The sequence below is a fragment of the Polyodon spathula genome, chromosome 16, assembly GCF_017654505.1.
Source record: "Polyodon spathula isolate WHYD16114869_AA chromosome 16, ASM1765450v1, whole genome shotgun sequence".
NCBI classification, from domain to species: Eukaryota; Metazoa; Chordata; class Actinopteri; order Acipenseriformes; family Polyodontidae; genus Polyodon; species Polyodon spathula.
The window spans coordinates 8,952,581-9,017,208 of NC_054549.1; the positions used below are offsets into that span (position 1 = coordinate 8,952,581).

Here is a 64,628-nt window from a genome sequence, read left to right on the forward strand (position 1 = left end):
ATGATGGACTTGCAGAGGGAGGCATGTCCACTCATTCTTGCCCAGTAAGTGACTGGACCGTGCACTATGGTGACTTCAAAACTGGACAACCAAAATATTATTTAATGTGCTTGCAGAATAATTGTTGAGCTTTAAAAGAAACAGTCATAATTGCAATTTACTGAGATAGCTGTCTGGAAAAGCTTCATCTCAATGCAAACTGTTTTACTGTGCTATTCAGGGGCTATTACAGAAAAGTTTTACTTGTTTTTAGACACTTTTTTTGCTGTCAATTTTAGCAGTCTCCATGACTTTTGAATGGAGTTATTCGCAATTTTTTTCCCTTCAAATCTCACGCATTTGAATGCTCTAACGTGGCCACGTCTGCATGAAACACAGGTGGGGTTTCTCTGCTGAAAACAGTAGGAGTTCATTAAAGACCGGTGCAAGCACTGTGGAAAAAATTCCCCAGTGTGGGGTGCCTTTTTTTTTTCTTTTGGATGTTTTGTATTCAGTTTTAATCTCCCATTAAGAGTTCATGTTGACATGTACTGAAGCACTGTGCAAATAGTCAGATGATTAGCTGCATGGGTTATCAGGGAGTGTCCTGTGAGATCATGCTTGCTTTTGTAAAATCATAAAGTGGCTTTGCACACAGAGAAAAGAAAAGAGCCTTTATGAGGCAGTGTTTTTATACACATGGAATCGACCAGATATGCAACCTTTGGAACTCGGGCTTCTCTTCACCCAGGAGCTGTAACAGCTTTCCAATACAACTCCAACCAATCAAAATCTTAACAGCACACTTCTGAAATGTCTTATTCTGTTTTACTTGGATGCTTGATAGAAATCAAAAGCAGGGGCCAAGCAGAGGATTTGCATTAATTTACAGTATCTGTTGGTCTGGGCTAGGATTTGAAACCAGAGGAATGGGAGATAGGATATAGAATAGGACCATTCGAGGTGGAGGCCAGCTGAGCAGTCTACCAGAACACCGATATACTGCTCTTCAATAAAGATCTCTGATGTGGATCTGTCCACACACAAGGGGCTCGTGTCGAGGTTAAAGAAACTGACTAGAGCAGATTGTGTTATTACTAACAGCAACGGCAACTGTGTAGTTTTTGCATATATTGCTGATCACGAGTGCACTGTTTGAAGAAATCAACAAGGACAGCAGCAATGATTAGCCACTGACTCGCTGTGTGACCCTGAGCAAGTCACTCAACCCTCCTTGTGCTCCGTCTTTCCGGTGAGATGTTGCTGTAAAAGTGACCCTGCAGCTGATGCACAGTTCACACACCCTAGACTCTGTAAGTCACCTTGGATGAAGACACCTGCTAAATAAACTAATAATAAAGGTTTGAGAACAGGGAGAGAAAAACTAAAAAAAAAAAAAAAAACTGTTGTAGCTTAAGACCGGTAGAATTTCACTGAAGCAAATGTTTGATGTTCCTGGCATCCAGCACCTGTCAAGCTATAAGAAGAATACAGCTGTCAACTCTGTGGTTTGTGTCGTTACAGAATCAACACAGGAAAGGTCATTGTTTCAACACTGGTGAGCCCTGCTGGAAAGCAAGGGAGCTCAAGTCAGGTGACAGGTTAGCAGAGTACAGCTAGCTCTTGTTTAAACACATTCCTGATTTTCATGTAGTGCTTAATAGCAGCCCCTGCCAGTAGCAGTCGTGCACCTAATTCATCTTTATTTTTTGTCTGCCAGCTGTTAATCAATGTGAAGTGATCTATAATCTGCACCACGCCGCTCTCGCAGTGAAATGCAGGCTGGTAGCAGAAGTATCCAAAGCGTAGAAACCAAAGTGTGTCCATTTCTTTTTTTCAAATAAAGACTAAGCAAGACGTTATTAGTATGCAACCGATTACCCACCATGCTATCCTTTAGCTTATTCACTTTGTGCCCACAGGCCAGCACAGGTACATCTCTGAAGTAACCAATTAACAACGTGCGTAAAACAGCCTAATCAGAACAAGATTGTCGACTATTTGTTGAGTGTATAACGTGCACAGCATATGAATTCCATACCAGCTTTTGTCGGAAGCACATCCATGCGCATTTTACAAAATGCAGGTTTTATTTTGATCGAATAATCTCAGTACAAAATGATAACGAATCTGTTTTGCGCCACAGAGGACAAAAAAAAAAAAAAAACATAAACCATTTCAAGCACGCAGCTGACAAACAGAGAGTGTAAAGAGTCGTTTATACTGAAAGCTGCACAAGCATTTAATCCGGGGAGATAACGTCTTACTGCTGGAGTGATGGCGTTTTAACAGGCATCATAATATACATAAGCACAGGGAAGCATTGTAAAGCACAGAGAGGTCTGGTAAAGCATAGGGAAGCATTGTAAAGCACAGAGAGGTCTGGTAAAGCATAGGGAAGCATTGTGTAAAGCACAGAGAGGTCTGGTAAAGCATAGGGAAGCATTGTAAAGCACAGAGAGGTCTGGTAAAGCATAGGGAAGCATTGTAAAGCACAGAGAGGTCTGGTAAAGCATAGGGAAGCATTGTAAAGCACAGAGAGGTCTGGTAAAGCATAGGGAAGCATTGTAAAGCACAGAGAGGTCTGGTAAAGCACAGGGAAGCATTGTAAAGCACAGAGAGGGAAGGTAAAGCACATTAAAAACATGGCAAGCATGGTAAAGGCATTGTATATGTAGGGGAGACTGCTGAATTACTGTGGTAAACGTGTGTTCACTTTCAACAGGGACTATAAATGGGTTATAGATGTTAGAACTAGCAGATAGGTCAATAAAACAAACCACTGGTCACTGATGTTAGGGCAATGAGTGGCACAACTTATCAACCTCTGGGTACACTTCAAGCGCATTACTGAAATAGACTGAATCCTATTCTCCTACCCTGCTAAAAAAATATCATAGTGTGTTTTAAAATGAAGAGCCTGCCTCTTAAATGCATTGTTTCCAAGAGGCTGTGTTTGTTTGTTTTACAGTTTTGGAGACACGTCGGAGGTTACATATAAACCTCAAACTCCGCGGCGATGGGAACAGTTGTTTACCTTGGTTTCATAATGCTTTGTATGAATACAGAACACACATTTCCGTCTATATAGATTGTTTTACTAAAATGAAGACACGCCGATCCCTGGCGTTTCATGGTGACAAGCACACAATCTAAACAGGGACTACAGTGTCACACTGAAAAGCAGAGGTACGGAAAATCATATTAAACACGACAAACCAGGGTAAACTAACTTCGATGTGCAGTATAACCATGTAAAGGGCATGAGAAAAACTACAAAAAACAAATTAAGTCATTATAAGGGCGCAGTCCAATATAATTATTTCATTTTTTTACACGGCTGCCGTTACCTTCTTTGGCGACATTGTTGAAAAGTTGCCTGCATTGAACACTATCCCTTATTCAACTGAATCGAATTACTCGCCGCGAGTCAAAGTTGTGTAAATAAGTTATTTAAAAAAAAAAAAAAAAAAAAAAACCCATTCACTCTAATTTACCAATTAGCCACAGGGTCTGCAAAGCGAGAATTTATTTATGGATTCAGAGTGTAACAGGCTTACATTGCTGACAGTGACCACATCCTGGACTATCCGGAGCAAAGACAAAAGGGAACTATTTCTGGTTCCATTGCAACTTTATTTATTTTCCTGATTTGCCTCCAAGTCAGTCCAATAGCAGAGGTGTGTCTGCCTGGCATAGCAGACAAGTTAAACCAGCCTAGCGCCGAAGCAGCTGTGCCAATTCCATGCCTAGGGGTGGGTCAAAGCGCCAATCTATATTATACTGCCCTGAAGTTTAAAAGCTGACGATATGCGTGTCCGTGTTTAATGGTACAGATTAGTTAAGAATGTTTATTTATCGTTGCAATCGCGGCAGTATCAGATTGAGGAATCTGTAAAGCGCCGCTTATCTTCTTTTTGTGTTTCAATCCACGTACCTTAAGAAATGACACTGATGCGGAGATCAAAGCTTGTGACGTTCCTCGCACACCATGACTCTCAAACTTAAAATATTAACACAGCAACTAGTGTAATCGCAAGAGGAAACTCACAAACCCGCTTTAAAAGTGTTTGTAGCTTAGTCCTAATGCAAAAAGAAATAAACAAATAACTACATCTACAGCTTCACGCCGCTTGAGTAGGGCTGGTGGCTCAATTCTTGCGTGGATAATAACTCGAGAAGACACACTGATTCAGTCAGACATTGTGTCCGTCGGGAGTTGACCCTCCCAGCCCCGGTCTTTGTTTCATCTAACTTGTTTAATTAACCCAATTAACCCTCCATTCAAAGTCGCTGTCTAATTGCAACTGTTAACCCTGGTGTGGCCGGTCCCTCCAGGAGCGACAGGACCGCATTGTGTTCTGTTTGCTGACCCAATCAAAGCGCCGCGTTCATTTTTATAAATCCTTACAGCAGGTTACCATAGTAATAGCGACATTTAATAAACCACAATGAAATCATGGGAACCACATGGGAAAACTGTAACAATATTGTGCAGAAGTATTGGAGCGGTCTCGGTTCCCGCAGGCAGGCGCATCACACAGGCAGAGGGCGGGCTCGAACCCGGGTCCTCTCGCACTGAAGCATAGCGCCGATACCATGGTTCCATGGCCCGAATCCAGCAACATACACTTATGTCACCTGATGGTCGGGACGACGGCCTTCCCCCTTGAACGTCCACAGTATTATTATTATTATTATTATTATTATTATTATATTATTATTAATATATTAATAATAATAATAATAATAATAATAATAATAATAGGGTAATCGTGTTTTAATCAGCTTGTAGTGTTCACATTGTAAGAGTCATCTTATCAAAGCTCGGACAGGTGCTGGGCTCGCAACCTTCGAAGCCTCACCTTACTGAATCTCCTTCGGTCTTTCAAGAAAGGCGGGTTCCTGCGGAGAGGTGATCTTCCCTTAGCACTGGCTTTGCCTCTGATCAGGTTATATTCACACGCACCCTGCCACAATCCATCAAATCTGAATGTATGTTTGCTGAAACAGTTGCGGGTGCTCTATTTTTAAACTGTTCTTTTGAATTATGTTAGATTACTTTTTTTTTTTATACATCTGTTGATTTTAAGAGGTGAGTCATGAGTCAAGACATGGCGCTTTGTATCAACCCAGATCAGACTGTACCCGATAACACCACCCTGCCCTGCCACTAGATTAGTCTCAGCCTTCACAAAACCTTACATTTACTGCGTACATTGCTTGAAGCAAAAAAAAACACTCAGCACCCAAACATAGGGCATTTTCACAAAACTTAAACTTTAAAAACTCATGAGCCCATGCGAGGAATTGTTAAGAAGCCAACGATAGGTTTGAGCAGTATACGGAGTGTATATCTTTCACAAAACAGACTTTGGAAGAACAGGGTAGCTTTGTAAATAGTGCTGAATATTGCAATGCCCGTTGATAAACAGCTCTGGCCAAATGTTTTGCATCACCCTCTAGAATGAACTCATTTTGCTTCATAAAGTCGAATGCAACCTGCTGAATAATGTTATGTTAACAAATTGAATCACACACCGCTTTGTAGTTTGCCAGATTTCACAAAAGCATGACAATTTAGAAAATGTGACATTTCAAACAACACGAAATATTGTACTGCAATCATGGCTTCCGGTAGACATTTGAGATATCATTTTGCAGTTTCTTTGAATACATAATGCTGTTAAATATTTAAATTATGTTCATTTTTTTAATTATGTCTCAGTCCTAACATGTGATGCAAAACTTTTCTCAAACACAAATCGCCCAAAAAAACTACATTCCCAGCAGATTGCAAAAGCGTTCCTCCATCCTGGCCTTCCTCCAATAACTCAAGATATGGGAAAACTCAAGATAATCACGGAGGGTCAAACAAACTCCCCATGTACACAGAAAACTGCGAAGCAAGAACTACAAATATTGAAATACTCAAGCAATGATAATGAATCAAGGCAACGCGCAATCGCAGAAACAAACGCAGCATCTGGTAATGCGTAAGCATTCTCCAATCTTACTTCTGCACCAGTAGAACAGCAGGTCCACCCAAGTTTACAGGTGTGTTTACTACTTTAGTGAGGTTATAAGGACACCATCTGTACACCCATGTGTTATAACTTTATAAAAAACAAACCAGTGATTCACCAAGACTTTGCCCCAATTCACCATTAAATAAACAGCATATAAAATATGGAACTTGTGAAATATATGGCACACCTGTTCAAATACATTCAGCAAAAATGATTAACAATATAAAGGACTTTAATGGCAACCAATAGAATGCACTACAAATACAGCAGGCTAATAAAAAGACGTTGTGTTTCAGAGCTCACTCATAACCAGCTTGCAGTCAGCGTGTAAGAACGGAGCACAACACCGGTGCAAAGTGTTATTGTTATTATTATTATTATTATTATTATTATTATTATTATTATTATTATTATTATTATTATTATTATTTAACCAGGGAGACTTACAGTTTTATACAACAAATACATATCAAGAATTACAGTACAATTAAGACCAAGATACGAAATACAATGACTTCAAATACAGGAAATATTGTACATGCCACGCTGGGACCACAAACACGCGTAGCGACCTGGTTACCTTCTTGAATGTTGATTGAAATAAGAGTTTACAAAACAGCTGCATTACTGCAACCACACAAAGAACCCTTACAAACGTGCCTCACAGCAAAAGCACAGTGAAAGCATGGTAGAGTGTAGCCAGCATCGCAAAGCACAGAGAGGTATATGCTACAACATGGCAAACCAGGGTATTTTATGAAGAATGCCGTAACCGTGGGGCAAACATGATAAAACTGTGAACACAAGCATGGTTAAACATCTGAGCAGCTTGCATGCTTGTTGCATTAATGCTTGAAACAAACAAATCAATTGTAGTACCAGGAACCCTTTTTTGCCATGCATTGTTAACCAATATAACATTTCCTAAAATCTGTTTGATGAGAAACCCAGTTTTTAATTCTAGAAAGCAACTAAGAATTGAGTAACACGTTTGTGAATAATGACTGGGGTTCTAGAGGAAAGACATGTATGGAGGTTTTGTTATTTTGCAACAAGCATTGCATGATATACACCTGGTACGTTTGCATAAGGTGTGCCAGGTAGATACAAAGAGAATGGGTCGGTCTCTAGAACAGCTCATTCTCTAAGCTTCTGCTGACGCAGGAGATGTTTGAAGGTATGATAAATGCCACTCTTGGAACCAAAGATTTCTTCAAATCAAAAAGCCTTCAGGCTATGTAGAATAGGCTACACCAAGGACTCAAAAGACACCTGCTCCGAGGATATCTCAGAATAGCTCAAACAGAATCCAAGACTGGAAAAAAACTTTTATTTCAAAGGATTGTTTTTTGTGTGGAAACAACTGTTAATATATTTTAACAGCATCTTTAAAAAACCAAAAACTGTAATAGTGACTCCAGTTTTAAATGCAGAGGATTACAGTTTAAGAAACGCTGAATTAAAATGAAGAGACTCCGTTGGCAAATTCAAGCACATTGGTCCCTCATATTATACAGCCTGTTTTTCATTATTATAACAAAGACCAAAAGTGCAGGTAAATGTTGATGTCTTGTATTTTCCTCTGTGTCTGACTGTGGTTAAGGATTTCTAAGTGTTAAGTAAACCCACTTGGCCTTGGCTTGTTGGGAATAGCATAACATTTATTTGTTAGCTTGTGAAAGACAAATAATTGTTAATAATTGCAACAGGGCATAAGCCCCTACATGTAAATAGTGTGTGTTGGGGAATGTAAGGGAGGCAGGGACATATTTAACCCCATCCCTGCCAACCTTACATTTCCACACACACACACGCTATTTACAGGGCTTGTTGCAATAATCAACACACATGCAGCACATGCTGTCCATTAACTGGATACTCTGTAAACAGCTAATTATTAAATCTTAAAGTTTTAAAAATAACTTCCACTGAAGTGGATAGATTTTAAAATAAATGCTACATGTTCATTTTAGGTGCACGCTTGCAAAAACACTATTACAGAAAAAAAAACTTAGTTTTTCTTGGATTTTCATTTGAATTAAAATAAATATGCAACTGCTATGGTGCCCATAAGAAATGGCACCCTTATTTTAACATTATTTATTTTTTAATTATTATTATTTAACATGTTATAGCTAATATACAAATTACTGATGGTTAACTACACTGTGAATATATTTCACATACCGTAGGTTTGTGACATCTGTGTCGGCTGAAAAGGATTCCTGATCATGCATCTGCAATAAAAGTACAAGTAAAATACATTTCAAATAATGAAACTGGCTATTTAAATGTGGCTTTCCCAGGGTATTAGATGACAGGTTTGTATTACAGCACTGTAATTCCATCTCAGGAAACTAAAGGGAAGAGACCACGTCCCCTTGGTGGAAACTCAGCATTATACAAAACGTTTTTTTAAGACAGACCAGACAGACGCGCAGAGGGGGGTAAAATATTTTTCGATGGTTTAAATATTATTTAGACTCAGCTCTTTAGATCAGCGGGTGATGTTGAACTGAATGGAGTTATATTGCAATTTTATATTTGCTTTTAGTATTGGAAATTGTTTACCCAGGTTAAGATCAATATTTCTTATCTCTTTTTACCTTCATCTTATTGAGATCATTTCCCTTGCACAGCTGTACTTGTGTTGAATTGCACTGCAGCCCAACAGAACTATATTATAGCAATTTGTCCTTCCTTTTAGTTTGCACGAGATACTCAAAAGGTTTATTACAACTGTGCTTAAGCTCAATTTCAATTGATTACAGCTGCGTTTGTGATTCGGTTTCTAATGCTGTTTGTTGTCTGTGCATAACAGTAACTACTCAACAATCAAGTAAAATGTCACAAGGGATTAGGTTGCTTGGTGGGCTATCTCAATTAAGTTTTACTTGGCAAATGAAACTATCTTCAGGTGCTTTGATTGTAGATCAGAATACAGGTGAGATCAATACCAAATTAAATCAGCCCTATGAGAGACGGATAAGTTACACTAAAAAGCCTCTGACAGATTGCACAAGGTTTTGTTTCTAGCTGTAGGCAAATCTAAGATAAGATTACCATATGACTCCGTGTACACTAGGGCAGTGTGGGCTAGTTCGGGCTTTTCGGCTCACACCCCAATGCATTCTGGTAAGTGTAGTCCTGCTGTGAAAGCTGGCCGAGACAGATAACATGTACCAGAATGTATTGCGATTGAGTTGAAAAGCCTGAACCATCTCAAAGTGTTCTAGTGTACATGGAGTCATGTGGTAACTCTAGTAACAGACACAGGTTTGTTTTGAACTGTAAGAAGAAGGAAATGGGCATTAAAGACTATCTGATGGAATGAGGGGTTCTCTTTTGTTTTATAATAAAGGTGCAGAATGCATTTACACGGGTGGCTATCGTTCCATTGTAAACCGAGACATTGATCCAGCCACGTCCGTAAAAACTTCATTGAACTGCTATGCTCAGTTAAGAAATTACAATCCCTGGTTGGAGCAAGGCGCTGCGCTGCTCAATTCAGTAAATCAAGGACATGCCTGGTAAAAGACCTTGCACTGGGATTCATTGAAAGAGCTTCACTGGTACCAGTGATCTACGAGGTTCACTCTCGATAATTCTGCTACCACCTATTGAGTAGTTTGAGTACTGCACCACGAGCATAAAATTGAAATACGTACTGTAGGCTTCTGCTTAACACAACTGGAAATGAATTAATTTGCACTGCACATTGTTGTATGCATCAGTAATGAAAAAGGACCTGAACTGATGTGGCAGGTGCAGCTGCCTTAAGATCAATGAAACTCGAGATCCATTACCAGAGGGCAGACTCACTGCTCGATATGAGCCTGCTCAGAGCCAGTTAAATCCTTTACATGTTATTGATACATATAGGCAAGTTTAAAACACAATATTACAAACATTTTTTAGGTAATATTGTATCCTCTGGCTGATGCCTTCAACTACTCAAAAGGATTTTAAAATTACAGAGAATCACAACTCAAAATGTGAGTTGAAGAAGTGGGATATGTATTTAACTAAATATCATGAATCTATTAATCAATACTCAAGTCTCGATGTACACAACATGCTCTTCTTCTTCCACATATAGAAGCACTAACTCAAATCTTGTTCTTCCTTTGTCAAAAAATGTATTTCAGACGGACAATCAGGCACCAGTCCAGTCACCGAAAGCCCTTCAGCTGTGCCCTCCACACGTGGTGCTACCAGTCCAGAAGGGAGTTCTACACCACATTCCACTGCAGAAACGTCATCCCCTGAATCAAATGCAACATCCTTTACAACACCTGAACCTCACTCAAACACAACTTTGGAAGCTTCAACACCTTCAAACTTCACAACCCTTCCAGTCACCGAAAGCCCTTCAGCTATGCCCTCCACACATGGTGCTACCAGTCCAGAAGGGAGTTCTACACCACATTCCACTGCAGAAACGTCATCCTCTCAATCAAATGCAACATCCTTTACAACACCTGAACCTCACTCAAACACAACTTTGGAAGCTTCAACACCTTCAAACTTCACAACCCATCCAGTCACCGAAAGCCCTTCAGCTATGCCCTCCACACATGGTGCTACCAGTCCAGAAGGGAGTTCTACACCACATTCCACTGCAGAAACGTCATCCTCTGAATCAAATGCAACATCCTTTACAACACCTGAACCTCACTCAAACACAACTTTGGAAGCTTCAACACCTTCAAACTTCACAACCCATCCAGTCACCGAAAGCCCTTCAGCTATGCCCTCCACACATGGTGCTACCAGTCCAGAAGGGAGTTCTACACCACATTCCACTGCAGAAACGTCATCCTCTCAATCAAATGCAACATCCTTTACAACACCTGAACCTCACTCAAACACAACTTTGGAAGCTTCAACACCTTCAAACTTCACAACCCTTCCAGTCACCGAAAGCATCCTTTACAACAGCTACACAACTTTGGAAGCTTCAACACCTCTCACAACCCTTCCCGAAAGCCCTCAGCTATGCCCTCCACACGTGGTGCTACCAGTCCAGAAGGGAGTTCTACACCACATTCCACTGCAGAAACGTCATCCTCTGAATCAAATGCAACATCCTTTACAACACCTGAACCTCACTCAAACACAACTTTGGAAGCTTCAACACCTTCAAACTTCACAACCCTTCCAGTCACCGAAAGCCCTTCAGCTATGCCCTCCACACGTGGTGCTACCAGTCCAGAAGGGATTTCTACACCACATTCCACTGCAGAAACGTCATCCTCTGAATCAAATGCAACATCCTTTTTACAACACAAATTTGGAAGCTTCAACCTTCATCAAGCCCTTCAGCTTTGGAAGTCCAGAAGGGAGTTCTCAATTCCACTGCAGAAACGTCACCCTCTCAATCAAATGCAACATCCTTTACAACTGAGCCCTTCAGCTATGCCCTCCACACATGGTCTACCAGTCCAGAACGGAGTTCTACACCACATTCCACTGCAGAAACGTCATCCTCTGAATCAAATGCAACATCCTTTACAACACCTGAACCTCACTCAAACACAACTTTGGAAGCTTCAACACCTTCAAACTTCACAACCCTTCCAGTCACCGAAAGCCCTTCAGCTATGCCCTCCACACGTGGTGCTACCAGTCCAGAAGGGATTTCTACACCACATTCCACTGCAGAAACGTCATCCTCTGAATCAAATGCAACATCCTTTACAACACCTGAACCTCACTCAAACACAACTTTGGAAGCTTCAACACCTTCAAACTTCACAACCCTTCCAGTCACCGAAAGCCCTTCAGCTATACCCTCCACACGTGGTTCTACCAGTCCAGAAGGGAGTTCTACACCACATTCCACTGCAGAAACGTCATCCTCTGAATCAAATGCAACATCCTTTACAACACCTGAACCTCACTCAAACACAACTTTGGAAGCTTCAACACCTTCAAACTTCACAACCCATCCAGTCACCGAAAGCCCTTCAGCTATGCCCTCCACACATGGTGCTACCAGTCCAGAAGGGAGTTCTACACCACATTCCACTGCAGAAACGTCATCCTCTGAATCAAATGCAACATCCTTTACAACACCTGAACCTCACTCAAACACAACTTTGGAAGCTTCAACACCTTCAAACTTCACAACCCTTCCAGTCACCGAAAGCCCTTCAGCTATGCCCTCCACACATGGTGCTACCAGTCCAGAAGGGAGTTCTACACCACATTCCACTGCAGAAACGTCATCCTCTGAATCAAATGCAACATCCTTTACAACACCTGAACCTCACTCAAACACAACTTTGGAAGCTTCAACACCTTCAAACTTCACAACCCTTCCAGTCACCGAAAGCCCTTCAGCTATACCCTCCACACGTGGTGCTACCAGTCCAGAAGGGATTTCTACACCACATTCCACTGCAGAAACGTCATCCTCTGAATCAAATGCAACATCCTTTACAACACCTGAACCTCACTCAAACACAACTTTGGAAGCTTCAACACCTTCAAACTTCACAACCCATCCAGTCACCGAAAGCCCTTCAGCTATGCCCTCCACACATGGTGCTACCAGTCCAGAAGGGAGTTCTACACCACATTCCACTGCAGAAACGTCACCCTCTGAATCAAATGCAACATCCTTTACAACACCTGAACCTCACTCAAACACAACTTTGGAAGCTTCAACACCTTCAAACTTCACAACCCATCCAGTCACCGAAAGCCCTTCAGCTATGCCCTCCACACATGGTGCTACCAGTCCAGAAGGGAGTTCTACACCACATTCCACTGCAGAAACGTCATCCTCTGAATCAAATGCAACATCCTTTACAACACCTGAACCTCACTCAAACACAACTTTGGAAGCTTCAACACCTTCAAACTTCACAACCCATCCAGTCACCGAAAGCCCTTCAGCTATGCCCTCCACACATGGTGCTACCAGTCCAGAAGGGAGTTCTACACCACATTCCACTGCAGAAACGTCATCCTCTGAATCAAATGCAACATCCTTTACAACACCTGAACCTCACTCAAACACAACTTTGGAAGCTTCAACACCTTCAAACTTCACAACCCTTCCAGTCACCGAAAGCCCTTCAGCTATGCCCTCCACACGTGGTGCTACCAGTCCAGAAGGGAGTTCTACACCACATTCCACTGCAGAAACGTCATCCTCTCAATCAAATGCAACATCCTTTACAACACCTGAACCTCACTCAAACACAACTTTGGAAGCTTCAACACCTTCAAACTTCACAACCCATCCAGTCACCGAAAGCCCTTCAGCTATGCCCTCCACACATGGTGCTACCAGTCCAGAAGGGAGTTCTACACCACATTCCACTGCAGAAACGTCATCCTCTCAATCAAATGCAACATCCTTTACAACACCTGAACCTCACTCAAACACAACTTTGGAAGCTTCAACACCTTCAAACTTCACAACCCATCCAGTCACCGAAAGCCCTTCAGCTATGCCCTCCACACATGGTGCTACCAGTCCAGAAGGGAGTTCTACACCACATTCCACTGCAGAAACGTCATCCTCTGAATCAAATGCAACATCCTTTACAACACCTGAACCTCACTCAAACACAACTTTGGAAGCTTCAACACCTTCAAACTTCACAACCCTTCCAGTCACCGAAAGCCCTTCAGCTATACCCTCCACACATGGTTCTACCAGTCCAGAACGGAGTTCTACACCACATTCCACTGCAGAAACGTCATCCTCTGAATCAAATGCAACATCCTTTACAACACCTGAACCTCACTCAAACACAACTTTGGAAGCTTCAACACCTTCAAACTTCACAACCCATCCAGTCACCGAAAGCCCTTCAGCTATGCCCTCCACACGTGGTGCTACCAGTCCAGAAGGGAGTTCTACACCACATTCCACTGCAGAAACGTCATCCTCTGAATCAAATGCAACATCCTTTACAACACCTGAACCTCACTCAAACACAACTTTGGAAGCTTCAACACCTTCAAACTTCACAACCCTTCCAGTCACCGAAAGCCCTTCAGCTATACCCTCCACACGTGGTGCTACCAGTCCAGAAGGGAGTTCTACACCACATTCCACTGAAGAAACGTCATCCTCTGAATCAAATGCAACATCCTTTACAACACCTGAACCTCACTCAAACACAACTTTGGAAGCTTCAACACCTTCAAACTTCACAACCCTTCCAGTCACCGAAAGCCCTTCAGCTATGCCCTCCACACATGGTGCTACCAGTCCAGAAGGGAGTTCTACACCACATTCCACTGCAGAAACGTCATCCTCTGAATCAAATGCAACATCCTTTACAACACCTGAACCTCACTCAAACACAACTTTGGAAGCTTCAACACCTTCAAACTTCACAACCCTTCCAGTCACCGAAAGCCCTTCAGCTATGCCCTCCACACGTGGTGCTACCAGTCCAGAAGGGATTTCTACACCACATTCCACTGCAGAAACGTCATCGGGTTGTACGGTACTTTCCGCCGCACGAGGAAGAAACGTCATCCTCTGAATCAAATGCAACATCCTTTACAACACCTGAACCTCACTCAAACACAACTTTGGAAGCTTCAACACCTTCAAACTTCACAACCCATCCAGTCACCGAAAGCCCTTCAGCTATGCCCTCCACACATGGTGCTACCAGTCCAGAAGGGAGTTCTACACCACATTCCACTGCAGAAACGTCACTGAATCAAATGCAACATCCTTTTCACTCAAACACAACTTTGGAAGCTTCAACACCTTCAAACTTCACAACCCATCCAGTCACCGAAAGCCCTTCGCCCTCCACACATGGTGCTACCAGTCCAGAAGGGAGTTCTACACCACATTCCACTGCAGAAAATCCTCTCAATCAAATGCAACATCCTTTACAACACCTGAACCTCACTCAAACACAACTTTGGAAGCTTCAACACCTTCAAACTTCACAACCCTTCCAGTCACCGAAAGCCCTTCAGCTATGCCCTCCACACGTGGTGCTACCAGTCCAGAAGGGAGTTCTACACCACATTCCACTGCAGAAATCAATCAAATGCAACATCCTTTACAACACCTGAACCTCACTCAAACACAACTTTGGAAGCTTCAACACCTTCAAACTTCACAACCCATCCAGTCACCGAAAGCCCTTCAGCTATGCCCTCCACACATGGTGCTACCAGTCCAGAAGGGAGTTCTACACCACATTCCACTGCAGAAACGTCATCCCTCTGAATCAAATGCAACATCCTTTACAACACCTGAACCTCACTCAAACACAACTTTGGAAGCTTCAACACCTTCAAACTTCACAACCCATCCAGTCACCGAAAGCCCTTCAGCTATGCCCTCCACACATGGTGCTACCAGTCCAGAAGGGAGTTCTACACCACATTCCACTGCAGAAACGTCATCCTCTCAATCAAATGCAACATCCTTTACAACACCTGAACCTCACTCAAACACAACTTTGGAAGCTTCAACACCTTCAAACTTCACAACCCATCCAGTCACCGAAAGCCCTTCAGCTATGCCCTCCACACATGGTGCTACCAGTCCAGAAGGGAGTTCTACACCACATTCCACTGCAGAAACGTCATCCTCTGAATCAAATGCAACATCCTTTACAACACCTGAACCTCACTCAAACACAACTTTGGAAGCTTCAACACCTTCAAACTTCACAACCCTTCCAGTCACCGAAAGCCCTTCAGCTATGCCCTCTACACATGGTGCTACCAGTCCAGAAGGGAGTTCTACACCACATTCCACTGCAGACACTGCTTCACAGTCCACCTCCCCGTCAGGTCCAGTCACTGAAGTTCCTTTAAGTACGTCCTCCAGAGACGCAACTACCAGTTCAAGAGTTTTCACCAGCAGTCACTCGACACGCACTTCACAGAGAACGTCCTTTACATCGATGGCTGCTTCAACTGCAGGGACTTTGACAACAGCAGCCCCTTCTACAACCACCCTCACCCCAGCAACAACGAAAAAACTGTGCAGCGCGTCAGACTGCGATTGCAACGGGGCTCCCTGTGTCTACAACGAAACATCTGGACAATGTCAGTGTAAATGCCCTGAATTTACAGACGGGAAAAACTGCCTTAATGGGCAGAATCACACCACTGTTGTTATAGGTAAGATTTTATTACATGGACTTTTATGTAATGTTACAGCCTGGATTTCCTGTTCCTATTATTGTCTAATGAATTTGCCTTAAACTTATTATTTCATTGTTAAGAATTAAAAACTTGTCTGGTTTCTGTTCTTTTTAGAATCCTCTTTCGCAAGATTTTTTTTTTCTATTTTTATTTTTGCTGAATCATCTTCTCTCTTTACAATTTGCAGATACCAAAACTGTGCCGACAAGAAACGTGAGCGTTTCTCTGAGTATAAACAAGTCCTTCAATCCCAGTCTGACAAACCCTTCCTCTTTCCTCTACCAGCAGTATGTTCACATGATGCAGCCCGAGGTAAGCAAGACAAGGGCTAGGATCATTCATTCACTTTTTCATTTGAATTGATTGCACAGAGGAGGTTAAGATCACAAGTGTTCACTGAGAAACATCTGGGCTATTTAAAGAAATTGTTTGTATCTAGTTTAGAGAAAGGACTAGTTGTGTTAACAATTCTCACGTAAGGTAAAGGAATGAGGGGCCAGTGGATCTGCAGTGCTCTGCTGAAGGCACATAATCCCTATGGCCGGAACGCCTTCTAGACCCCAGGCCCCTGGTTGCTTTCCATGACTTACACCACAGGAGACTCGTACATCATGAAAATGAACAGGAGGATTTATTCCCTGTACAAAATGACTTCTCCCTGTTGTGTTTTTTCAGAAGTATTTCTAAATGTATTTATTTTGCAGCTCGAAAGACTGTGCAAGCAGGCATCTCCGCAAAACTTCCAGCAAGTGATAATCACTGGTTTCAGGTAACTTCTGCTTTCTAGTTTAAAAAAAAAAAATAAAAAAAAAAACACGACATGTTGTGCGTTAACGGGCTTGCACCATGCTTCCACACATGGCCTCACACGCACTTCGGATTCCATTGCAGAGAATGCTTTTTCTTAATTCCCCTTTCATTTTAAAACCTGCTTCTCTTTTAACAATCAATCTAACAACCAGCAGAGAGGCTCTGAATGTATCCGATTTATTTATTTATTTAACCAGGATAGGACCCTTGAGATGTACATCTCATTGCACAGGGGGGTCCCGGCAGCAGAAGGTGGCAAAAAAACATATCATTATAAAATCAAGGACCAAAGTAGACAAATCACTCAAACAGGACAAAAACACTTAATCATAAAAAATTTTTAAAAAAGCGAGCGATTCCAATTTGCATGGTGCTGTAGCAACTACTAGATGTTAATCGATTTGTCTTTGTTTTTGCAGGAATGGCAGCATTGTTACAGAGAGTTTAGCGATATACAACTACCCCAACCAGGATAGAGAGATACAGTTCCTTAACAATCAATTAGTGGGCAAGTTAAGTTCGATTTTAAACGACACTAACAACCTCGATAACCTGAGTGCTGCTGTTAATGCATCAGTAAAGCTGCTGAACACCACCGGAGAACCTCCAGCTATAACAAGTAAGTACTGCTTCACCGCGTCCCACAGCAGCTCTGGTCAGGTGACTGCTCCTGTGCTCTTGATTAGAAGAAAACTGAGAGCACTCTTATTAGAGGATCAATGTGAACGGGGAATGGGGCGGGGCAGGGGGCTCGTTAATGACTTTTTTTTCCTTTCCTAGACGTCACAGGATTAAAACCCTTTGTTGAAAATTGCAGTCTAAATTATGACAATTACACAGTCGAAGTCGTCGAAGGAAGCCTGTTGTGCGTGGGACCCTGCAGAAGACTGCCTGATTACTGCTCTTTCAAAGGCAGCTGCTACAACCGCCGAGAAGGAGCAGTGTGCATGTAAGGGCAATGCTTTACTTTGTAACGTGTGGGGGCACGTCCCTGGCTAGGGATCACCGGATCTACCACACTGATGCAGGCGTCATGTTTGCAGTCAAAGTGAGAAGTTCAATTCTTCGACAAGAAGCCTTTCTCAGGGTCTTCAAGATCACTCTGCGCGTGATACATTCATAGAGGTTTGCGTGCTGAAGTTTTATGACACTAGACTTCATTGTTTATAACTCATAAAAGGCAAAAAATCCCTTCTTCCTTGTGTTAGTCTGCAAATATTTTTGGCTCTTGCATCTCTCTCTTAACGTCCTCCTGGCCTGTGAGAGAGAAACAATTCATACGTGTTGTTTTAGAGCTGAGCATATGGGGCAGTTGAGTTGAAAGGAGCTGGCTGGATGACTTGGGCTGTGTCCTGTTTTCAGGTGCTTCGCGTCTGCTTTCCAGCAGTACACCGGGACGCACTGCCAGCTGTATCAGAGGACGGCTGGGTTTTACGGAGTCCTCTTCGGCGTGCTCGGAGCTGCTCTGCTTCTCCTGATTGTGCTCATAGTGGCTGTTATAATACTTGTGAGGAAGAGGAAAGGGTCATGGTAGGTTTCTGTGCCTGTCAGCCGACTGGCAAAACCAGAGGAATGTTTTCAGAAAGGTAGCTGAATGCAAAATAATGAGATTTAAAAAAAAAAGAGATGGAACAAACTGAAAAAAAACACACATACAGAAGAGCTGTCTGTGTTACAGCGCACGTTCCCTGATCAGGGCTTGACTGGCTAATGCTTCAGCATGCAATCCCCCATATTACACCTATACACAATTAAAGATGCAGTCAACATCTCCATACACAACAGCAGGGGGGTCCAATCCTGCTCTGGGACGGCCGGTGTCCCTCTTGGTTTTTGTTCCAACTGTCCTCTAAATTACTTAATTAGAACAATTGGTACTAATTGGTCCAATTAAGTAATTTAGAACACAGTTGGAACAAAAACCTGGAGAGACAGCAGGAGACTCGTACATGACCAGGAATGGACACCCCTGCACAACAGCAAACTGTCCCAGTGAAACTGACAACATAGGACCACTCCAGAAAAGCCGTTTAGATTACAACTCCCCCCAGAAGAATAATCACTGCAGCACATAACAGTGAAAAAATGGATTCCATCCTCATTAATTCTCATCTATCACTATGCAAATACCGTGGTTCAGAGTCCCTCACTTGTGACTCCCAGTTCAATAATTCAGTGCGTGGCTGGGAAACGATGACGGAATGACTGGAACGGATTGAAAGAGTCAGGACTGAGGAACACTTCTAGTTTGTACTCAGCAAGTTTGTCCTTTTTTATTTTTTGTAGGAATAGCAACAAGAGTCATCGATGGTTTTCGTTGGACGAGGAGTATTTCAATTTTTCCCACACAGGTATGAGGGATCTTCCACTTGACTGTAAAGACTGCTTGACAGATATGCACAAGAGAAATCATTAGAGAGACCACAGTAGACTCTGTGAATACAGACCGGACCGTTTAAGAACAATGTATAAACATCACTGCACCAAAACAAAATGCATTTCATGATTATTCCCTAAACTACAAGAGCCACCCCCTTTGGGTATCGCCGAAATGTAGTGTGAAATATAAATGTGATTTCCCATAGAGAATTCCTAGCTCTTTTCCGGTGTAGCCAAATATCCAAATATTTTCTCTACTTCAATTCTAATTCTGTGATCGATTATCATATATAAAGTTATGGGCAGACCTAAAAAAAAATGCTTAATACATTTAAAGGAGAAAACTGATTATTTTTTTGCCTGTAGGTTTGGGTACCAGGGCATCTGAAGGAGAGTCTGGGAGATCTGGAAACTATAACATGGGTGATAACCTCATGTTCTCCAATGAATTCACACCAGGTGTTTTCAAACCTAAGTTGGAAAACGTCGACACCTCGCTAAACATAGGTACCACAGAGTCAAAGAAGCTCAGTCCATTACATCTTCTAGAACTAGAACTTCAACATCATCTAGAACTAGAACTTCAACATTACATCATCTAGAAACAGAACTTCAACATTACATCATCTAGAACTAAAACTGCAACATTACATGAGCTAGAACTTCAACATTACATGATCTAGAACTTCAGCATTACATCATCTAGAACTTCAGCATTACATCATCTAGAACTTCAGAATTACATCATCTAGAAACAGAACTTCTACATTACATGATCTAGAAACAACTTCAATACTGCATCATCTAGAACTAGAACTTCAACATTAAATCATCTAGAATGAGAACACTGACTGAGTGCAATGTTCTCTCTTCACATGACTTGAATTGGAAAAATATAACATTCTGTTTTCTGAAAAATGAAATAGGATTTTTAAAAAAAAGACACTTGGAATTTTTCTTATTGTTCTAAATTCATGTGTGTTGATTTGATGGCTGTACACCCGCTTGGTATAAGCCCGCTAGATTTGTATTTGTATTTGTATTTTTGAGCTTTTTACAGCACTGAATAGCAATCAACGCCTAAACGTGGCTATCCAGCGATTCCTTAAACAAAAATACTTATAAAATACAGCCTTGGCTAATCCTAGTGGAGTGATGGATCAAACCAACACTGGACTGGAGGGGGGGGGCGGGAGTCGCTCTCCAGGACCAGGGCTGGAGATCCCTGCTTTACTAATGATAAAATCTGGTTGGACAGTTTGAATAAACTAACTAAATCTCTGGGTTTTTTTCAGGCGACGACAAAAAGGCCGGAGCTGACGCCTTCTAGCGACCAATAACGATTACAGAGTTCCTGTTTACCTGCTCTTGAGAACGCTTATTTATTTAAATGAAAAAAGATTGTCGTTAACGAAAGCATTTATTTATATGAACCTTGAACACTAATTCATTCTGCGCATCATGACACTTCAGCCCACCTGCTGAATGTCCTTCACGGAGGTCTTTCTGAATAACAGTCAAACATTTTGGAAAGATAAAGAAATAGATCTCTAATCAATACTCATAAGAATAATTCGTCAGCTGTATAAAACGATTTAAGCAATTATTGAGGAACTAAACTACAATCAAAATCACAGGTATGGGTCTGGAAAGCTAATTCAGATCAACACGCTGCTAATTCTGTTTTCTTCAGGGTGCTGCATTTGTTTCCATGTGTGCTTTAGAGATCAAAGACAAAAGGCGTGGACAGTACATGACGTCATTCAGTTTAACATTCCGAGCATTATTATCGCAAGTGCCATCGTGATTTGAATTGAATCCTGACATCATGTGACCTGTTGAGAGAATGCGTATTTATATATATTTATTTTTACATGCGTTATAATTATATTAATATAACACTGAACTACAATCATTATCTAACCCTAACTTATTCAAGATCTAATCATATTTTCTACTGCAATAGATTTTTTTTTTTTAATATCAAATATATCTGAAAACGCACATTACTGTGCAAATTTATGAGAACACGTCAAGATTTGTCATTTAAATGCCTACCTGCATGAAAAACTCAACGTGTGAGAATTTCAATTTCTGCTCAGTAATCAGTGATGCAGAAACAACAGTCACTTGTGTGTGAAAATGTTAGACCGCTTTGTGCTTTTTTTAGGCATCATAAACAACTTTTCAAAGTCACATGCGTTTGACCATGGGTGGCTCTGTGTTCCTTTTCTCTCACTGTTTTAAATGAATTGCATGTGTGTCTTATTAAAGTTCCAATTTAATTAGACACCCCCTCATTTGCATAGTTTGAAAATGTTGCACGGCTGTATGCTGACTTTCCAACATGTAACTAAATGGAAACTATGTTACCCTGACTGTGTACGACACTTTACAGCATGTGCCGATTTACTGTTAAATGAGAACAAAACACATGGAATAGGGTTTTTACAGTAACTTGTGTTAACATTGTGACGGGGATGAAGCTACAGCCGAATCTACCCGAAGTGAAGCAAATGAGGTCAAACAGCGTCCTGAAGCAAAGACGCATCGGCTCAGCTGAACCCTTACACGTGACCTGTGAGCGTACCTGTGAGAAATCTGGTGACGTTAAGTTTCCTGTCTCTATATATTTTGCAATGTATGTATGTGTTTGTTTGTTTTTCCTTCTAAGTTTTGACAGTGCAACTTTACACAAGCCATTTAAAAAATAATTAAAAGATGTATTTAAATTCTTGACCAAATGGTTTTTTATATATATATAAATAAAATATTACATGTTTAAATGACTGCCTTGCCTTGAAAGACATGGTCTTGTGCAGATGTACCATTAGATGGCCCTAAAGAGCATGGGATTCAGATCAGTGAATCTTTTGACTGTGCAGCAGATGAAAGGGCTCAGTGACATTCACAAGCCTTCACTTTTCCCATCACTATTAAAGAGTGTTCTGTAACACTTCAAGGCTCTTTTCACATTTATTTAGTGAAGGGTCCTCATTAAAGCCCACAAAGCAATCAGACAGCTAGAAAATAAAATCAAGCAGCCAGCAAAACAGCAATGCTATCAAACACACTTATTAAGCAAATTAAAACAAATTACTTGCAAATAATACCTTTCCACTGGCTCTCCTTCCTAAACCCCAGCCTTTACCAGCCTGAGCAGGCAGGCTAGGAGCTGCCCTTTATACACACCCCAGCATCCCTCTGACCAAATTAAACATCCCATTGATTGATTGACCCACCAATCAATTCCCTCCATTCCACCCACATTCTCACATGGAAATGAAGACGCTTTCAAATCGAGGCTCAGAATGAGCCCTTTCCTGGCTTTGGTTAATGTGCACATTTAAATAAGGACAACAGAGCGTATGCAAGGCATCTCCCTGGCGTATCATTAATGTCTTTGATTTGGTGCTGTTTCAATGGCTGCTGTGCAGACAAGGATCTGGTGCTGTCGCAGGTCATGCTTCCAGGCAGGTAGCATCCCTCATAGAAGTGGACCAGAGCAGAGTGTAATAAAGCACAGGTCAGCATTGTAAAGAATAACAGCATACAGCAAAGCGTATTAATAAGCATGGCAAACCAGGGTCAACTATGTTAAAGGCATAGCATAGCCATGGTAAAGCATGGGGAAACTGCAGAAATCCTGTGATATGCCATGTGCGCATTCAGAGATATGAAGGACAGAGGCGCCTGTAATTGCACACAGTGGCCACTAGATGGCCACTTTTCCTTTAAAATTGAAACTCGTATACCGCCAGCTTTTCCAGAGCTGTTTTCATTAACCCATTAAGTGCCACGGTCCTCATTTGAGGACAGGCTGTTTTGTCATTTTTTTTGGTAGAGCATGTTTAGCCGGTATCTGCCAGCTGTTTGAATGTTTTCTTTAATTATATTCTGATCACAACTTCCTCTCATTTTGTGACCCGCAAAAAATCTAAACATAAGTGTTAATCCTGCAAGCCCAGCCCTCCAGATGCTTTTCTGACACCTCAATACAAGATATTTCAGCTGTAATTGCTGTAACCATCAGGGTGTAACGCATTGCAGTTTACTCAACCCCTATATGCAAACTCTGACATCCATGACTCTACAATTACTCAGTGGCACATGATGTAGTGATACTAAAAACTTTTTCATTATTATTATTATTATTATTATTATTATTATTATTATTATTATTATTATTATTATTAACAAGCGTTTCAAGCAGAAGTCTTTCCTGGTATCTCATGCTTCGTCTCTCCGTGGGTGTTTTCCTGGTAACCCTACTCAAGAAAGGAATTAAAATAAAACCCCACTCTGAAGAAATAAGCACAGTGTCATCAGGAAGCCACAGTTTACCAGCTAACAGCTAACAGACAAAAGCAAAGTGGGATTGCCCTGCTGTATGTAAATTCCACATGCTTGTGGTCAGGTTAAACCAGACAGTTTTTAATCACTGTCTCTTGTGGATTGTTTTCATGCAGTATGGTTAGTGGTAGGGATGGGGGGGGGTTCTGTATCCTCGGGGTATTGCTTTAGCAGCTAGGCTCTGACAACAATCACAGCACCGCAGAGTCGTTACGTGGGACATAAAGATTGATTCGCGTCCACTGACACGTAAAGATAGGACTACAAATGATGCATGTATCCCTATTTGAAAAAGTGTCTGATTTATGTTGCTGCAGCTTGCCCTCAGAAAAGTAAACACAGTTCGAGGTCTGTGTCTTTATTTCTTTCCATTGAACCCGTCTGTTTGACTAATGATTGCTATTGCAGATTTGTGGGACTGGTCATTGATCACAGACCCTCCCCACATCCCCAACCACCCACCCCCACACACACACACACGCAGGCACATGAACAACGCTCCTACTTTCTGTAGAGCGCTGGAGATCAAGGTTCGAGCCTGCTGCAGCTGGTTTGTGGATTAGGTTGCGTTGGGAAAGGCCGAGCTCGGACATCCATCAGGAAGCTCAAACCGAAACGGGAAAGGAATGACTCAAAGGAAAGAACTCTGGAGACAACGCCTTGTCTAAACGTCTGCCTTCCCCATTTGAAACGTGCCTTGAACACTAAAAGAGACCCATTGAAAGACAGACGCTTTGACTGGAACACTTTTGAAATCAGCTCTCTCAATCAGCTATTGTAGGTGCCCGTCGTTTCTTCCGGTGGATCTGACACCAGCAGCTCTTTCATCCATAACTGGATAAACACTCAATAGGCTGAAAGAGACTGAAGAAATTCACTGAGCCTGTGGGGGTCTCGCTCCTGCATGGAGCGCTCCACTCTGTAATGCTTGTGGCCACACAGCCTTAAGAACATTTACGATCGAGAGGAGGCCATTGAGCCCCTCAGCGCTCGTCCGGTTCCTGGTAGCTGATTGATCTCAGAACTTAAAGAATCTAAGAGATTCTGCCTCAACGTCATGACTGTGTCCAGGAAACATCCCACTGGGATACCATTACAATCCCAGTGTACTCCTCTGAAGGAATCCTTGCTAGGAGAAGCATTAGTAAAACGTAGAGTAACCAGGCAGCTTCACGAAGGATCGGGAAGAGTAATCCTGATTAGGTAGCTCACAGTCTGGCACTGCTAGGTGTAGAGCGCTGTGAGAATAGGGGCTATGCTGGTTATGTCTACAGAATTATTAAATGAGTGAATAAATAGATTCCTGTAACCAGCACTATAAAACCCTTCCCAGATTAACAATCTGACCTGATAATGACGGCTGATGCTTGTTCTGATTACGCATCGCGGCTCAACATCAGCTATTTACAAACCGCAACAGTTCCAGGAACTGCACGGAAAAACAAGCAACCACTCCAGTAAAGTAAGCAGAGTGAGGTAAGAGCACAGCGGCCTCTCAACTGCACGAATGAATTGAACAGGGATCCCTGACCATGTCTGACACTAGCCCAAACACACGTCTGCTCGACTTGGTTTCTTCTAGCTGGCCCGGCCTCTCTGTGTCTCTGAAGGACTGTTCCCAGAGCCCTGCTGGTTGAGAGCCCTGGTTTTACATTTCTTCACAGTTGCTCTGCTGCACAGTTCACTTGGCGAGCGGTCGAGTGTGTTGGCTGCACACCTGCTCTTCTCTTCCGCTGCCCGCTGTGCACAGAGGCCGTGGGACCGGCCCTTGACTAATCAGCCTCTGCACAGATGGCAACACATGTCTGTGCAGAATGCTGTGATAATGATACGATAATCTCTCTCCCTTTCCTGGAAACATGGACCACCTCTGTAGAGCCTGCAGGAGGCAGGGAACGGGGGAGCGATTAAGACACCAGCACTGATCTGGACACCATTATCGAACTCTGCGTTTAGATTATTATTTTTTAAAACATATTTGTGTATCCTCCTCCTCCTCTAATGACCAGGTTATGGTCACTTTATTGTCCATCCTGGCTAACTCCCTGCGCACTGGTTCTGGTGCATTCAGCATTTCAGTTATGGGTTGAAGCTTGATCCACTGCAGCCATCTTCTTCCAGTCAGCAGTTATTCCCAACTGTGTTTAGATCACTAGTTTGTCTTCCAGGACATTTGCCATTCCTTACGACACAGCCAAACATGTGACACCCATCTTGTGGTTAATCTCAGAACAGGTGGGGTCACTTTCTGATCCACGGCACACTTTGTACCAATTTGTTTTCATCTCAGATGTCCCAGACTAGTAAAACCAAATTAGGAGGTCAGGTACAGTAAGGTTTTTAAATAGCTGACCAACAACTCCAATATTCCTTAATAATCTTTAAACTATTAGCTGAAATTGACTCTGCTGACGTGTGTCCAGCGCTGTGAGAGGGCTGGTGTTGAAAGGCGCTATATAAAGGGTTCTATTTAAAAGTTACCCCAGGTAAGCGCTATTCAAGCAGAGATGTAAATCTGGCGCTTGATTCTAGCGGCAGGGTACCTCCTATATAATGCCAGCAACAATACATTCTGGCAGCAGTAGACCGATTTAATTAACTTTTCAGCACCAATTTTTAAAACAATTTGCACCACTGTCAAGGTCTGTGAAACCATCCTCTCTTTTTTATGATAGCTTGTAAATATGAAGAACAAAGCTATTTATTGTAAACCCCTGCAATTTGAACCTTCTCTCATCATAGTGATATTGCGTCTGTAGCGGTTTATCTTGCCAGCAGAACCCCGGCACAGCGTTTCATCCGGGTACCAGAATTCATTGAGATACGCAGCATTTCATAAATAAAGCAGAATATCATTTTATTACGTTTCAAAGATTACAGGACAACAAGTATTTAGTATTGCATATACATGTTGCACGATGACAAAGGGAATTGTCAAATACTGTACCCATTACAATAGCAGTGCATTAACTCCTGCCAGAGAATATGCTATTTCATCTGTGAAGCATGTGCCTTCATTTAGTTTGTTTTAAAAGACCTGCACTATGTTAGGATATTAAATAATTCACACACAAAATGGTTTTTCTAATGTAAACAGGTTTCTTTACAGAAGAGTAACACACAACTCTAACAATAACCTTGCCCGTCTGTTTTTCAGGTATACAGCAGGCTGTCTCGTGCATTGATGGGTGGAACTACAGTGACCAGGGGTGTAAAAACAGACGTGTGAAAAACCGTCAAACTTGGCGATCTGGTCTTTCAGATTCCATTCCTCTAAAGCTAGACGACATGTAATTGGTGTCAGCTTTAACCACTGGAGGCTTTCGTGTTGACAGGTAGGTAAGGTCAGCAGGACCAGGTTGCTACATCGTTGCGATAACAGTTCAAGACCGGCTAACAGCGTCATTTAAAATGAATTTTAAAATCCTTAACCATTGTAACTTGACAGCTGTTTTGCATCTCCTGGCTTCTGCAGCTGTGCTACAGCACACAATGTGTGCCCAAACACTGCATTACATTAGACAGGTGTGCAGCAGAAATAACATCCACTAGCTAGCTTTACATACGCAGAATCAAACCTTCATTTCGTGTAACCAGGCAGAGTGCCCAGCTGGAAACTATACAATTGAAAAAGGCGAAAGGCATGGGTGAAAAAACTGTGCTCTGAAGACAAAAAATACTGAGACTGTCCCGTACTGTGCTACGCAGAACAGTACTTCGTAAAAAACCAAACTCTTAGGCATGGATTTAATTTAAATAACACCGCCTCTGCATGATTCACCTGCTCAAATCAATCTTTCCAGGAGGAGCAGTTTTCAAAATAAAAAATACAATTGAATGCTTGCACAAGCTATCGTGTGTTTCAGTAGCAAAGTTCAACTGAGCTGCCACACAGAACAGGACAGAAATAAAAGTAAACGTGCTATTTACTGGGAGATTTCCATATCAAACTTTAAACCGCTACAACAAACCCTTCTAACGGAACAGTCTGTATAAATCCAGGCTGCATAGTTGGTTCCCCCCCCCCCCAAAAAAGGTCTTACGAATGCGAAGGACAATTTGGAGTTTGGTTTTTCAAAGTGGGGGTTCAAAGTTTGACTCGAACAGTTGGCACACAGAACACAATTTCCTTGAGTATTCTGTGAATCACCTGGCTTTCAAAACGCCACACCTATTAGCATATCAGGAAAATTAACTGATCCAGTTCAGTGAGGCTGGAGCCTGAACCACAGGCAAAGAAGTAAAAGGCATTAGAAAGATTTCAGCCGTTTCACAATTTCAATAAGGGACCGGGCTGACACACACACACACACGCTCTGACAATACAAGGCAAAAACCAGCCCTGCCAACAAAGACACACAAAACCAGTCTGTAGCATCCTCTCCTCAACATGCACTCATCTTCCTCATAAGTCCAGCTTATGTCATCACGAAAAACCTCAATATTAGCAACAATAATATTAATAATACAATAGCAAAAATAACATTTCAGAGACAGCTAGATTCCCAAAAAAACATTATGACTTGCTTGTACGAACAAACTTAGATATTGTAATGTTCTCTCTAAACATCCTCAAACATTAATCTCACTTGATAAGAGGATGCATTTGAGTTACAAAAAAATAAAATATCTAAAACAAACCACCTGGCAGTTCTTACTGTAAGTGAGTGAAAGTCCAACAGGCAAGCACTGTGGGTTACTGGAACTAGCTTCTAACAAGAATGCCTGTAAATATCTCACTACTGGCGGCCCCCACCCCCCCACCGAGTTCAGTTCACAGCTCAAGTCTACAGCGATACGATGTCCAAAAGCTGTTTCTGTTGCACGTGGTTGACAGTGTCGGGCTTGGCTCTGGAGTCCGCCAGTCTGTTCGAACCCTGAGGTATGGTTAACAGGCAGCCCCCTGAAGACCAGGGCTGCCATTTGGAGTCTGAGTTGTCGGCTACCCCGCTGAACTCCGGTAGTGGAGCGGTGGTCGTGGAAGCAGTGCAGGATGAGGACGTAGAGGCTGCCTCGCTGAAAAACTTCTCGAACCTGTCCAGGTAGGCTGGCCGCTCGGGCAGGAGGTAGTAGTGAGTGGTGCTGGCCTTGCGTCCGTTCTCCATGATGGGGAGTATGCAGGGGGAGCGGGTGGGGGACCCCTCGCTGTTCTGCCTGTGGAGGGCCTTGGCGCTCACATATTTGGGGTTGGGGGCGAAGCTCTGGGTGGTGGGCATCACCCCGTTAGTGTACGTGGGGAGGCTCTTGGGGCTGGGGGTCCGGGAGCCGCTACGTGGCACAGGTTCCCTGGGGGGCACCTTGGGGGGCTTGTCCTCATCGCTGTACGCGCTGGAGGAGGCGACCTCCGCGGACCACCGCCTGTAGTCTGCTTTAACAGGCCGGGGCGGGATGGGCACCCGGGGAGGGACCACCGGCTTGTCCTCAGAGTCCTGCTGGGAGGCCCGGTGGCAGGACAGCTTCAGGACGGGCTTGTTGAAAGAGCCGGCCGGGCCCGAGTGCGACCTCCTGAGCCGGCGGTGGGGGCGCTCGTGCTGCCTGCGACAGGCGCTCTCCTCCGCCACTGCCAGTTTCTCCTCGACGTGCTGCGGCAGGCAGGAGGACGCTGGCGCTGAGCGATCCTCTTCGATCCGTGGCCCGCTAGGACCCTCGAAGTAGGCAAGGTTGACCTGGCCGCACCCCCTGAAGCTCCGCCGGAAGGCGGCGGGTTTGTCCTGCACCAGGGAGATGCTGTCCGAGCTGGTGAAGAACTCTACCTCACTGTCCACCTCGTCCGGGGAGAGCTCCCCGCCGGTCCCAGGGCCAGGGAGAGGGGGCAGGGGCTTGGCTCCTCGCTCCCCAGACCTCAGCGGGGTGTGGGGAGGGGTGCGCTCGTAGAAGGACCCTCCGTTCACGGACAGCCTCTTGAAGGAGGGCACCACCTGGTCCTCCTCGGAAGAGCTGTGGAAGGAAGGCTCCGTGACAGAGGACAGGTTGAGCAGAGACGGACGAGACTTCTTGGGCGGCAGCTGCATGCCGCTCCCGGGGCAGCAGTGAGAGTTCAACAACTCCGTGTGAGGAGCCTGCCCTGCAGAGGAGGAAAGAAGCAGGTCTCATTAGAAAGTCTCAACTGTATTGCTATTTAAAATAGAGAATTCACTTTGCAGATCCTCCCACCACTCTAAAGGATAACAAAAACACATTAACATTCCCTCCAGACACACGACAGCGGTGCTTAAAAGGGATCAATCTGGAGTTTTGTTTGTTTTTTGTTTTTCTGGTGATAGGTTAGTCACAACAGGATGGCTGCTGTGGGATTATTTCTGGACTCTGCTATCATACAGCAGCAGTGTCTTCCTGCAACTTCTGATAACGTTCCCAGTGTTTAAAACAACACCACCCACAACTTGAGTATCTGAAGCCTCATTGTGCACTCCGGCTGGTTGAACAAAACTTTTTTTTTATATGTGCTCTCCTCCAGGGGCAAAACATCTCTTCCCAGTTCCAATGTTATTTTAAACCCCAACCCAGGCTCACTAGACCGACTGGCCACGTGCTGGCGTTTTCACAACGCTTCCAGTCAGGGGTTATCTGAAGCAACACCACACAGTCCCAAGTTAGCAGGGAATCAGCATCTACAGGGCAACGGGAGGAAGCCTCTCCATTGCATCTACCACAAAGGAACCCCATCCCAAGTCAATATTGAGAGCCCAATCCAATGACAATGCAGAGCTGAAATGCAGGTACCCTCACCAGCAGAGGAAGCTTGGGTGTGCAGCTGAGGGAACCACGGCACGATCGTTTAATACTTACTCTCAAACCCCAGAGACGCAGGGACCTGCTGGTGCTGTTTGAGGTGGTACCCCATCGACCCTGGGTCAAGGCTGAAGTACAAGCTGCAAGATAACAGGCAGTCAATTAGAGAGGGTTTCAGATTCTCACTGAAATCATCTTTCACACCCCTAAGGAAACTCTGAGGCACCTTCAGAGACTGTTTGTTTCCTAACCTTGGAGCAGCTTGAGCCCTGCGACAGACATTGTAAACCAACAGCATCAAGCTCGCATTGTCCAGTGATGCTATGCAGCTGCCAGGTTAATGAGGCTTTACCAGGTCATGCTGGTCTTCACAATGCTTGCCTATGTTTTACCAGGACTGCACTGCGCTTGATCTTTACGCCACTTTGCCATGCTTTCCTAAGGGCAGTACTCACTTCTCCAGCCCGCTGTGCTGTTCCCAGCAGGTCTTCGCGCTGCCCGTGCCGTGGAGGAATCCACTTTTCAACGGCATGCTGATCTTCTGAGCTGCAAGTCCAGCTGTTGACATTGTGCGGAGGAGCAGGAACACATCCAATAATCCCAGCCGAGTGACGTTATCTAAAGCAGCCGTTGTACCTTTTCAGAACAAAAAATAAAATCGACAAGGCAAGAGAACGTGAATAATAAATTTATGCAAAAAAAAAAAAAAAAAAAAAACACACACACACACACAACACATCCACACTCTTAACTCTAAACACGCTTGCACTGTATTTATTTTAAAGAAAGCTAGTGTAGAAGGCAGTGCGCTGAAATAGTCATCTATCAGTGAGAAATGCCAACAGTGTGCTTAACTATGCGAGGAGGGCAAAAGTTTACAAAAACTACCCCAGAATATTCTCCCACCTTTGACATGAAAAAACAAGTGAGAAAGAAAGAAAGAATGCACTCTGTGTACATTTTTATGGAACTGGTTGTCTCTGAGCTAGTTATTGCCCTTGGGTTGTTTTTGAAGAGTCCTCCTTACCCCTCCCATCTCTCTCTTCCCCACCCCTTGGAGACTGTGCCAAGCAGCCCTGCCAGTAACTAGTGTGTCAGCCTATTAAAACAGGCCTTAAGCTCTCCTTTCAGCACACCGATTGTGCAACATTCGTATCGCCTTCACATCTCTGGAATTTTAAACTCGGTTCGAATGCACAAATACTCTGCTCTTCCTGCAGCTCGCTCAATTAAAAGCAGGTCTTTATTTAAAAAACATGGGAACAGATCTGGTATTAAATAAATAAAAATATGAAGTCAGAGAAAGAGAGAGAGAGAGAGAGAGAGAGAGAGAGAATGTGTTCTGTGTGAAATCAGCAGGCACTGTCACCCCTGCAGAGGTGTACACCAGAGCAGCTTGTGTTGCAACTGAAGAATTGTGAATGGGCTGCATTATGAACCAGCTCTGCAGTGCCTTCTTACTCGCTGTATGGTAGATCAGGTAGATCATATGTTACAGAAGGTGCGACAGTGTCACTGTCAGCTTGTTGCTCAATGTACAGAACACAGTGTTCACAGAAGTGACGAGCGCATAATCCCAGAAGAAAATAAAAACAAAGATCGCACACGAGAGCGTCAATTAAATTCTTTACATTTCAGAAGGAAAATGAATCGGTCCTCATGTCAGATATTGACACGCTACTCTTATCCCTCAAGCCAGCATGCAAATCACAGGGCTTGGGTAACTACCACTGCATGTCACTGACACAGAGCACAAGCAAGCTTATAGGACTACAGGGCACAAAGTGGATGCTGTTTGAGCTCTTTAAAAAAAAAAAGAGTTGTTCCTTCCCATTCTTGTACATCAACTGGAAACCCCTGAAAACTGCAAGACAATCCCACGCATTCTACTGCTGATGTAATTAAAAACATACACTTATCTACAATGACAGCTAACAATGCAAATAAACCAATTCACCAAAGTCTTTGATCCTGGTCAAAGGGCAGCCCCACACAACTGCTAGAGCCACAAGTGCAATGTTAGTAGAGCGAGATTTACAGCAGGCAGAACAGGGTAGAGGAGGAGAGAGTGCAGCTAAGCTGCAGAAGGTGGCTCGTTTCCATTTAGTCTCAAGTGTTTTAGATTACAGAGCTGCCACACAGTGCATTGCTCCACAAGGCGAGAGGATTGGTACATTCATACCTGCAGAGCAGCTCGAGATACGTCTGCAATCCTCCCACGTCACTGTGCACGAAAAACAAGACCCCCAGCCCTGATGCAACAAACACAGACAAGCTCTCCGATCCAGAACGAGGTGCCCTTGTGTGAACCACACAAGCACACCAACACAATCATTAACTGCCTTTGGTTGGCGCACTTGCATTGCAAGCGTTCTGAAGCGGCCGGCCAGAATTGGAATTAAACTAAGAGCACTGACTGCAACCTGGAACCGATCAGCAAGGTTTACTATTATATTATGAAGCAAGCCTCCAGTTCGATTGCTAATGAGATCTGATGCATGCAGGGAGTGTACACACACACTGGTGAGGAGGGGCAGGTGCACCACTCTCCAATCTGCAAATGAAGAGAAAAATGCTTAATGCATCATTTGCATCAAGACTTAAGTTTATTGTCAAAACCGTGCAAACTTTAGGCAACGGCTTTATAACTCAAGCCCAAGAAATAACATGGATTGAATGAAGGAGACAGCAGGGGGGCGACACCACATGTAGCTGGCTCCATACTTCGGGTCAAACAACTGCACACTTGGGTTCGTTGACTTAGAAACGGGCTCTAATCAGACCGCAGTATTATCTTTGCGCAAGGGCCAGTGAGCTGGCAAGATTGTGAATCGTGCCCTGGCAGAGGCAACGCAGTCTTCATTGAAACCGCACTTACTCCCTGCACACACACACACACACATCTCTATCAGAAGCAGGGCTGCACCGGTTGAATTCCGAAGCGGTTTTCACTTCGGGGCACACACACGTATCCGCCGTCCATTGAGCAGACGAGTATCAATTCCTCCACGCCCACCCATATCTGCCAACAGCTCCGAGATGCTTTGATAATTCGTTCGGTTGCGTTTATTATTAACTCGCCAGCTAACCACCTGGGTAGTACAGCCACTAAACACACAAATATACTCCCAACTAGTATTATTAGCAGATATTAATGAGTATTAATAATAATAATCCTTGGGTTTTTTTTTTTTTTGCTAATTCCCTTCATCTGCCACGTTATAGAATAGGTGCACTGCAGACCAGACAGAGACAGAATAAAGTATTTGAAGACCGCAAAGGTTCCACCCGATAAGAAAGAAGCACGCCTCACCTTTCCTCACCCCATAGCGGTTGCCTGGCAACAGTACCAGCCCTACCTGTGGCGCAGGTGCTAACCCTTTAACTCGCCCAGCTGCGCGCGCACACGCTCTTTGCTTGGAGAGTTCTTCCAGCGTCACTCCTCATCACAATGCGATTGACTGACAGGTTTCTTTGGTTTGTTATATCGCGCACGGTGCTGACTGACTGACTGACTGATCAAGCGATTCGCTGATGCAATCTGGTGGCGGCGAGCCGAGAAGCAGGCAGTAAGTCTGGTACTAGATGTGCTACTGAGGGGTTTTGTTGCCTCGTCGCCCTGGTTATTAATAGCTAACTCATTAACTCTGCGTTGTACAGAGTACTAACGACACACACTAAAACTACGGGCAGTACAAGCACACACACACACACACACACACACACACACACTCTAAAACTACGGGCGGTACAGCAGTACAAGCACACACACACACACACAGGTGTGCACACAGGCGCGTTTGTGAAATACTGCAGTTGCATTAGAAGCGTTTAATCCGTGTGTCAATTCATTATATACTTCACCCCTGCAATTCGCTTGCAACCCTTCCACGCCATGTCAGTTAATATTAATATCGATACATGCACGGGTATTGCACACAGGGGGCAGAATTTAAAATAGAAATGTTACAGTACACACAATATAACCAAGAAGCAAAAAAAAAATACAAAATAGAATCACTGTTCTGGGCAGAATGGAGCCATTACATTATATAGAGCAAGTGTGTCTGAAGAGACAGCTCTCACTGACAATACCGACACATTCGTCTTATAACGACAGGACAGATAACAGAGAACCGGCAATAATTGCCAAATACTATATATATATATATACACACACACACACACACACACACACACACACACACACACACACACACACACACACACACAAATAAAAAGTCTCACCTTATTTTACACGATGTTTTCTTGGTTGTTCATAATGTTTGCACGCCTGTATAATTGTATATCCAGAAGCCTCGCAGTATTAGCTTCCCAGTTCTGCAGCCCCGGCTCGCTGCTGCTCGGCTGTTTCCGCAGAGACTCGTACCTGCTGTTTCACACTCTCGCTCTCTCGCTCGCTGAACCGGCAATTTATAGCGCGCTGGCCGCGGTATCTCCGCCCCTTTCGGCTCTTAAAGAGAAAGGTCGCTTTTGTTAAACCACACGTTCGCAGGCGTAGCAGATCGGCATGAAACACGCTTCATCCAAATGTTTAAATGAGTGCACTTGCGCAGCTGTGAACTGGGGAATATGAAGGTGTGCACATGCAAAGATTAAGGTTGCAGTAGTGACACAAATATATATGCATGTATTGATTTTTTTTTTATGTTGGTAAATGTGTAAGTTTGCAGATCAATAACTACATGCAGCGTGCAGCGTGTCTGTATGCGCGTTTACAGTTTTTAACAATGAGAAAGCTTTATTCCAGGCTATGCACGAAGCCTGGGAGACATGAGATTAACTAAACCCCTGCTGAACGGCTCAAACACAAGGCAAGTGGACCGGTCTGCTGGTCAGCGTGTGGGCTGCAGTGTGTTTACCTTCAGTGCATTGAAAACAGCGGTGGGGGCGATTAGTGCACTGGCTTCTCCGGCACGTTTCAGCGTGATCTACAAAGAATCATCTCATTCTTTTAGAGCACTCTAGATTCTGGAATAATGCGTTCTTGAGAATGCGAGTCTCAAATAGTGATCTTGAATGAGTGGCAGGTGAATAACATGCTCCAGGGACAGTCAAGCTGAACCTAACCGCGTAGATCCGGCTGGGCAGCACACTGGAAGAGCAACTGCAGTTTGTGAAACAGGTAGAGGCAGGTGTTAATAATCGGGCGTGCGTTATTTTAAAGTGCCTCTATTTTGAGCATGCTGTTATTAGAAAGCTATCTTGTTTTGCGAATGGCAATCTGAATGTTTTGTGGGGTTTCATCCTGTTTCGGAACTGGCAGTCGCGCCTGGTCTGTAAAAAGCACAGCTTCACAGCTACGTGCCGGAAGCCCAGAGAGGATGGTCCTTTTAAATTCTTCACTTTCTATATTGTGCGCTATTTATTAAACTTTTCGTTTATTGTATTGCACATTTATTACTGATTAACAGATAAACACGAGAGAGCAAGCTATAGCTATAAAGACATTTATAACGATTTTATTAGCACACCTTATAAGGCATTAGTAATGACATTTACAATGTGCTTGAATAATCCCTACGCTGATTTGCCATCAATATCCTCGTGTGTAAATGCCTTTATAGATATCTGGAGCTTGCTTGTTCATAGGTATGTAGCAGCAATTCATCATTAATAAATGATTTTAAAAGTGTTTATTAATGGATCTTGCTAGCGATGGGAAGTCTGGGCGAGAGGACAGCGAAACGAAGCTAAAACGAGAGGCGCCCCTCACGCAACGTGTGCAGCCTCACAGATCACTGGAAGCACTACTGAAAACATTACGAGGTGGTGCTGTTTAACGTTAGAAGTGTGCCCTTCTAAAAGCTGGGCAAACCCTTATCAGTGATTGGTCCGTGATTTAGAATATAGGACATAAACAACACAGGGGCTCCAGAACAGCAAGGAAAGAGAAGAGTGAACCACGTGGCTTTGTGTACAGGCTGGGGGCAGGAATGGTGCTGTGTCAGAGTGGACAGGGACCATGCGGCTCAGACTGGAGCACAATAGAGGCTTGTGGGGGGTTTTACAGTGTGTGTCTTCAGGTACGATTGCAGTATAATGCAATGTCACTATACTTCTATATATACATAAATGTGTTGAAATATAGCTTGAAGGAAGTGAATCACAGGTTCTGGAAATACACAATTGCGCAACAGTATTTTATTATGTAAAATATGGAAATATGGTCAAAGGTAGAAATTAAATTGAACTTTCTAGTTATTTCTGGTTATCTTGAATGTATGCTTTACCAGACCTCTCTGTGCTTTACAATGCTTCCCTGTGCTTTACCAGACCTCTCTGTGCTTTACAATGCTTCCCTATGCTTTACCAGACCTCTCTGTGCTTTACAATGCTTTACCAGACCTCTCTGTGCTTTACAATGCTTCCCTATGCTTTACCACACCTCTCTGTGCTTTACAATGCTTCCCTATGCTTTACCAGACCTCTCTGTGCTTTACAATGCTTCCCTATGCTTTACCAGACCTCTCTGTGCTTTACAATGCTTCCCTATGCTTTACCAGACCTCTCTGTGCTTTACAATGCTTCCCTATGCTTTACCAGACCTCTCTGTGCTTTACAATGCTTCCCTATGCTTTACCAGACCTCTCTGTGCTTTACAATGCTTCCCTATGCTTTACCAGACCTCTCTGTGCTTTACAATGCTTCCCTATGCTTTACCAGACCTGTCTGTGCTTTACAATGCTTCCCTATGTTTTACCACATCTCTCTGTGCTTTACAATGCTTCCCTATGCTTTACCAGACCTCTCTGTGCTTTACAATGCTTCCCTATGCTTTACCAGACCTCTCTGTGCTTCACAATGCTTCCCTATGCTTTACCAGACCTCTCTGTGCTTCACAATGCTTCCCTATGCTTTACCAGACCTCTCTGTGCTTCACAATGCTTCCCTATGCTTTACCAGACCTCTCTGTGCTTCACAATGCTTCCCTATGCTTTACCAGACCTCTCTGTGCTTTACAATGCTTCCCTATGCTTTACCAGACCTCTCTGTGCTTCACAATGCTTCCCTATGCTTTACCATGCTTTCACTGTGCTTTATTACACTTTGCAATTCTTTTGCTATGAGAAACCTTTATACAGGCCTCTTCTCTGAACCATGATCGTTTCTCACGTAGCTGTCTTTTCAGAATCAGGCAGCAACGGTCATCTGCAAGTGCCCTGCGTGTCTGGCACAGATTGATGACAGGGGACTATGACCCCTCCACTCTGCTTCCACAGGGACGGCTGCAGCACACTTGTCACCACCTTGCTGTTCAGCACTTCTAAACGACGGAACAAGGATTGGATGGGAAGTGCAGTAACCCTGTAACAAATCTCATAGCCAGACACTACCCTCTCCCTTATAGAAGCTGCCCATAGCAGAAGCACAGCACAGTGCAAGCATGGTAAAGCACAGCTAAACAGCACAAAGAATACAGGTATGGTAACTATATTAAACATGGCAATCCAGGGTAACTATGGGAAATGCATAGCACAGTATAACATGGGGAAAGCATTGTGAAAATGGCAAACATTGATGAGGGATGTTTAACATTTGTAACTTCAAACACTCAATTATAATATCTTCAGCAACATTGATATTAAACTCCATCGTGTTTACTCGAAACTCAGCAAACACCCATTTTCAATTCTGATTCTAAGACTAGCACAAAGCAGTGTAACACTACGTCCAAGCTCCATAAACGACAAATCTCTCGCGTGGCTTGTCTGGGTGTCTTTAATTTCGTAACTGGGTGTATTTTCTCCTTTCTGAAACAAATGTGCTGATTGAGAATTAGATTTCAAAGGACCTGAGAATTTAGCGTCTGTGAAAAACACTCAGAGTCTCTTTAGGGTTTCACTGTTTGTTGAAAACATGCTGAACCAGGTGATTAAAAAAAAAACAAAACATTTTGTACTTTCTAATTGGAATTCTTGAAATGTTTCACAGTTGCATTATCAGGTAACAAAGTTGCCACTTTTCTACACCTTGCTAAACCTGACTTGACAAGTTCAAACATCTAATGTTACGAGCCGGGAACAAAATGTCCCTTTTCATTCTTTTTCAGGCTGGTTGGGTTCGTTGCAGACTTTGGCCTTCTGGCTTTGGAAGGCACGCTGTGTCACCAGAGGCTTTTCCTAATCCTAGAAATAATTATAGACACATGTTTCACATTCCAGCTGCAGGATTTGTACTGGGAGCTGACTAGGGATTGTTTATGTGTGTGTGTGTGTGTGTGTGTTTGTATGTCTGTGTATGAGTGTGTGTGTGTGTCTGTGTCTGTCTGTGTGTGTGTGTGTCTGTGTTTTTGTGTCTGTGTCTCTATGTCTATGTCTGTGTGTGAGTGTGTGTGTGTGTGTGAGTGTGTGTGTGTGTGTGTTCCAGGCACAGATACTTGCAAAACTTCCTGACGTCCGCAGGCTGGCAAACCTGCCGAGCAGTAAGGTGGGCTGAGATCCTGAGGGAGGAGGGGTCGGGTCGGGTCAAGCCATTTCCTGTCCCAGCCCCTCACAGCAGTTGCCCCCCCCCCCCCACCCCCAACCCTGGGGGGAGGCACCCCCCCCGTTTACTAGAGAGTTATTACATGAACATTTCCCTGAAAGCGCTAAACTAAGCCAACTGTTTACCGCTTTCTGTTCCATTGTAAAAATGCTAAGTGCATGGGCTGCAATGCGATCTCCTGTGCCATGTTCTCTACATGCAGGGCTCCGCGTTTTCACTGTTTATTTTTGATGTCCCTTTTTGGAACCGTTCAGTGAAACTCTTGGGAAAGTGCTGATTTGTGAAACAGGTTCACTGTAGTTTTTTCTCCTGGAACTTGATTGAGACTGTGATTCTGTTTCATTGAAAAAAATAAAATAAAATAGAGGCAGCTTCTTATTTTGAATTCAAACCAAACGCATCTTTCTGCACGATACAACCCCGTCTCTAACGTTGTGCAAGAAGATTTCCACATTAAGCACACTGTAACCATGCAGTAACATTGTAACGATGTGTCAGCACACCTGGATTCAGTAACTACTATGTAAATACACAGTCATTAGAGGCACCTGATGTTGTGTTGCTGTGATCTGTAAAGCTGGCAGTTGGACTGTGTTATGTTACGGTTTCATAAAAGTATTGAGTGACCCCAGGCTACAGCTAAAAAAATACTTAGAAACCCAAATATTACAAGATTACAGCACACCTGGAGTAATTATCCCTGATTCTTATCCCCACCCAAAAAAACATGAATCATTCATTTCCTTCTTTTTTTTTTTTTTTGCATGGATTCCTTCAAGCGTAAATACCCCCCCAGTCAAAAAAAATAAAAACTGTCTGGGGGGGGGAAATATTGAAGTGTATTAACACTTCGCTGTCTGTGCAACTATAGATTTAAAACAGCTTGAATTTATTGAAGTTTGAAAAGGTCCTTCACTAGGCTGTATGTTAACTTTCATGCATGAAATATTTTAAAAAGAAGTACATTTTTCACTGACTTTTTTCCATGGCTTTATATGGGGAAAAATGACATTCCCTTATGAGGCTGCCATGCGTCTCCCATATGAAGACTAGAAGAGAGGGTTTTATATCTGTCCCTGTATGAGGGGGCCCTGCATTGAAGGGTGAAGCTTTTTTGGTAAAAGCCAGCTGTCAGGTTAATAGTGGGGGCTCTTGAAAAGATTCCTGGTCTTCATAGGAGGTGGGTGCATGCAGAGAGAGAGAGAGACTGCCAAGAGAGAGAGACTGCTGAGAGAGAGAGACTGCTGAGAGAGAGGCTGCTGAGAGAGAGAGACTGCAGAGAGAGAGAGACTGCTGAGAGAGACTGCCGAGAGAGAGAGACTGCTGAGAGAGAGACTGCTGAGAGAGAGAGACTGCCGAGAGAGAGACTGCTGAGAGAGAGAGACTGCAGAGAGAGAGAGAGAGACTGCAGAGAGACTGCCGAGAAAGGCTGCCAAGAGAGAGAAGCTGCCGAGAGAGAGATTGCCGAGAGAGAGACACTGCCGAGAGAGAGAGGCTGCCGAAAGAGACTGCAGAGAGAGAGAGAGAAACTGCCGAGAGACTGCCGAGAGAGGCTGCCAAGAGAGAGAAGCTGCCGAGAGAGAGACTGCCGAGAGAGAGACAATGCCGAGAGAGAGACTGCCGAGAGAGAGACTGCCGAGAGAGAGACTGCCGAGAGAGAGAAGCTGCTGAGAGAATGACTCCCCAGACGTGAGTGTGCGATACGCAAATGCATGACAGGGACGTTGCGTCATCGAACAAGCAATGTTTCTGATGCCAAAATCGAAGGGTGTGACAGCAGTTAACTGTGAATCAAAAGAGGGGAGCATTGTTCATTTGCCTGTGTGTCGATTACACAAGCAAAAGACAGTGGATACCTGCTGAGCCTGTTTCGTGGATTAGTCATATACAAGAAAGACATGTTGGCCTCCATGTATGGCAGAGCTTTAGCATAACTTACAAGATATACTGTACAGCTAGACGGAAATTTAGTTTATTTATATATATATATATATATATATATATATATATATATATATATATATATATATATATCCATATATATCTATATATATATACATACACACAGACATACAGAAGGACTGGAAGGGTGCCTGAATGCCTTATCTTGATTTCTGTGCTGTGAAGAAATCTATGCTGTTTTCTTATGATAATTCATTTAAATAAAAGCTTTTTAAAAAAACAAACAGCACAGCCATGGGTCTTTTGTGAGGGAGTTCAGCTTTAATTTCGAGCTCCCTCTCCTGCTGTGAAGTCAATGACAATCTCAGGTTTAGCTCTGCTTCTGTGGGACCTCACAGGAGACAGAACTTGTTTTTGTTAAAGTAATAATCAATATAATTGAGAATGACAGGGGAGCACCTTGGGGGGGTGGCTGGCTGATCCTGCCTCGCTCTGAAACAGTCTGTTCAGGGACCAGCGAGAGCTCCCCACTGCCTACCTCCTGGCTGATAAAGATTTCAGATGTCCGGACTGTAATTAAAACTCTGGCTACTCTTTCAAAGTAAAGAGAAGAAGAATGAAAACAAAGCAAAGCGAACCCAAACCAGCTCCCGTTGACTTGGAGATAAATAATGCAGTTTACAGAAAATGGAGAACGTGTTGTTCCCTCAGCTTTAGAGGTGAAAGTGTAAAGTGCTTTAAACCATGTTCTGGTGAAGTGAACCATGTCTAATTAGCTCACAGTAAACCCTGGAACAGCACAGACTATTACCGCTATGTCAATCTTTTTATTAGATTTTCGTTTCCATGCTGCACCTATTAAAACTTCGCTGCATTGATTGTGGTTGTTTTGAGTCCTACGTAAGGGTCTAATGTCAAAGATAAGGAGAGGGCAAAAGAGCGCTGGAGAGCAATGGCCCGCGTCCTCGTGTGGCCAGCCGACTCCAGCCAGAGATTTCGAAAACGTTTCAAAGCAAAACTAGAAAACAAGCGACATGAAATTATACAAGGCCTCTTAAGCAGCAACTTAGTGTGTGTGGAGTTGTGGTCCTGTGGTAAAGAAAAGGGGCTTGTAACCATGAGGTCCCTGGTTCAAATCCTGACTCGCTGTGTGAGACCCTAAGCAAGTCACTGAACCTTCTTGTGCTGCGTCTTTGGGGTGAGACGCTGTTGTAAGTGACTATGCAGCTGATGCACAGTTCACACACCCTGGTCTCTGTAAGTCGCCTTGGATAAAGTAAATAAACACATAATAAATGAATGATGTGTCAGTCTTACTAACTCAACTAGGGGTGCAGTGTTTCAGAGCTCTCCAACTTTTTTGACTGAAAGAGAGTGATACTGAGGAGCAGGGAATCCTTAAAGAGCCATAGAAACAATGAAGAACCCCCCACACACAGCCTGAATGCGTCTGTGCTCATCGGACGTCTTTAAACACAACATGAATTATTGTCGTGTTTTGGCAAAAAACTACCGCTTATCCATCCACTTATCATTCTGCAGACCTCAGTGGACGGCAGCATCAAGTTTAATTTTTTTTTTTGCTCAGCTCCTGTCCAAACAGTGGCAGGTCTGAATTCAGTACTTCAGCAACGAACCTAGACTTGGTTCAGTTACTGTTTCCGTTTACTGGAAGCAGGGAGAGTTTCAGGAATCGTGATGCAATGTGTGAAGGATACGAATCGTGTGCTGTGATGTGGCACGGTGTTTATTTAAGGCTAGAAATAAAATCGGATTCTATTTATGGGGGCTCACCTTGATTAATCTCTTGCAAAAAAAAAAAAAAGGTTTATTTAAAATTTCAAGTTGAAGCCTCCTGCACAGGAAGGAGACATTCACCACATGACAATTTTCAAAACGCTAACAGAGCAGAAATCATTTCAAACGCAAAAGAGAGAGAAAGGTTTCTCCTGTGTGTGTAACGCAGAAACAAAATGACTCAGATCCTGAGCTTCAGGACTCTTCAGGGGAGCCTGCCCTTAATAGGGAAGAGTCTGCGCTCCTCGTTAGCACAGTGGAGGGGGAGCACATGGTCGAATGTATTTTGCCTAGCCGTCATCCACTTTAGCAATTTATTTACAGCGTAGGCGGACTTTATTTGATTTAACTTAGCCTGCCTGTCTGTCTCAAGCACACATCATTACAGTAACTGCTTTGGCAATTACACTGTATATACAGACCTAGCAAAAATCACTACCCCTAGTGCCTCCTTCCATGAGGAGTTGAGGAATGCTTTTACCATGCACTGCGATCATTATCTACAATACTTTGAAATGCGTTTGCGAAGGCAACTCCAAAAAAGCATTCGCGAACACAGAACAATCCTGATTTAAATTTGCGGAACACTGCACAAAACATCATGAAATAAATGCAGTGCAAGCCGATGACGCATATGAAACCCCCCCACGGTCATTTTGCACTTGGCAACACTTCCCCCACCCCAGCGTGCTTGACCGTACATTCACTCTGCTTGACTGTTTTGCTCAGCTCTTCCTGTGCAATGTACAACGCAGTGTTTTTAGAAGGGATGGGTCTCCATGGTGTAGGAGCAGAAGTGACTCTTCATTTAGAGCCAGCGTAGGGAGCAGAAATGATGATTGCAAGGCAAGCCTCCACATCCTGCCTTTGAGTTCCAGACAGACCTGTAAAACTGGCAGTGCCGCTCAAAGCATCAGCACACCCCCTGCCCTGCCTGCCTGCCCTGCCTGCCTGCCTGCCTGTCTGCTCATCCTGTCTGCCTGAGCCTTAATCCTGTCAGCACCCTCCACAGTGCAGAGGTGGGCAGAGCAATCTACCCTGCTCACAGGACATTAACTCCAGTTTTTAGAGCTGTGATATATCACGGTAAGAGCACTGCAAAGTGCAGGCAAGCAGGTCCAGAGCGTGGTAAAGCACAGCCACAAGCATGCTAAAAAAAACAAGGTTGTATAGCACGCTAAATGCATACCAAGTGCATAATCACCCTGAAAACACTGTGGCAAAGTCTCCGAAACCAAATGTTCAAGAAACTTCTTCAGCAACTTTTCAAAAACACAAACCTTTTTTTTTTTTTTTGCATTAAATAACTGTAGTGTTTGTGAATCATGGCAAATATTTCGTGTGATCTGAACGTTTTCCCTTTTCAAACCTGCACAGCAGCACAGAGTCTCCCTTGTGCTTTTACGAGACACCTCTGCTGGGCTGCCATGTGGATCAAGCGTGACGCTGGTACCAGACATTATAACAACGCGCTTTGAATGAAAACAAAATGAAAATAAAACCATTTTACACACGCAGCTAATCGCCCCTCCCTGAAACCATCAAAGCCTCTTCGATTATCTCACTGATTCGACGGTATCAGTCTTAGCTGTGATGCATGCAAATGCCCTTCATTTAAATGCATGTGGGTTCTCTTCCATGTGGAATGTCAATGATAATGATAATGACTCAGTTTCCAGTAATTAAAGAAAGGGAACAAAGTGCTTTTCAGTGCGCGGCTGGCATCCTGGTATTGTGCATTTAACCCCTTTGCACCTGGAACGCTTCCCACTCTTCAAATGCTTTGCAATGGGCATCACTTATTTCCTGTGTCTTTAAAGCCCTATCCCAACCCTAACCCTGCACACAATCAAGGGGGCGCAGGCTTTGCAGGTGAGTGACATGTTACTGTTGCAGCTTGCTTAGCTCATCACAGACAAGACCGCTCTGTCAAAAAGGAGGTTATGGGCAGGTCTGTTTAATACATTTTCCCTATTGAAGTGAATCTAGTGTTAGTTAAATAAAGAAGGGGGGGGGGGGAGCCAAGAGTAAGCAATGGGAAAACACAATGCCTTGCAAAACACATTGCACGCTAGCTTGTGTGTGCTTGGCAGCCAGCCCAGAACAATTAGAACATTAGCACTGCAGCTTAACCCTTGCTAGGGCTGCACCATCTCCCTGCTGCTGGCTCCAGCGCTGGGGTTTCACATGGTCAGGGAGAGGGGGCTGGTTCTCATCTGGTCACACTGGTTCATGCACTTGTAATGAATCTCCTCCTTGGGGCTGATGAGTTAACAGTACTGGTGTATGACCCTCGCTTGCCCCTCGACTACAAAGCTGGCTCTGCAGCTGAATGGCAAGACGTTCGGAAGGCATGCAAATACAGGCTTGTCTTCGCAAATGCAAAGTTCAAAACAGAGACAGCTGTGTTTATGCAGAAAGCACCGTACACATTTCCATCCTGCAATAAGCAAGAGTATGAAGGATGCAACTAGCGGCATTAAAATGCGTGCACTGTACTTTAGCAATCGATGCAATGATTCAGATCTACCTGGAACTCGGCTGGCACTAGGTGTTCTGCAGCTTTGACTGTATATAAGACCTTTATCTGTCCCTTCATGCGGCACACGCAAGTTTCATTGTTTTCAGTCTAGACAAGCTCTCTCATGCCTTCCTTGGCAATAAAAGCTGAGCTGAGCAAAACAAAAAAAAAACAACAGCAAAAAAGCATAACAATGCTTATGCTGTAGTCCATGTCGCGTGTGAAGCCGTGTGTCTGGCACGGAGAGGAACCTGTGTAGGCATGTGTTGAATGGAGGAATATCACAGCTGCTTTATTATTTGCTAAAACAAGTAAAGGCGTGTGATAAATCCACGACTCCCGGGGGGGACAGGCGTTATGACGTCATTGTGTTGACCCGGGACGGGCTGGGGGGTACGGAGCACCATTCCTAATCGGTGCAGTGCCAGCGTCAGAACCATGCTTGCACTTTGGTTTCAGGATCCAGATCGGTACAACAGCAGTGTACAAAAATGAGAAAAAGGATTATTTTCACCCTAACCCCGCTGCGCTGTGCAGTACAGTGTCTGTTTTTACTGTGCACTTTGTTATGCCTCTGCCATGGTGCACCGCAGTAAAGGGTTTTATGGAGCTGCTGCTGAAGCCGCAGTGTGATAAAGCAGGGGCAGCTGCTGGGTCACCTGACAGACTGTGTTGTTTGTGTGCTGAGCTCTGAGCAGGTGAGCAGCCTGCTGTCCAGGACTCTGTTTACATCACCCAGGCTCTGCACAGGATGGAACTTTCTGTTCTGAACACAGCCCTGTTATCTCGTGTGTGTTTAGAGGGGCAGCTCCCAACAACAACAGGAGCTACCTGCAGATACAAAAGCATGGCTGTGTGGCAGCTTGCCAGGGTGAGCGTGCTTTATTGCCACAGTGGGCTGGGGCGGGTGGGAGTATGTTTTTATCCCTCAGTAACGTGCTTGCAATGGTCTTTAAGCTGTTTCTCATCCTGGTTTGGCCAGACTCTGATCTGGTGTCCCAATATGTTTGAAATGAACCATACACCCAATGATTAACTGGTGCAGTGTGGAGCACTCTCAGTGGAATGCAATAGGGTTTGGTGAGGAAACTCATTTCTGTCAATGTCTGTCATCCACACACTAATTAAAATGAAGGGTGTTGTGGAGCTTGCAACAGTAACTCTATAGATAATGATTGTGTGTGTGCGTGTTCCAGTTCTGTGTGTGTGTGTGTGTCAGTGTGTGTGTGTGTGTGTGTGTGTGTCAGTGCTGTGTCTGTGTGTGTGTGTGTGTGTGTGTGTGTGTGTGTGTGTGTGTGTGTGTGTGTGTGTGTGTGTGTGTCAGTGCTGTGTGTGTGTGTGTGTGTGTGTGTCTGTGTGTGTGCCAGTTCTGTGTGTGTGTTAGTGCTGTCTGTGTGTGTGCCAGTTCTGTGTGTGTGTGTGTGTGTGTGTGTGTGTGTGTGTGTGTGTGTGTGTGTGTGTGTGTGTGTGTGTGTGTGTGTGTGTGTGTGTGTGTGTGTGCGTGCGTGCGTGTGCTTCTTGTCAGGGTGCTCTGAGCAGGACTCTTATTCATCTGTGAGTCACAGGATGCAAAAACAGGACGGCGCTGAAGCTGGCACTGAGGCGAAGGGATTAGAAGGCGTTTGTTATGATGATCTCTGGATTCCAAATACAAAAGAGAACGGATGGAGGGAATGAGAGAGGGAGGGAAGGATAGATGGAAGGTTACTTAATAAGTCTAGAGAATAAAACAAAGTGAAAAGAAGGGATTAGGGTGTTCACAGAAACTCTTTTCCTAAAACACTGCAGTTCTCTCGTTTGCGAGATATAAAACTGTACAGTTCTGCTGCTATAGAGCCCAGCTTTATTCTATAATTTCCATGCTCAACTGCACATATTGTGAATGCAAAGACAGAATGTGTCCCATAACTGATAAGCAGCCTACATACAGAATGCAATACAAACACTGCGTCACCTTTCCAAAGAAAACAATGCATCCTGCTGGTTACTGTATGTCACACTAGCAAACAGTTACATCATATCTAAGCTGTACAACTTCCCCAAATCCGGGATCAATAAACAGCAAATATCACAAGCAAACTGATTACACCCTCCAACGCATGCCTGCTTGTTTTCAGCTTCTTTAAGCTTCAGTAACGGTGATTCACAGTTTCTATTAGGTTTGGAAGTCTAGGTGTGATATCTGCATTGTGAAGCTGTATTGTAACTGCAACATGCCCACGAAGGGACACCAAACAAACCCAGCCTTGGGCGAGAGAGCACGTCACACCTGATAGAGCTGCTCGTGTGACTTTCAAGGCACAAGCGATGAGAAAATGTTGAAATGGCTGGAATATCAATCCCTCTTAGAATCCAGCCCCCTTTAGTGGAATCTTTCAAGACCCTTCCGTTTTAGAACAGCAGAGCCTTGAGCAGAATCCAGACCAGAGTTCACAGAACCCTGGTCGCTTAGATTGCATTAAGCACGCCTTCCCACTGACTTGCGGGTTTTCCCAGGTCATGTGTGGAAATAATTAAAAAAAAAAAAACTTGGTGAACACAATCCTACGCTAACGTTTCAAAGTCTTCCCGTTGAAACTTTGTTCTTTGTACTTGCTTGTTTTGTGATAGTGTTGAAAGCTATGGATGGAACGGGCACACTGTACTGAGAGTGGCATTTCTTTTTTGTCACCAGTAGCACATGACATACTGAGTCACGTCTCTGCTGAAACGTGACTGGCGTGAAGAGCATGCATGGGTGTGATAAAGGTGTTAGGCATGCAGGGAAACACTGGGCTGCCCTGGCTTGCGTGTATCAGTGCTCACACAAAGACAGCGAAGTGGGACCGCCTTCCTTGCGTTTGCTTTCCTCGCCCATTCTGTTAGAGCGCAGGGGAGTTTGAACCTGCAATGTTGACGGCTGTCAGCCACACGCACGCACACCTCTGCCTGGGGCGTGAGTCACGAAGGCTTAGCGCAGAGCTTAGTTCCCTGGCTCTGCATCATGACATCACCTTTATTGCTGCTGCCCAAGCCAGCCCTATCATTTCTACAGTAATAAAAGAGTCTCTGGGATTCTGACTCAGACCTGTTCTCGCCTCGCTGCTGCAGTGCCACCTCTTATCAGCAGCTCACCTGATAACAAGAAAAGCATAACTGCAAAGGGTAAACAGAACTACTCCACAGTGCTGGAATAACAATGTAATAAACGAGACCGTACAGGGAGCCCTTCTCTGCTCTTCCCACACTTCCCAGTAAAATGATCAGGAGAGGGAGGAGCGTTGTTATACTCTGCGTTTCCCATAGTTTACCCTGGCTTGTCTTGTTTATTAATATGCGTTACCATACCATGCTATTCTTTACAATGTATGGCACAATTCTGAATGATTTTTATAATTAAAAATATATGTTTATTAGTGATTCCAATGGCGTCTCGTTACGCTTGTAGCGTGTTTCATTGCATGTGTAGGGCATCTCATTTTGCACAGTTTCATGGCAGCTCTTAAAACAACAATTCATTTCTAGTATAAGAATGTTCCACAGTGGGAGTGGGCCCCAGGTGACAGTGGTGACACGCGCTTCACCTCTTGGTAACTTGTCCCACAGGTTCCCATCATGCACAGCACAGCCAGGCATTCCCTTTGTCATTAGAGTCGGGGTGGAGCCTGGCGGGGGTGTTGCACCAATCATGAGGCCAGGATCTGCCCTGAGTTTTATCAGTATAGTCTGCAATACTCCCTGGCATCTAGGGATGCAAACTGACTAATAATAACTGCAGCTGTGGTTCACCTTGGTGAACTCTGACAGGCATTTGACCCCACGGAAACACAGGGGAGGAGAAGGCCTGGACTGATCTCATGCAGGAGCTAAGCTGTCGTGAACCAGACAGAGCCACACAAAAGACGCAGTGCATTTCTCACCTCACACCTCACTCACGCCTTACGAATACGGGCCGCTACCAAGCACCAGCCCTCCTCCTTTGAAGAGATAGCTTTGCACGCAGGGCGGCGTCGTGTGTCCCAACACGCAGCTTCCCCGGCACGCTGGGCTTTAGAAACAATCTGTCTTCAAGAACGGTGACGTCCACGCACTCAGCGATCACTGCAGTGCAAAGCCTGTTAGTCCTGGTTAAGAAAACAAGCACAGCTTTCTGATTGAGAGGATTCTCGCACACGCACACACAGATGAGTCACTCATCAAAATCCACAGCAGCGCCACTCATATACGAAGCGAGTTTCAGTGTCCAGGCAACACAGTTACAGCACAGAGGGGCCAGGCTAGCTCAGGGGCAGCTCCAGTAGAAGAACGGTCATTCTGACATCCCACCGGCATCACAAAGGTGTGAGCTAACAGTGACACAAAGTGTCTCGGGTTTACTGGGAATGTACACAGAAGTTGCTTACTTGCAATGTCGCGATGCATAGCTGCAATGCGTTTTGCATGATATAACCCTGACCGTTTCCTTGTCCGCTTGCTGCTCTGCTGAGCTGTGCTGCTCTCAGCCGGACACACTCCGGGAGAGACAGCGTCCTGTCTGCCCCTGAGCTGCGGAATCACCCCCCACAGATAACCCAGTGGAAAATATCCGAGTCTCCGCATTGCAAACACCGGAGCAGGACTGTGAAAGGAGGTGGAGCTGCGGCTTTAAATAAACAAATCTATTTGATTTCAGTTCATTTCAGACAAAAGGCCTTCAGCCGTGTAGAGAGTCAACATATACCTATATCTATATACAATGAAGAAGTAACCGAGAAACTGAAAACTCACTATTTAAATATCTAGCTCCGACCTCAATTACACAGGAATTCACGCTATAAAACACAAAAGAACAAGGATTCTGTATTTATCTTTCAGGAAATGAAGGAGAATGAAACTTCACTGCAGTCTCCATGAGTTCAGTTTCACTGTGTCAGCCGCTTATAGCAACGAGGGAAAAACAAAAAAAACAAAAACCTGGCAACAGCAAACCTGTTTCAAATGCACACTGTTTGTATAACTGTCAGTATTAAATACCTAAAGGATAATTACTGGAGCACAAAACCTCAGTCCCTTACGGTAGCCCTGGGGCTTTGTGTAACAGCAGTGAGGTCAGTAGCCACGCTATGGTGATATATACACTACCGTTCAAGCAGATCCTTCAAACAAAAAGGCGCCACCAATAAAAAGCCGTTCCTATGAAAGAAGTTCTTTTGACTTCACGGGTTGACAGGCGAGTGTGAAGGACGCCTATTATTCACCGTTTGCTTTCTCAAGCAGGAAGTGGAAGGTCCTTACAGGTCAAGCGCTGAGCAGAGAGGTTTTCATTCATGCATTCACCCCTGGCCAAGTCTTTTTACTTTCTTTTACTGCCGGCCTGGGGCTTCCTGTGGACAGTGCTGCTGTGCTAATCTCTCGGGAGGTCTGGAGAAAGCCGCGGGGGAGCCTGGATTAATACCTCTTTCTCCTGCAGAGAATGGAAAGCTGCTGAGTCTGGAAAGCTTGTGTTCCCAGGCAATAGAGGAGCCTTCGTGGAGCGGGCTGCACACCACACTGCCTGGGGTATTCAGGGCGAGCATTTAGAATTGGTGCTTTCAAAACCCAGGGCGATTTATCACCTGCTGTCTGCCACGAAAACACAGTCTGCACAGCCCTTCATGTTGCTTTTATATCGCTCTCATTTCTCATTCAAACTCCCTCCTGGTCTCTATTTGCTCTCTCCCTGTTACATTCTTCCTTTCTTTCTTGGTCTTCCCCCTTTTCTCTCTCCCTCTTTCCCTTCATAGCAAAAGCTGTATATATGATTTTACCAGCATGATAAAGCACTATAAATATGGTGGAAGTTGCATCTGTACTGTATCACATAGTAACAAGTGTTTAAAACTCTGGAAATCGTATCAATAGTCTTTTCCCACAGCAATTAACACGACCCTAAGTACAGGTTTACTCCTGTATTTACTGTATAATGTCGTTGAATTGAAAATGTGGCTAGCAAGGCTCTGGGCTCCAGGCTCCGGTTCAGAGCTGTCGTTCTTGCCTGTGTTTGGGGTGAGTGGGTTGGGCTGATGGACACGGTTGGGCTGACACCCCGAGATGCCTGGACAATGGGAGCCCGAGCTGCGTTGAGTGAGTGGGCGTCTCTCCTGAACCCCCATTCACTCCACAGGGCAGGGGGAGGGGTGTTGCTGGCTCTGCCATGACTGATGACATCACCCAGCCCAAGAGGGCTTTCACAATGCCATTCGAAAAAGGAAACAAATCGTCCTTTTTATAGCATGCCCAAGCGTCATGAGCTAATGAGCTATCCCTACTCTGTGGATAAATCGAGTGGTCTTCAAATACGACACAGCAAACCACCCGCTGGCCGGGCTGGATGCTGAAATGTTTTACACACAGTTTCCAGGCAGGACATGTCTTTTAATCTCGGAGGGAGAAGCGCTGTGGAAACCCTCACACTGTGCTCTCGGGTGACGCTGTAGCGGCACAGCAATGATCCAGCACTAGGGTCGCATTCAAACAGCACACCCCAGGGAAGTGAACCTGCACTGCACACTGCTAGCACTGTGGACCAGATCAGCACTACAGACCCTGGATCAGGATCACTGCACTGCATCCCTCTATTTCCCCTCTCTCGCTAAATGCACACATCGCCTTATAAACGTTTCTCATTGCAAAAGCACAGCAAAGTGGAATCAAGCACAGCACGGGGTTAAGCACAGAGAGGTACGGTAAAGCATATTGACAAAACAAACCATGGTAAATGCACAACCACGTGGGTAAGCATGGGGCAAGGCTGCAAAATGCCTGCACAAGAGCCTCTCTATCGACCCATGCGCTCATCTACAAGGCACAATTTGGAAGTTAGCAGCCTGTTGTTTGAATGGCTCCCCAGTGCATGTCCTGTCTGTGCAGCACGCAGCCCAGATCATTCTCTGTAAACTGCCCAGTGTTTGCTTTCTCTTGTTCCCATGGCGACAGTGTCTCCACTCAGGCTGTAACTGTGACTGGAGGCTACAGCTGTGTAACGTGTTGTTTTTGTTAAAAATAAACACTGCTTGCTCTACAATTTCTGGCTGTTATGTCACAAATCACACAGACCCCAAAACTGCACAGGAAAAAGCAGACCAGTAATGCTCTCTCAGGTTTCTGGTGACTTTGACAAATCAATGACTATGTCACCAGGAAGCTGAGATAGAATTGCAGCCTTACTGTGAGCAGTGGAGTCAGTTCATGAAAATGAACAGAAAATGATTTGCTATTGTTTACTGGACCAACACACCAGTCCAGTTCTGAAGTGAGCTCTTTCCTCTCTTTCCGCTGCTGACAGCACAGATAGATGGGGGGGGGGGTTGTAAACTGCATCACAGTTTCATTCTCTTTACTCTCCGTCACTGCATGCAGGACTGCATGGCCAGGGACACTCTCTCCTGGGATCGTTCCCAGCTCCAGGGCGCGTGGGCGGACCGTGGGGTTTCTGATTAACTTCGGGATCAGACATTTGCCACAGCTTTCGAGGCAAGGGTTTAAAAATCTTCAGCACTGATAATCCAAAAAAAAAAAAAAAAAAAAAAAAAAAAATTGTCTCTACAGCAGATGCTGCTGCCTCGAATTCGGTAGCATTTCTGGTTCTGGTTTGTATTTTTTTGCTCACTGCTTGCCTTTAGCTTTTAGGTAATTGTTCAAGTTGGCTGAGGCCGTTTGCATGTCCCAATGCAGCAGTCCGCTTATCCATACCTCATCATACCAATGATGGGATACTGACGCTCCTATAGTTTGGCAACCTGCTGTCATCCTTCTTTTACATTCTGAGAAGTATCTGCTTCTATTTCATCCCACTAACGAACTAACTGCTGTAGGCCTTATTGCAGGGTGGCTGTGAGCACGTGCACAGATCTACTCAATAAACTGGCCCCACCATGAATGCTTTGGAAATGAATACCTGTGTGTGTGTGTGTTTGTGTGAACACAGGCTCCCGTGCAAATTCTGTTTGTTCTCTGTCTCGAAGATAACCCTGTGGAGCCAGAGGAGAGCTGAGCAAACTGATGTGTGGCTTTAGTTAAATATACAGCAGGCAGTCATTAGGGCATTCTGATAGGTTTACACCTGCAGTGGCACCAGTCAGTCTGTCGGTACGAGGCTGCGCTGGACAGTCTATCCCAGACCTGCTGAGGTTTACAATACAGAGGTGGAAGCTGGTTCCTCTGCTCCATAGTGCTGTACGGGACTCCAGCACAGAGCTGCAATGGCACTGGTTTCCTCTCCAGCACAGTATAGAAAGCTCTCTAAAGCTCTGTACTTTGATAACTTAATAGCTGGATTTTACATACTTCCCTGGTTTAACTTCACACAATGAAGACTGTCGCAATGAGTGGATCATTAGGACTCTGGTTGCATGGAGTCTGGCCCCCCGCTGCGAGAGTGTCCGGGCGGACTGCAGCCTCATGACTGCAGGGGGGGGGGGTCATTTCAACAGTACAGAGGCTCTCTCAGGAAGCAGCGCTGGGGGGGCGGGGGGCAGGTCACAGCAGAAATAATGAGCAGCTGCAGTTCACAACCTTGCTGATGAAGTAGTGCACAGCGAAATTACAAACCAATTCGAACCCAGAATAACGAGACGTGAACCCTGACCCTAGCGAGCGTGGCGTGCCAGGTGACAGAACCTGATAATAACGCTCTAGCTTCTTTTTCAAGAAATTGTAATCGCGTTTTATTTCCTTTCAGGGGGAAAAAAAAAAAAATGCCCACATGCCGATTCTGATTAAACTGCGTTGAGAATCTAGCTGGCTGTGCCACGTTGTGAGTGGTGGTGCATGGTGTGTCTGAGCCCTGGAGCTTTTGGCACAGCGCCGCACTGGCGATCAAAGCCAGCCAGCAAACCAGCAGGTAAGACAACAATCGATGCCAGCCGCCAGTGTGACCCAGCCCCATCCCACCTGCAGTCCTGTGATGACAGCGACTGCATGGATAATTATTGCACGAGGAACACAAAGGCTCTGTGTCACTCACTCGCTGGTATGCACATTCACGTCAATGGTCGAGCTCTGCCTGATTTCCCCGCTGCTTGGCTTGACGTTGGAACGGCATTAAAAAAACAAAACAAACAAACGATTCACTGTTGCTTACTTTGTGAATTTGAAACCGCTGATTAAAATGCATGCAGGTCCCTCTTTGAACCCATCTGTATATTCGTTCGCACCCGTCTTTTTTATCAGAAGGCAGGTTCAGTTCTTGTCATCACTGTGATCGCTCCAGTGCAGCAATGAGGAAGCAGAAAGCTCTTTATTGCAGGTTTGCGTCACTTTGGGACGCCCTTATCGTTGTGTACTGTTCCACTGTACCAGGGGAAGGTAGCATTGCTTGGGCAGTGTGCCCCCCAACCTGCGCACTCAAACAGTTCCAACAGGAAGCATGACAGAACAGAATATATGATACAATACTTCACCTATTGCACACTTCTCTATAGAAGCAGACACTATCACTCACTTTGAAAGTGTCTCTCTCTCTCTTCTTCCCACGCTTTCAAAATCAGCAACTGGTAGTTTGATGGCAGGGATAACTGAGCCCTCGCGAGAGGCTCCTGTTACACACTGAGAGGCAGGGTTAACTGAGCCCTCGCGAGAGACTCCTCTTACACACTGAGAGGCAGGGTTAACTGAGCCCTCGCGAGAGGCTCCTCTTACACACTGAGAGGCAGGGTTAACTGAGCCCTCGCGAGAGGCTCCTCTTACACACTGAGAGGCAGGGTTAACTGAGCCCTCGCGAGAGGCTCCTCTTACACACTCACGCAGGGTTAACCGAGCCCTCGCGAGAGACTCCTCTTACACACTGAGAGGCAGGGTTAACTGAGCCCTCGCGAGAGGCTCCTCTTACACACTGAGAGGCAGGGTTAACTGAGCCCTCGCGAGAGACTCCTCTTACACACTGAGAGGCAGGGTTAACTGAGCCCTCGCGAGAGGCTCCTCTTACACACTGAGAGGCAGGGTTAACCGAGCCCTCGCGAGAGGCTCCTCTTACACACTCATGCAGGGTTAACTGTATGCATTCACATCCACACTTTGGCCTGTGTGTATCTAACTGGCCCGTCTCTAATCTCTGTTGTCAGTGACAAGCCAGGAGAACCTCCTTTAGCAGCTACAGTAGAAGGCTGGGCCGACGCCTCCGTCTCCAGGAACGAGCCTATTCCTGTCCCAGGACCAGCCCTTCAGTGTGTTATCACACACAGCCCCTTATGAAAAAACAGAAAAACATATATATATATATATATATTTCTGTTTAAAGAAAAGCCATTGACTATATTCCCAATACAGTATATACTTTAGATATATTTCTGTTTATTTAGATATTCAATATATAATCCTTAATAATAATATATAATATTAATAATAATAATAATAATAATAATAATAATAATAATAATATTTTCTAGGAGTAATCGCTCTTGTGGAGTTTTCATGTCTAGTTAATGGGATAACACACACACTGGCCTGGACTGCTAATTATTATGATTTTTTTAACCTACATCCTTGTCTGAATGTCTGCATGTCCGTGTGTGTGTGTGTGTTGTGTGTGTGTGTGTTGTGTGTGCATGTGTGTGTATGTGCGTCTGTATGCCTGTGTGTGCGTGTGTTCAGCAAGCAGCAGCCTTCACAATCCTTCTAAACCGGTTTCAAACCAGACTGACAAGACATTGTGGAGGGCGTGTCGTCCTGAGCGGAGTTTACAAACACAAACCAGAAGCAGATAAGTGTCGTGGTGTGTGTGTGTGTGTGTGTGTGTGTGTGTGTGTGCTATTCTGAACCAGACACTTCCACAGGAAGACTGAGCAAGAGGTGAGAGAGTGTGTGTGTGTGTGTGTGTGTGTGTGTGTGTGTGTGTGTGTGCTCTTGTGTGTGTCAGTGTGTGTGTGTTCTAGGTGTGTAAGAGTGTGCTCTTGTTTTCTGAAGCTCTGTGTAAGAGTGTGCTCTTGTTTTCTGTAGCTCTGTGTAAGAAGAGTAGGTCTGTGTAAGAGTGTGCTCTTGTTTTCTGCAGGTCTGTGTAAGAGTGTGCTCTTGTTTTCAGCTCTGTGTAAGAGTGTGCTCTTGTTTCCTGTGTGTAAGAGTGTGCTCAAAAATGCTCAGCTCTGTGTAAGAGTGTGCTCTTGTTTTCTGCAGCTCTGTGTAAGAGTGTGCTCTTGTTTCCTGTAGCTCTGTGTAAGAGGTGCTCTTGTTTTCTGTAGCTCTGTGTAAGAGTGTGCTCTTGTTTCCTGTAGCTCTGTGTAAGAGTGTGCTCTTGTTTCCTGTAGCTCTGTGTAAGAGTGTGCTCTTGTTTTCTGCAGCTCTGTGTAAGAGTGTGCTCTTGTTTCCTGCAGCTCTGTGTAAGAGTGTGCTCTTGTTTTCTGCAGCTCTGTGTAAGAGTGTGCTCTTGTTTTCTGCAGCTCTGTGTAAGAGTGTGCTCTTGTTTCCTGTAGCTCTGTGTAAGAGTGTGCTCTTGTTTCCTGCAGCTCTGTGTAAGAGTGTGCTCTTGTTTTCTGCAGCTCTGTGTAAGAGTGTGCTCTTGTTTTCTGCAGGTCTGTGTAAGAGTGTGCTCTTGTTTTCTGCAGGTCTGTGTAAGAGTGTGCTCTTGTTTCCTGTAGCTCTGTGTAAGAGTGTGCTCTTGTTTTCTGCAGCTCTGTGTAAGAGTGTGCTCTTGTTTTCTGCAGGTCTGTGTAAGAGTGTGCTCTTGTTTCCTGTAGCTCTGTGTAAGAGCGTGCTCTTGTTTCCTGTAGCTCTGTGTAAGAGTGTGCTCTTGTTTCCTGTAGCTCTGTGTAAGAGTGTGCTCTTGTTTTCTGCAGCTCTGTGTAAGAGTGTGCTCTTGTTTTCTGCAGCTCTGTGTAAGAGTGTGCTCTTGTTTCCTGCAGCTCTGTGTAAGAGTGTGCTCTTGTTTTCTGCAGCTCTGTGTAAGAGTGTGCTCTTGTTTTCTGTAGCTCTGTGTAAGAGTGTGCTCTTGTTTCCTGTAGCTCTGTGTAAGAGCGTGCTCTTGTTTTCTGCAGCTCTGTGTCTTTAAGAGTGTGCTCTTGTTTTCTTTGTGTGTGTGCATGAAGGAGGCACACTCCCAGGGCAAGCCCTTTCTTTTTTAAATGTAGCCGCTCCAGGACACAGAAGTGCCATCACCCAGCACGGCGACACGCCCCCTCCCCTGATAGGTGGGTGATCAGATGAGCTGCGCTGTAATTGGTTGGTTACTTTCCCCAGCTGACTGCTGTGTGGAGTTTCCAAAGTGTGCCTGCTGGGCTGAGCTCAACGTGAGCAGCTTTCCCTTGCAGCAGAGACCATGGGACTGCCTGGAAGCACTGCAGAACCCCTTGGGGCAGGCTTACCTTGCCACTCCATGCACCAGCATCACAATGCACTCTGATACGTTTTACCTGTCTCAGGTACCTTTCACAGCAGAATGCATTGGGCTGCGAGGTGAAAAGGCTTTCCCAAAATGTCCTACTGAACATGGAGTCACATGGTAACCCTGCAGCTGGGGCAGACAAAACTGCCCCTTCCACCCCAGGTTCCAAACCCTCTTCTGAATTGCTTAAGCAACCAAACCTCCATCCAAACCCTCTTTGGAATAGATAGTCCCTTTTCTGGAAAGCAGCCCTGGTTTTGGGAAGGGCAAAGCCCCCGCGTTGTGAGGCATGCTGAGTGTGTTGCTGTCGTAAGCCCTCGAGAGGAGACTGGGGAGCGATTTCATCAGCTCTTGAGAGCTGCGGGGCTCACGCTGAGTCACACTTTCCCGAGGAAGTTGTTCTCTAATGCAGACGGGTGTCTGGCTCCCGCTCGGCTCAGAATCCCTCTGCCTGCCAGCTCCAATTAAACAACCTCCGTTTCCTCTCAAGAGCGGAGAGCTGGCCTCAATGAACACAGCGAACGAATGAACCGGATACCAGTCTGAGTCATTGTGCACATACCACAAGAGTGAACCAGCGCCCCCAGCACCACTACACTGCACCACCCCCGCCTCCCTCTCTCCCTCCTTCTCCTTCTCCCTCTCCACTCACCCTCTCCCTCCTTCTCCCTCTCCCTCCTTCTCCCTCTTTCTCCCTATCTATCTCTCCATCTCCCCCCTCTCTCTCCTTCTCCCTCTCCCTCTCCCTCCCTATCTCTCTCTCCTTCTCCCTCTCCCTATCTCTCTCTCCCTCCTTCTCCCTCTCTCTCTCTCCTTCTCCCTCTCTCTCTCCCTCCCTCTCCCTCTCTACTCCACCTACTCCTCATATTTCAGCTTCAGTCACGATGAGGAACAAAAAGACACTGATAGAGAGATAGCCAGGAAGAGGAAAAGTTTGAGAGCTACAGGGAGAGCGAGAGAGAAGAATGTGGAGCAGAAGAGAGAGAGAGAGAGAGAGGAGAGAGAGAGAGAGAGAGAGAGAGAAAGAGAGAGACGGATGTCTGCCTCTCCCGTTAAGGAGGGTGTGTGTCTGTGACTCAGCCCCCCTCTCTCTCTCTCTGTCTCTCAGGAAGTGAGCTGTTTGTGGGGGAGAGGCAGTGTGGCCGGGCTCTCTTTTAAATAGGATCAGGTTCTCATTCCTATCTGCTGACGCCGCTGGTTCTAGCGAGCACTTATCAGTTTTATTTCAGGGCAGAGAGTGTTCTCGAAGGATCACGACTTCCTTTTTTTAAAATTTAATTATGGACATGCTGCAGCCCTGTTTGGAAGGCACAGACGAAAGACACAACGCTCAGATGAAACAGTTGCAGGAAGGGGCTGGGGCGCACCGTGACCTGCTAGCCTGAGACAGCTGATTGTATTCCTCTGTGGAATTGTTCCTTTGCTTTTGCACTCTATTCAGAATAGGGTGTATGTAGCCAAACTGGATTAACTGCGTTTCTATGAATGCACCAGAATGTGAGTCATGTTTCTCCTGAAATGACTTCTGTCAATGTCACTGTCTCGGGCAGTGTGACTAAAATGCTGTTAACATACCAGCAGCAAACTTTTCAACTGAATAACCCAATATTCCCACTGCCCCTGTTTTGACAGCTAGTCAAGAGACTTCCAGGGATCCAGGCATTCCCTTGTTTACTGGGAGGAGTCGTCGTGTAATTAGAACCAGATAAGCGCTACTGTCGTGCATGCGAGGGCAGGTCGGGGGGGGGGTGTTGAAAGTGGAAGAAGGGGGTCCCTCTGCTCATCAGTCGAGGGGTTTGACTGTGACGACCTCACCTGTCCCCAAGCTTGGCAAGCTGTGGACTGGCTACCAGAGAGAGCGTGACTCAGACAGAGAGTCTAAAACAACACAGCAGAGTACATTGCATTGCGCTACAATACAATGCAATGCAGTACATGGTAGCGGCTCCTCAATACAATACACACCATGTTATTTTTTCAGTCGGATTATGACATTGCATACGCCCACATTCACAGCTCCAGGCTAAAGCTGCTCCGAATAACTTCCCCGTCGGGGTGCAGCTCTGCGGCTGCAGCTCGGGCTTCCTCGATGAAAGAGAAGCTGGGAAAAAGTCTTAACCCCTTCATCGCCGGGCACTCAGCCTCACCACCCTGCTGCGCCCACTCCTGCTGCAGCTGTGAGGCGCCCCGTTTCACACTGGATGGCATCAGCCAATACACCGCAGAGAGATCCCTGATGCACGAGGAGAGAAGGAGGACAAAAGGAGGCTCTTGTACCCTTTGCAGCCTCCCTCTGCTCTGCGCTCACACACACACACCACACACACACACACACACACACACACCACAACACTGAATTCACGGCGCATAAAAGACTTAATTAATTTTTAATGTCTGCGGTATTCAGCTGCACACACGCACAGCAATACTTTTTGCAATCCAGATTAAAGGAGATTCCAGTTTGAATTGATATAATACCATCCGTAAAGCAGACAGGCGCCTGCCCTTTCTCTTTACACAGCTAGGAGATTATTTTCATTCCTTCCGAAGTACAAAACGATAATTAGATGCAAAAATGTTGTCTCCTTGAACACCAGGTGGTGATGACATACCTGACAGAGCAAACACTGGCTCTGCAACGTGGGAGTCATCCTCCTTAAAAATGAGAGACAGCAACGCCTTCGTCTGAACTGCGTCCCTCTGCGTCCCTCTGCGTCCCTCTGTGTCCCTCGGCGCTCACACACAGCACTGCAGTCACGCCCTGCTTCTCCTTTCCAGTCGGGATTACTCCCCCCTGTTCTCCCACTTTGTGAAATGTGGTATTGCTTGGCATGCCGAAAAATACGGGGGTCTGTCCAAGCGTCACTGCTGAGAGTTAGAGAGGAGGCAGAACTGCAATTTATAATATATACATATAATATATATATATATATATATATTATATATATATATATATATATATATATATATAAGCAGAAAAATGATAAAGTGATAAAACTTGAATAATTAGCTACAGCGTTTCAGATTTTGCCCTCTTCAGATAGCAAGGTGGAAATAGCCAGCTCATGTTGTGATATATATAGAGATAGACAGATAACAAAAACAACAGCAAGATTAAGAACATCACAAGGTTTTCTGAATAAGGTAAAAGCTGAAAAGTTGTGTCGGTGTGTGTGTGTCAATGGATGTGTGTGTGTGTGTGTGTGTGTCTCTGTGTGTGTGTGTATTAGTGTCTGTGTCTGACTGCGTGTCTGTGTGTGTGTCAGTGTATGTGTGTGACTGACACACAGTCACATACAACACGGTGTGGTGACACAATCCGTGACTCACACATGTGTGTGTAAATACACACAGTGTCACTCACAGACACCACATAGTGCACCTGTGTGTGTGTGTATCAGTGTGTATGTCTGTGTGTGTCAGTGTCAGTGTATATGTGTGTCAGTGTGTGTGTGTGCGTGCGTGTGTGTGCGTGTCAGCGTCAGTGTATATGTGTGTCAGTGTGTGTGTGTGCGTGCGTGCGTGTGTGTGTGTGTGTGTGTGTCAGTGTTAGTGTGTATGTGTGTGTGTGTGTGTGTGTCAGTAGATACTGGATAGATTTTTTATGTCACACAAACCTACCCTGCAGTGTCAGCTCGGTGCCTCTGTCAGTGTGAATGACCAGACGTTTCTCTCCCAGTTAAAGTAACACAGTGTTGCCAAATGTGTTTGTTTCCTGTGGACTGTGGACACAGCAAATATTGAGAGATGCAGAGAACACAGAGTCCTGTGCTCTGTGTGCGTGTGTGTTTGTGCGCTGGCCTGTCGTTCAGTTACGCAAGCTGAGAGAAGGACACAGATGAACGAGTTACATGTTCAGAGTAGCCTCGGGAACACATGCATGCTCCAGTACCTCCAGCACTATCTTCTTGGAACAAGCAACACTATCACAAGCCCCCTTTTATTCATGTTGAAGATATTAGCTTGTCTCTTCCAGCAGAGGGACCAGGATGCAGCAGGTTATCTGCTGTGCTGTATTCTGCAATCCTGGATTAACATGCAAAAATAAAAATGAAATCTGAAAGATTCTCAGCACAATAAAAGCGACACCATTAACAATGTTAATAAAGCTCACGAGGGGTAAGAAAGTGGATTTTAAACCGAGGCTAGCTTCCACAGTTCACAGCTTGTCATAGCTGAGCTGGTTGGGAAATGCTTGCTGATGCTGTTGTGTGTGGGTTTGTAACACATGTAATCATAATTGTGGTTTTCATTTCTCAGTAAGAAAAAAAGAAAAAAACGTGAATTGCTAACTCCAGGTTTGTTTACAAGGCAAACAGAATTAGTTCTGGGCAGAGAAAGATCTGTCAAGCTGTCAAACAGTCAGGGGTTTTAAACAGAATTTCAGGAACACTTCTAAGAATACGGTTAATCATTTCTTTCTGAGTTTATCATCCTCGTGGTCTTGTGTAACGTCAGTCCTGTGGCTGTGAGGTAGGGAGCTACGTTGGGGCTGTCAGTTACTCAATCAAACTTGTCAATTCAGTGAAGCCAATTTGAAAAGTTTAACCCTGAAATTCGGATCTATTCACTGGAACGATTAATCACTTTTCCGACTCGGCTTTCGACTAAAAGCTATTCGTCATTTGAGCAAATTTTTGTCTGAAAAATTTTAAAAAATAACTATTTACATTCCTAAAACAAATAACAAACACAGCCAGTCTGCTCACAAGACCCTAAATGAAACGCCGGGGTCGTTAGCTTCTTGTTTGTTAACTTTACTAGAAGTGTTTTTGCTATCTGAAAAAATAAATAAAATAAAAATCAAACCACGACAATGACACTCTGGTATTTGGTGTTCAGCCCTCAGTTTCCTATCGTTTTGCTGCTGAAATCTCTAAAGAACAGTGAAGATATATTTGTATTCTGCCCCTAGTGGGTGCAAGAGCTAGCACGTTGGTTCCAGGTAGTATTTCCTGCTGCTGCTGTGTTTGTTACATGGGCCGGGGGGAACATGTTAACGGTTACACCCCGGTGTTCCAGGATCACTTCCTACCTAGACGTGATTTTGAGAGCTGAGGCCACAGGTTAACTTTTTACAAACTAACCGGAATCAATCATTTAAATAACCAGTCTAAACAACGAGAGGAACTATAGTCCACGGGTTCAGAGACCTCTGATACTTCACATCAATACCAAAGCTTCAAAGGAGCTCGGGTCTGAGCATCGGGCGCAAGGGAACTGAGTTCACCAGGTGGAATTTATCTGTTTTTTTTTTTTTTTGAACAGCAAAGAGGTGCGCCGCCACACAAGAGCCCAGATTAACAGGTTTGGCTGCAACAGGAGGATCCTTTAAGAGAAGATCCATTTGATTCAACCTTTCCTTAGGGTTACCGTCGTGCATGTGCGCAGCGTGAGCTGGGACCTGCATTCAACCTGCCTTACCCACCACATCTCAGCGGCCCTTTAAGGTCCGATATAAGCGAATCGTAGTTTTTCATCCAGTATAGCTCGTCTGCTTGACTTCTTTTCTTTAACAGTTTCATCTTGAAGTTGTGCTTTGCTGCGCTCTGCTTCCCGGGGTACCCCCCCTAAGAGGGAGCAGCAGGGCGTTTGTCACCCCCCCCCCCCCACTTCAGAATGACTTTCTAATTATTGGGCAGCCCCGGTCGCTGGTCCCAGCTCGCTTCACAATGGGCTCTCTGTTCCGTCAAAGTTCATTAACAAGGATTAGTGCAGATCTGCTCAAGGAGCCAGGCGTGCCACAGAGAGGCTGTGGGAAGACCAGGCAGGAAGGGCACCATTTCTCACAAGCCTCTCAATGGAAAATGCTGACTCCCTGCTTTACAGAGCGGACGGGGGCCAGGCAGTGGCAGGGATTAGGAGCCCCCCCGGTTTAGAAACCCCTCGGGGACGCGCTGGAAGTAAGACAGGACGTGTTGAGCCGTGCAACTCACTGAAACGAGGATCTGTTACAAAACAGTATTTTCGATGCCGGCGAAGAATGAGTCATTGTCATTTAAAACTGAATTCTAAGCCAGCCTAAAGAAGTTTTCTTCTGATCCCCAGCAACTGTTTCTGCTTGCAAGCCTGGCCTGGCTGCCTGTCCCCCCTCTAATAACTCAAGCCCTGGTCCTACACCCCTTTGCCAGGCTGCTCCGTGATGTTTCAGCGTTGGCATTTCCTTTACCGTGATGTGTTGGAGCTTTTTCCACTTCACTCTGCTAATGCTTTTGCCGGAGTATTTCACAACAAAGAAAAAAAAAACATTTAAAAGGTTCTCTGCATCTCCCAATGCCTTCCGTGTCTCTGGAAAGAAGCACGTTCATCAACGCTGTGCCTCTTTAACTGGGAGAGACACACCTGCTCGTTCACACAGCGACAGAGGCAGCGAGCTGACACTGCAGGGTAGCGGGGGGACACAGCTGTAACAATTCACAGAAACTGGATTTGGAATCATTAGTCACTTAGGGAGCACTACACTTTAGTTCTGCAATTGCAGTGTAATAACTGTGTAATTACCAATGAGTCTGCTGCTGTATCCAAGTACATAAAAATGGATGGGTTACTCTTGTTATCTGATATTATTACATGGCAACAGCAGGCAGTCTGTGTTTTTACACCCGTAAAGCAAGGCCATAGGGAATCTGAAGCACTGCCGTCACGAGTCAACGTTTCAGTGTAGTTATTGGTTACTGGTGACGTGATGAAATCTCTATGGAAGAAGTGGATGATTACGTGTATCTGTGTTCCCTTTGCGTTGAGGTGACCCTGGCTGTCTGCACTGGGAAGCACACCAAGATCCTGTGTCTTTATTTTACAGCTTCTTCGATCGCCTTTTCCTGTCAGCTATCCAAACACAGATTACCCAGCCCCCAGCACAGCCCCCCTTATCAGCATGGACACTCGCAAGGTCTCCGCTCTCCTACTCAAAGCAGCCCTTAAGGACAGCTCCTATACAATACCCTGACGCTGGAAAGGAAGCTGCAGAAAACACCAAACAGATATCGGTAATACAATGCATGGGTAACATCTCAGTGTAACATGTGTAGTGATGCGCTCTAGTCAGAAGTTATTCAAACCTGCTCTGTTTTGATGTGCTAATGCTGTGCAGGAAACTAGCCTACCAGACAGTCAAGGAAAGTCTCTGCTAAACTTTATTTACTGTTCCATCTAAACA

The 64,628-nt window shown here is 44.7% G+C and overlaps 2 protein-coding genes across 3 annotated transcripts; one reads left to right on the forward strand and one right to left on the reverse strand.

The window, feature by feature from the left end:
* Window positions 1-15,705: 15,705 nt before the first annotated feature.
* On the forward strand, window positions 15,706-21,208 carry LOC121329272 (mucin-3A-like). Its single transcript, XM_041274804.1, has 9 exons — window positions 15,706-16,133; window positions 16,345-16,469; window positions 16,862-16,926; window positions 17,387-17,586; window positions 17,748-17,916; window positions 18,330-18,497; window positions 19,254-19,318; window positions 19,713-19,853; window positions 20,642-21,208. Exons 1-9 carry the CDS (start codon window positions 15,710-15,712, stop codon window positions 20,674-20,676), a joined length of 1,392 nt encoding a protein of 463 aa, XP_041130738.1. The 5' UTR covers window positions 15,706-15,709; the 3' UTR covers window positions 20,677-21,208.
* A 5,331-nt stretch (window positions 21,209-26,539) lies between these two features.
* LOC121329270 (ERBB receptor feedback inhibitor 1-like) lies at window positions 26,540-60,200 on the reverse strand. Of its 2 annotated transcripts, none has more exons than XM_041274803.1 (4): window positions 60,082-60,200; window positions 30,887-31,067; window positions 30,489-30,571; window positions 26,540-29,763 (listed from the first exon to the last, which is right to left on the reverse strand). In XM_041274803.1, the coding sequence occupies exons 2-4, from the start codon at window positions 30,997-30,999 to the stop codon at window positions 28,487-28,489; spliced, it is 1,473 nt and encodes a 490-aa protein (XP_041130737.1). In that variant the 5' UTR covers window positions 31,000-31,067; window positions 60,082-60,200; the 3' UTR covers window positions 26,540-28,486. The 2 variants fall into 2 exon arrangements, with proteins under 2 accessions (XP_041130737.1, XP_041130735.1); XM_041274801.1 differs by lacking the exon at window positions 60,082-60,200 and adding an exon at window positions 34,680-34,844.
* Between the last annotated feature and the right edge of the window lie 4,428 nt (window positions 60,201-64,628).

Coding starts and splice junctions, on each gene's coding strand:
- LOC121329272 (XM_041274804.1), top strand. CDS start 15,710: ATGCCCTCTACACATGGTGCTACCAGTCCAGAAGGGAGTTCTACACCA. Junction 16,470..16,861: donor TTCACATGATGCAGCCCGAG/GTAAGCAAGACA, acceptor TTTATTTTGCAG/CTCGAAAGACTGTGCAAGCA. Junction 17,917..18,329: donor CGAGAAGGAGCAGTGTGCAT/GTAAGGGCAATG, acceptor TCCTGTTTTCAG/GTGCTTCGCGTCTGCTTTCC.
- LOC121329270 (XM_041274803.1), bottom strand. CDS start 30,999: ATGTCAACAGCTGGACTTGCAGCTCAGAAGATCAGCATGCCGTTGAAA. Junction 30,572..30,886: donor CAGCACAGCGGGCTGGAGAA/GTGAGTACTGCC, acceptor GTTATCTTGCAG/CTTGTACTTCAGCCTTGACC. Junction 29,764..30,488: donor TGCGTCTCTGGGGTTTGAGA/GTAAGTATTAAA, acceptor CCTCCTCTGCAG/GGCAGGCTCCTCACACGGAG.